Consider the following 68,260-nt stretch of genomic DNA (forward strand, 5'->3'; position numbering starts at 1 on the left):
AAACAAACATGTTTTTTGGCCTTATTAATTATCTGTTACAGTCTGTACCTTGTGATAATTAATCAAGAGTACTCATAAGTTTATGATGCGTTCCGTACGATGATATGAAAGTTGAAATGCTTCGGCGACCCTTTTCGTTTTTATGGTCAATGTGAATTTGTTTTAAATAAAACTACGTGATTCGTGCTTGATAATTGTTTCTCTAACATAAGGCATAATGTTGTGATTGCCGGAGTGTTCGTTTAACAATAAACTTCCAACACCTAACTTCCTAGTTCAATTAAATGTATCAAAATTGTCACTCCTCTCCTAATGATGACAAATGAAAATCGAAGTAACACTGTATTATCAATATCATAACTACACCGTTATCTTGACAGTTCCTCCTTTGTTCGCCCTATTCCTTTTGAAAGGAATTTTTATTGTTACCTGAATCTGATCATTCCGGGTGAGATCTGTTTATCTATTCTATATTTGTCCGTCATTCCAGTCCAATTTCCGCGTGTCATTGTAGCGGGGTGTTCAATCAAACTTTCAGGTGCTCCCAAGGATGGAGCCAAATTGATCAGCGTCACAGACTACATAAGATAGAGAATCAATCAATCAATCAATCAATCAATCAATCAATCAATCAATCAATCAATCAATCAAATGAATGAATGAATGAATGAATGAATGAATCAATCAATCAATCAATCATTTTAATCACTCATTTTAATCAATCATTTTACTCAATCATTTTAATCAATCATTTTAATCAATCATTTTAATCAATCATTTTAATCAATCATTTTAATCAATCATTTTAATCAATCAATCATTTTAATCACTCAAATAATCAATCAATTAGAGAGGTGGTGGGTAAGTTTAATTGTTATCAAGGTCAATATATTATATTTGCATTATTGATTACATTTCAATATCATTTATTTACTTTCCTTCTTCGTCTCCCCCTCTCCCGGGACACTCCTGCCTGCGCATGGTTCTGAACAGAACATCACACATAAACACGACCATGCATGCTTTTTACCCACTACCATCACCCAACAACCTTACCCACCAAACGCGTATGCCAAAAACCGCGCAACCCAAGAACCGCTATAGTAATATAATAGCACACACTCACTGTGTACTTGGCCTGTCAATCTTTTCTGACTAAAAATGGGTCAAATTTTTAATATATCTTCCATATTCGTTACAGATTATACCTTAAAATGTATTACAAAATCAAGCAATGAATAACAAAGAAAACAGTGTCAGCTGTATATTTGCAACTTGCCTCTACTACTGTCTTTGCTGCTTCTCCACTCGCCATCTCAAATGTCACCACCCCTCCATAGCCCCTCATCTGTTTCTTAGCAACCTCATGTTGAGGGTGGGATGATAAACCTGGGTAGCTGACTCGACTGATCTGTTAGAATTGGATAAGCTTGAAACATTAAACTAGTCATGCTAGTGGCACACAAATCAATCAGTGCAAATTAACAATCATTATATAAGATAAAGTGCGTGATACTTTAAGTGTAAACTTCCATTTGTATAGAAGAGGAGGGCGTGGCCTAGCGGTTAAGGCATAGGACTGTGAACCCAAGGGTCAAGGGTTCGAATCCCAGGTCCGGCTCTTTGTGTCCTTGAGCAAGACACTTCACTCTACTTGCTTAGTGCTTCGGAGGGCACTTTAAGCTGTCGGTCCCGTGTACATGCATATTTTCTCACATTAATGTAGTGTGCACGTTAAAGAACGTCACAGGCAATTCGAAAAGAGCAGGGGATCATCCCGGTCATGTTGACTGTACTTCAAAATACACTCATCTACTCTAGGTTCCAGAGTAAAAAATAAGTACAGCTTGTCTGTACGCAGTGCGACAATACTCATACATATGAGGGAGGCCTTTATAAGGAAGAAGAAGAAGAAGATGAGGTGACATGTGACGTCATACAAACAGTTGTTCTGCAGATACCAGAAACCTTTTCAATGCCAAATTAACCATGAAACTACGGAAAGGCCAGTCACGCAGATACGTAGGGGCGGATTTAGGGGGTGTGGAGCGTCCGGCGCGCGCCCCCTTAATTTTTGCAGAGCGGCGCCACGCCCCTTAATTTTTGCAGAGTGGCACCCATGGCGCCCCTATTGAAAATTCCTGGATCCGCCCCTGATACGTGTTACATTCGGTAAATCAAAGATTTGGAACGACATACTGTATACGAGGAATAACGTGCTATTTGCTGTGCCAGCTATTATGTTAAGTCACAAAAGTACATTCACCTTTGGGTGTTGTTCCAGGAACTGGGCAATCGTCATAGCATTCTTACAATGTCTTTCCATCCGTACAGGTAAGGATCGAATCCCTCGAAGAACTAGGAAGCCATCAAACGGGGACTGCATAAACAATATATAATACTCGGATTACTCGGTTCGTAAGCAAGGTAACCACACAGCAAGTTGTGATGTGCCCTGAGTCATTTAATTTGATTATTCATATTTGTTTACAACACTAAAAGCTATGTCATGAGAAATAATAGCAATGGGAAACCCAAGAGTTTGTGTATTACAACATGTTTTAGGGGAAACCTCTTTGGTTACAGTAAACAAACTCAATCAGATTAATAATCTGGGAAAACCCCCACCTGGAACATTCTCTATATTGCATCAGTGGGAAAATCCATTAGATTGTGTAATGGATATTTCGGAAATCCCCCAAGAAGTGAATGTCAGAATGATCTATTAATAGATTTTATGTATATTAAAAGGTAAATTAGTTTGGGCTTTGCAGAATCACATGAGAGATTGTAGACTTTACATGTGTGTGTTGGTCGACATTGTGCTTCAAAAGGAGGTACATTTTAACCAGTTTACATGGCAAATAATGTGCTGTATTTAATACAGCAACGAAGGAGATTTATGAGTACACGAATGTGCAAGGAGATAAATGTTTGGAGAAAGCAGCGTAAGGAGATAAATATTTGGAGAAAGCAGCGTAAGGAGATCAATGTTTGGAGAAAGCAGCGCAAGGAGTTAAGAGTTCGGAGAAAGTAACACCATTTGTGTGTGAGGATTTTATACGCAAGGATATATTTAAATGCAAGTGTACAATGGACTTCGCTGATTTTCGCAGGACAAGTGAACAACAGGATATATATCAGCCGTCAAGAACATTGTAAATGAACAAGATAATCAAGAAGAAGACTGTTGGTTAAGTACTGATTAGTTAAAATAGTGATTGAGTGGTTATTTTGTATGAGCATTTGTTGTCATATATTGTACCAATCATATTTTACTTCCAATTAAAGACTTAGATTTTGTTAGCTTAATCAAACAGTGTATTTGTGTTGTGCATTCGTGTGAATTTGGGTAAAGGTGATTTTGGCCTTGAGTCAGTACGACTTGTAACAAAGTAAATACATAGAATATGCAGATAAACTCATTAATATGCATAAAACTATATAACACAAGAGGTGATCATATCTATCATCTTACCAAGTAAGAGGTTAACCGGTTATTGCATGTACGCTGCAGAGTGGATTAATGGAATTTCACGCAACATTATGCATTGCATATAAGCTTATTAATATTCATAAATATGCAAATATCTTCACATAAACTATACAACACATAAGGTCAACACACTACTAAGTTTAAAGTAAATCGGGTTTTGCGTGTAGGCTGCAGAGTGGATTAATAGAATTTGATGTAAAATATGTAAATGAGCTCATTAATATTCATAAAATGCAAATACCTTGGCACAAATATATACAGTACAAGAGGTAATTATACTCTATATTCTAACAAGTTGTAAGTTAATCGGTTAATGCTTGCAGGCTGCAGAGTAGATTGTTCAAATGTCAGGCAAATTATGCAAATTAATTAATATTCACACAAAACTATACAGCACATAAGGTCACCATACTCTATCAGCCAAGCAAGTTTGAAGTTAGTCACTTATTGCGTGTAGGCTACAATGAAATGAAAAAGAACTTGCTCTAACGATTAACCATAACTAACAACTACGATTAACTAATTTTATATCAAATAGTACAATATGTTTCAAATTAAAATGATATCGCAATAAATGTATATGCGCGTATTGGCTCCCTTGACTCATTTCCTATAAGAGGTATGATAATGTAGTTTTTTAGTTTAATGGCTAAATTTGGAAAAATATGGCTACTGCCATGATGCAAACTTTCCGCTGACAAAATATCCTGGGTAATGAACTGAAATAAAATCTTCCTTATTTGAAATGTTATAACAAAACGAACATTATGAGACAATAATACTTTTTTAAATTTACCAAACCGCTTCCAAGTTTTTTGCTGGCACCACTAATAAGATGCAAAGTTCCAAGGTCCTTGCAACACGCAACACCGGCTACCAAGTCACTGTGACCTCCGAGGTACTTGGAACTGTAATAATAATAATAATAATAATAATAATAATAATAATAATAATAATAATAATAATAATGTAAATCATAATAATCATAATAATAATAATAATAATAATAATAATAATAATAATAATAATAATAATAATAATAATAATAATAATAATAATAAATAATAATAATAAACAACAATAATAAATAATAAATAATAATAATTATTATTATTATAACAACAACAACAACAACAACAAGAACAACAACAACAACAACTACTACTACTACTACAACTACTACTACTACTACTACTACTACTACTACTACTACTACTACTACTACTACTACTACTACTACTACTACTACTACTACTACTATATTAATTATAATAATAACAATAACAATAATAGTAATAATAACTACGACGGCGGCAATGGTTGAAATAATGATGGCTATTTATTACAATTTTAAAAATTGACATTGTGGACATTACTAAGTGAAATTCCATAGCCGTGGAGTGGCTGTTTCCTGGCTTGATCTGCAATCGACGTTTTTTTTAAGGACGCGTACAGATGAAGCAAGTTGTTGTTTGCTGTACAAAGCCCAGGTAGACATATTATAAATCCTGTTAAAAATCCATCAATTTAACATGCTGCACTGCCCCCGATTTGGGACGGGCGGTGGTGGGTTGAGCGCTTTGTTCCCGGGAACCCTCCCTCTCCAATGCAGCAACTGTAGACATCAGGGAATCACATTACAGTAGTGGCTAATCCCTTCTTTCAGACCAGGAACTGTTGGTATAAGGTGTTGAAACCAACGTGTTAAAGGTCCGTGACCCGATCGACAGCATCATCCCCCGATATTTTTCATTGTTGATGAGGTTTTGGTATCACATGATAGATACTATTTTGCTCATTGCTATTCTGAAATTTGACGCTCTAAGTCGATGTATTTCCGGAGAAATCATGAAGCACAGCGGCCTTTTGAGGCTACCACTTTGTAAATACTAAAAATTACTTTGGATTTATGGACAGGGAATTAATTGCCAATCATCAGTCTCCTCAACAGCTACTTTTGTTTCGCGTCATTCACATTCTGTGAAAGAAGCGAACTACACTAAGTGCTGAGGAGACGGAGCGCCGTATATAGTAAAAAAAATTCCTTGACGATCTCAGTGGGCTAAATGGCTCAATTGGTTAGCGCAGTAATATAAGTGAGAGTGAAGGAATCAAAGGAAAGGCCAAGGAGAGCCTGAAAATCTGTGATCCCTTGATTGGTTAATTCATCATTTGACATGGCAGCAGACTGTCACTTCAATGAAGTAACAGTAAGCTGTCATATCTTGATATGAATTAACCTAAATACATTTAAAAAAAACCCAGTTAACAATAGTAAGTAAGAAAATGCACAACACAAATAAGTAATATAAAATATAAATATCCAATGTGGTCATATAAACCAGATACAATAAGAGTTAATACTAACTTTGCATAAGATGTTTTTTAAATACATGGCGGAATTGATAAATCGATGATGAACTTTTAATGCTGTTATCAACATTATTCCATAACTTAGTAGCTGCATATTTGATGGATTTTTCACAGAAAGCTCTTTTGATAAAAGGAAGCCTCAGACGATCTTTATTTCTGTTGTTTATTAAGTCATGGATTTTAGACTGTTTTACAAACAAATCATCAAAAACACTTGGTAAAAATCTTCATGCTTGTACATAAATAAACCAAGTTCAAATGTATACATATCCCTGACACTTAAAGTATTATACCTAATCAGTAAGGGATTAGTGCTACTTTTATAATCACTTGCACTTATAATACGAAGTGCCCTCTTTTGAATTTTAAAAAGGTCATTTATGTATGATGAACATGCACATCCCCAAGCTAAAATACCATAGTTGATATACGGTAATATCAGCGAACAATACAATGTATATAACGCCTCATGTGGGAGGAAGTTTTTTAATTTATTAATGATACCGACATTTCTTGAACATGTTTTTACAATATTATCAATATGTTCTCTCCAAGTGATATTCTGGTCAATTTGTAGACCTAGAAATTTAATGAGAAGGCCATTTCAAAATATATTATCTGGAGCAACTTGTATTGATGGCTCTTGTGTATTTTAACAGATGTTATTATTATTAACTTGTATTATTGATCTGCCTTGTCTCCCGAATTGAATATGATATTAAAGGTATTGGAAATGACGCAAATGATCTTGGAAATGACGCAAATGATCTGAGTAATCGCTAAGTTTAAGATTTCATTAACTTCACACCATTCAATAGCTACACATGTATTTTGCCGGTAGGAGCAGATCAATAAATACCAATATCGTTATAAAGGTTATATGATGATATGATGATAGATATTTTATTTCTATGCCAAAGTAATACATACATAACATTGCATACATTTCATTGATTATTTTTAGATTAATAAATTTCTTAAAGTGAATAAGTTGATTAACATGTTACTAATTAGGCATGGCGGAGCCGTCCAAAAGGCCAAAGGAGGCCAGAGGTGGACAACACCTTCCATCTTACATTACATTGCATTACATTACACCTATTACATCTTCCCTGGATATATTATTGATGTGCCTTGTCTCCCATAATGAATATGATATTAACGGTATTGAAAATGGTGCAAAAAAAGAGTACATATCAATTTGTAAAGTCATAGTTCGTTGAATATACAACCATATCACAAAACAGGCGAAAATAGTAACTTTTGCACAAGATTTGCATTTTAAAGAAAATTGGCCATTGCTCATTGAAATGAAGCTAGTATATGGACAATATAAGTGTGACATAAAATTTGAAAAATATGGTAAGGAACACTTGAGGTTTTGACTTTTAAAACCCAAAATTGTGCGTGAATAGGTTGTTGTACCACATTCGCCTTGCTATAAACATTGAATTACGTCTCTGTTGACGTAAAGAAAAAAAGTGTTTTAAGTGGTAAGTGTTAGCTTTCGTTTGATATAAACCAAATTCTGATTGGATGAAGGGAACACTTGCGGTTTTGACAAAAAAACAATCACAGATGCCTATTTTCCACTATTCACCAGCTAGAAGCTCACACAGCTCTTCTGATGCTATGCACTCAACCGTGTAGAGTAAACACAGTCTATGTTCTCCACAAGGTACTGCTGCTTGGACAAAATTGTGTGCTCAGGTGTATCGAGGTGGAAACAAGCATAGATGCGTTTATAGACGAATCCAACGAGGCAAGTCATGGTCAGGATTTGGTCGGCCATCTTTGGGTCCCCGCAACACCAAAAAGCCGCTTAAAAATCGATGTTAGATTCTTTTGTGTTGTAAACTGTCATCATTATTTTGTGTACGTGTAACACGGGTGATAGAATGCAGTCTAAAATACCCTCCAAGGCCGCATTATTTCACATTTTAGGTGAGATTGAGCCGACGGGGACCCAACTTTGGCAGCCATTGAGGTATAGGAATGCGTGAAATTGGATTCGTCTATAAGAGAATCGTTTTGTAGACAAACCTTTCTATATTATCATCATCGACAAACGTCTAGACTATGCCATAGTCGATATTTGATCAATACATTAATATTAATAATGATGAACTCTTTCAGTTGAACTCGAAATTATACTGATGTTTATCAGAATATTAAAGTATTCAATAAATGGTCATGTATGAAACAGTATGAAACGATCGAGCGGGTAAACTTGGTAGTAAAAGTACTGCTTATTATTACCACTGTCACAACACAATTAAAAATAATATTATAATTATACCAACTGGGGCCAAAAAATGTTGTTTTTTAATTTCATAAAGCTACAAAAAACAAAACAACAAAAAACATGCATTTTGTTCTTTGATTTAAGATCAACTTGCAAATACATTTCATGTAACCTTTAATTATGTTCCCAATTTATAAAAGTGTCCTTTAACTTTTCCTAAAACACGTAGGCATTATATCGTTATGAATTCGACAGAGTGACGAATCGAGAATTTTGAGCAAATTGAGTTTTTGTATGCTTCATTATGTTTCAGGTTATCTTTTATTTCCACCAAAGATTAATGGTTAATCTTATTCCCCGACGTAGTTATTGAAATTGTGATTTGGACGAATCGCGCCTAAGTGCGATAAATGAATTCGGCAGAGAAACGAATCGTATACTTAGCTGTACAAATCCGGTTGATCTATAGTATTGTATAGCGGGAAACCCCGACTTTTCTATATTAAATATCCTATACTGATATATTTGATACCAACGTATAGCTGTAGGTATCTTCTATCCAGTGATATCAAAATAAGTACAAACATTCCCCACATGATATTGCTGTGGCTTAATAATGTGAGTGCTCCCCGTGAAATTGGAAAATCTCGGAAAATCATACGCAAAATATAGGCCAATAGTATTATTTCTGCTTTAAAATCCTCGAGTTTTTGCTAAATATTACAGGGATAACTATTTATAACATATATAGCAAGTTAAGTCTACATAGCCTTAGGACAATCAGTAATTTTTACACAAAAGCCCCAAATCAAGAATGTGTGCTATGGTTTACACGTAGTTGAATGCGTATTCGACCTCTCTATGCGCAGTGGTAGAGGCATTTTGGATACAGCATAAAGCCGAATAGCTGTTAAAACGCGCTTTATGGGCTATATCGATTGTTTCAGAACATTCAAGTATTGTAAATAATTCGTGTACATTCACTTCTATAATATACATTTTAAATGAGTGCTCACGAATGCTCTAAGGAAAGCTAAAGGACCAATGGAATAGTACCAAAATTTTCAAACGCCGTTTACTCAGAACAGCAATTTTGCGTATTCGGCACTCTGCCGTGTTCATAACGATATAATAATGTATAGTTTGATCAAATTGAAATTGGCGGGCCTTATAACATCGTGGATTAATATCAATTATTTAGTTTGAAAAATTGTCTTGTCTTATAAATTCGGTTTCAATACTTGTCTACTATCTTTATTATGCATGTAAACTACCCAAAAACGTTTTAAATAAGTTACATTTTGGCTTTTGGTTTAGGTAAAAACGTTTTAATAACATTAAAATGTCGGGTTATATAAAGGTCATGATAACGTTTTAAAACGTTTTGTATGAAAACACATTACAACAATATTTTTAAATGTTTTCAAAAAATGTTATTGTAAACTATTTTTGCAAACATTTTTGCCAAATATTGTGTCAATACTTAAATAAGATTATGTTAAAATATTTGATCCCAACAAACACAGAAATGATCTTAAAATGTTTTTTTCAAAACCTTTTAATAACATTTAAATGTCGGGTTATATAAAGGTCATGAAAATGCTTTTAAAACGTTATTGAAAATATTTTGGGCAAACATTTTTCGCAAAATATTTTTTCAACCCCAAAATAACATTCTGTTTAGAATATTTTGTATCAAGTTTTCAAAAATGATTTTGGAATGTTATTAAAGCGTTTTTACATCCTTTATATAACCCGACATTTAAACGTTTTCTGTCAAACATGTTTGTTTGCTGAGCAGTCGATTATCAATAAATTTTTTAAGGTTATGAAAACGTTTTATACTCTTAATATACCCTTTATATAACCCGACATTTAAACGTTTTCTGACAACCTTTTAGAACCTTTTGCGAATGATGTCGAAAACGTTTTGTGTTTGTTGGGTTAATATCAATTATTTAGTTTGAAAAATTGTCTTGTGATAGCTCGCCAGAAGCATCACAAATTATAAATTAGGTTTCAATACTTGTCTACTATCTTTAATATGCACATTATAGACCAGACAGGTGAACTATATCACTCTTAACGTGTGTCTACTTTTCGGCGTAGTGGTAAAAGCCTAAAATTTCCCGACCATTACGAGCTGATCAAACTATACGAGATTTATTAAATGCAGGATACTTACCAGCTATGGATAACAACATCTATGCCAAGCTTCAATGGCTGCTGCAAGTATGGTGTAGCAAATGTAGAGTCAACAATACTAAGGGCTCCAGAGGGCGCTTCTTTAGTAACTGTAGCCAATCCAGCTAGATCAAGCACTCCAAGACTGGGGTTGCTTGGTGTCTCTCCGTATAAGATCTTTAGAAAGGAGTATCAAAAGATGTATGACATAATCTTGTTTCCTCCTTAATTCACCCTCCTTATCCCTCATTTTATCATGCATTACCATTTTCGTAGAAGCTCTATTCCATTTTTTTTTTTTCCAATTTCTGTTCTTATCTGTTTGAATGTCTCTCCCGCATGTAAGAGAAGGTAATGCTATACTTTGAGTTGGCATCATTGAAATTGTTACTATGCATACATCATGCGCTCGCTTTAAGGTGGTACTACACCCCTGGCCAATTTTTTGGCTATTTTTGCAATTTTCTAAAAGTAAGTAAGATATGTATATTATAGGGGCAAGGACTACAACTACTGCACTGGAAATTCAGCAACTCAAGGCAAGTAGTTATTGATTTATTGATCAAATATTGGTTTCCCCTCATTTTTGACTGTAACTCCACAACTGTTGTCTGTGCTGAAATACAATTTCTAGTGCAGTAGTTGTAGTCCTTGCCCCTATAATATACATATCTTACTTGTCACAAATACGCTATAATTTTTGAGAAAAATGCAAAAATGGGCACAAAATTTGCCAGGGGTGTCTACCACCTTAAGTGTTATTCTCCGGATCATATTATTTCCATACCTTGGTGTTAGGCTTGATTGCTTTCCTGTAGGCGTCCAAATTACCAGCCTCAACAAAGGTGACTTCTATGTCATATTTGGTCAAAAATGACTTCATAAAGGAGTAAGAACCGGCGTATACAAGACCTGGAGCAATCTATTAAAGAGACAATGTCATATTTGATAATCATAATACTGTTTGTTGTGTAGTCGCAAGGGTAATAAATAGCAGTAACTTTATTACCAAGTTTACCCGCTCGATCGTTTCTTCACATCAAGTAATTTATGTGTGTCCCTTTATTACTTTATATGTTTTATGTGCTGTGCTACCAAACCTCATGTTTGGTGTCCATTACATCACATGCCCCTTTCATAATTTGAAGTCTTCGTGACAGCTTTTATTCAAAAAGGAATTCCCCTTCACCTGTCCTTAAGGAATCGGAATCGAGTCCTTATAATGTGACCAGTTTTAGCGGTTTGTCATACAGGCTATATATAACCCAGACAGAGAATCGATTACATCAGATGACTTTCAGTCCAGCTTTCCAGAAAGTTACCTTCACATGAGGTAATTGATCGTCAAATGTTGACGGTAGGTAACAGGTGTCACGCTAGAAGGATTTTGGCAACAGTGTGATTGAATGACTTTATACCCATCGTTAAGCTAAAACGTCGGCCCGTAAAAATGACTTATACAGGCTGAGTCAAAAAAGTGCAATAGAGAAAGAATCCATTTTTATTTAAGAACCAAGTTGAACCTTTTAGGTTTTAAAACATTTTATAAATAACATATCTATTAGTAATCTTGTGTGAAAAAAAATCAAGGAATTAGCATTTACCGTTTTGTTTTTATGACACATTTTATAGCGATAATTTTAATGTTTGACTTAAGAGGACCATGTATTTTGAATGAGAGCACACAATGCACGTTAAAGGCACCAGCTCTGAAACTGAAGGACTTAAAGTAATGTTAGAAAGTTTGTTTGAACAGAAAAAAGAGATTAAAATAACGCAAAAATCAACCTTATTTAAGTTAAAGTCAGTTTCAGAGCTGGTGCCTTTAACGTGCATTGTGTGCTCTCATTCAAAATACATGGTACCTCGTGGACAAATAATGAAATTGGGCATCGCAGCAAAAGGACTCATAAAAATTAAACGGTAGTAGCGAGTCACTTCATTTTTCACAGAAGGTGACTATTGAGTGTGGTATTTATGGAAACTTTTAATAATGGGAAAGTTTAAACTTGGTTCTTACATAAATATCGATTCTCTGCTCTATTGCATTTTTTTTTATTCACCCTGTATGTTAAGGAGTATGTAACGTAATGCCGACATGAGCCTTATTATGTTACCCCCGTTGGGTGAGTAAAAGTCTCAATAACCCGTTAGCTTACCACATGATCTCCTGATTTAAGTAGGGCCAGCATTGTTGCAGATATTCCTGACATACCAGAGGAGAACATCATAGCACCGACTCCATCTTCAAGGCTATTTATTGCATGAGCTGCGGACTCACAGGAATGGTTCCCAAGACGAGGATAGGCGTAGCCATCCTAAAAAGAGTGATAAATCCTTTGTAACCAGTTTCACTTGTTGAAGGTGGAAGTATATTGTGTACCGCAGCCAATTTTGAGGCAGTTCAAGTGTGAGAAGCGACTTGCAGCAAATTGAATGAGAAGCAACACTACCATAGAATTCCCTCTAAATGAGGGTTTGTGACGAAAGAGACGAAAGTTTGACATCCTCCACAAATGCATTACAATAGATTGGTCTTACAAAAATACAAGCTTGTACAGCAGTCTGTATCAGTAATTAGTTGCTCAAACTGTTTTTGTGGAGGGTACGTGTCTGCCTTTCCTCTCTTTCGTCATAACAAAAAACCTCATTAAGAGGCATATTATGCTTGTAGATGTATTCTACGGTATTGCACCAGAGTATTCCTTTCGCCATACTAATCATAGTTTGGCATATTTTTGAAATGTGAAATTTGGAGAACAAATTAGCCTCACTCAAGTGGTAATTTAACTCTACCCCAGACTATCTGGAAGCTTGTATAAGTGTCCATAGTTTGTTTTTGATGGATTTTGATTCTCAAAACCACCAATTTCAAAAATGAGTTTACTGGACCTCTGTCAGCATTGGGCATTTTGAGATATAAGTACATACAGAGGTCAACATTCAAACTACTCAAATGCTGTTGGACAGATTACTGAATTATTTCCCTTGTCACAGCGATCCAGAAAATTAAATTACGTTTTTCTATCTTTGACATCCCCTTCTGGCGTTACAAGCAGAAAGGTCAAGCAGAAAGGTCAAAGGTCTGTGCAAATTCTGACAAATGGTCCCAGAACACACTTAGATTGCAATGGCCAAAATCAAATGTTTTGAAGTAAAAGAATCCCAAGACTACCCGAGCCTGCGCTCTAATTCATGAATTGAATTGTAAAATTAGCAGGCACTCAACTTGGGCTAGCTACAACCCTGATTAGGCCTACTCACAAAATTATTCCCACTGCGCTGGCACGTTCACCAAAATTACTAATATCGTTTGCGACTGGGTTTTGAAACTAGGGAGTATGTGATTTATGAGACGTCTCTGAAATATGATACTGTTATGTGACACGACGCTTCAGGAGTATTTGATATCAGACGTGTCCGTGAATTATGAGTGCCCCCGAACTGACACGGTTGAGTGCATAACATCATAAGAGCTGTGTGAGATCTAGTAGAAAATAGGATTCTGTGATTGGTTTTTGTCAAAACCTCAAGTGTTCTCTTCATCCAATCAGATTTTTTTAAAATATCAAATGAAAGGTTACACTTCATCCAAGCACATTTTTTTGACCAAAAGTGTTCTTTACAATATTTTTCAAATTTTATGTCATTTTATTGAGCAATGGCCAATTCTCTTTAAATTGCAAATCTTGTGCAAAAAGTTACTATTTTCGCCTGTTTTGTCATACGATTGCAAACTCAATGAACTATGACTTTGCTAAAGAGCGCTTACAAATTAGTATGTGTAAAAAATGGCTGATATGCCGGTAAGTCATCCGGGCGAAGAATTGTTCTATGTTAATAGTAGCCCTTCGTGGTATTTGTAAATTATACCATACGAGAAAACCCGATTGTGTAAAAATAACAGACCTACTTACCGATAATGATCTGACAAAATCATCTATTGTCTTGTATCTATGCATTGCTGAAACACTTATAGACGGTACAATAGGTGTGCCAATACCTGGGCCTTTAAGTTTGGGTTTTGCACTAACAGCCAAGGTGTCCAGACTTGTTCCTTCCAGGAATTCTCGCTCATCTTCTTGTTGGCGGATGTAGCCAATGCCGTTGCTTGATGTCATGACTCAACTGGGCTAACCTTACGTGGCCTGTGTGAAAGTCCATTAACAGAATGGCAAGCGTGATTTAGCACATATTTTAGACGTAAGATTACCGTAGAGTTAACACAGGACTGAATTTTAAAAGGTCCAGTCGAGCTGGTAATTCAAAAAAGAGTTGGTCCGACTACCAAACAAACTCAAAACGTTTAATATATGAAAAAAAAAATGCGACCCAAAGATAGATGGTACGCTTTCAAGGGGAAACAACCGATCTGCTCCCATAAGGACTCTCTCTGAACAAAGACCACGTGTAGCGCACGAAGAATTGCTCCTATAAAACCCAAATTGGAAGAGGGAAGACTTTACATGTATACTATGATCAGATCTTAATAGGCGGGAATTATTTGGCGCGAGTCAATAAAGTTCTAACTTACGCACGGGTAAATTCACAAAAGCGCGCGTCATTCACGCAAAGCGCAGTTCGCGTAGGTGCTGCGCCTAGCTGTGTGTACGCCATTCTGTATGAATCCACGATGTTATGAGTCCCGCCTATTACGAGCTAAATAGAGTATAGGCATACGGTTTCTCTAAAAAAACGGAAATATATATTTACATATCTCACCAACAATGGCTGGTCAAAATGGTGCAACCAGGAAATTTTGGTCTTTGCTCCCGAAATTTTTATTTTGCCCCACCCTCCACGTTCTTCAATACATTATATTGCCACTTAATTCTTTTAATGTAAAACAAACAACAAATAAACAACAATACTTGCCTTGACTTCAAATATTTTATTTGTCTATAACACGTTTGAATGTGGAACTCAATGCCAACAACTATGTATTAATCTTGAATCGCCAGTAAGAACATCGAGTCACCAGTATGACCATCAGTATGACCTTACCAATACCATTATAACTAATAACCGATTGGTTTCGATCTGTTGAATTGATTACTAGTATCCAGCGGCTAGCGATATTATTTTTTACTGGTCAACATTTGCATCACATTAGAGTCACGCGGTAGCCGTGACCAGCAAAATAGTGGAAAATAATGCTGACCCAGAATTTTTGGACAAGGCTACAGCACTAGCGGGCAATCACCTACACACTACTTTTTCAGATTTACTTTTATTATACCCTAGCATTTTCTGAGATACCCTACATACAAATTCTGAACCTCATTCGCCAAAAAATCATGTTTTTCACAATTCTTTTGTTCTTTCCGGACGATGCATCCATTCATATAATAAATGCTGTACTTCGACACAGCAATTAACATCAGAGTCCCGTGGCTCAATGGTTACGGCGTTCGACTCCGGATACGCGGATCCGAGTTCGAAATCCGATGTCCAACTGATTTTTTCAATATTTCATTAAACAAAATTTTATTGTCATTAATCAAGGATAACACAATTTTAATCATTCAGTGCTATTGTGATATTATTTTTTTATCAAAGCAAGATGTTTGATTCTCAGGGATATTATTAATTATATTAAGGGCCTACTAATTAGTGCAGCTAGCCGCTAGCAGAACAAATAATAAAAGAAATCTCTTTATTTCTTTCTTTATTTATTTAAATCTGAATAACACAAGAAACTAGATCAGGTTACCAATATTGTTCTCATTTAAATAAAGTTCTGTCCTACCACGGGGCGATTCGCATGATAATAGGACAATAAAACATGTAATATGTATGAATGGTTGTTGAATCGATCAAGAGACATGTCCCTCTGTCATATTCAGCTATCGTAGAACTGTATTCCAACATGACTGTCATTTAACACACCACTCCACGCCATACATAAATTCTGCCAGTCACATTTCCCCAATATGAAATTTTTTTAAAGTAAAATTTTAATTTTAATTTTACTTCATTAAAGTTTGGCGGAGGCGGGGTTCGAACTCACGGCGCACTGCTTTGGACACACTATGAACCCAGCGCCTTAGACCACTCGGCCACCTGTCTTGTTGCAATTCATTTGAAACTTATTTGAAGATATAATCGCAACTTCAACATAGGCCTACCACGTGACAAGCAAAGGCAGAAAACGATTCTTGTCATGTTAACAATAACAACTCAAATAATGTTCGAAGGTTTGGTATGGACATTAGAGAGATTGCGATGTTACATTCGTGGTGCGTGGCACGTGCGTTGGCCCGTGCATTTATACGATGTTGAAAACAGCGTTAAATATTGCTAGTCTCGGTTCCAAACTGGATTGTGCTCAATGGTCACGAAGGCGGCTGGAACAAAGACTAATATCTGATCTGGTCGATAGAGGGCAATGTGATTGAAAATGTAATGGTTACCGAGTATCTGCTCAATTCAATACAGCATGCTTTTGATTTTGATATGCTGCTTAAATTTAATTGTACTTTTGTGCTCCCCAAATAGTATAGTTGCTAAAAAACACAGTTTAGTAGATTAAGGACCACTACATCCATATATCATGACTTTACTTTCAAAATGAGACTTTTTCATGCTGAAAATTAGGCCCGTTGCATACGTGGAAATCAGCATATTTCCACGTCACCCTTACGTTATATACGACGTTGCAACGTTGCAACATTTTAGACACCAACGCGTTGGTATCCAAAATGTGAAATGAAAATGTGAAATCGTAATGTCGTGTGAACATCGCGTATAAATGAAGTCCATTTTTAACAAATCGCTGTAGCTTTATTATTATGATTTGTTACAAACAAAAAGGATCATAATAATAATTAGACTTTCTTTTGTATGTTCATTATCCTTAACTATCTTAAATATATTGTGAAATGGACAAATTTCGTGCATTTTCAACGATGTATCAACGGTCATTTTGAACGTGCAAAATACGCGAACTCGCTTCGATACAGGAGAGTGGTTTTAAACAACATACATGACATGGCTTGGACAGCATACATGACATGTGTAAGACTTCTCAAATGGTAAAGAAGCTGTTGCTCATATTCTTTGTAAAATATTCAATATGTCTCTTAAACAAGGTTGCTTCCCAGATGATCTAAAAGTAGCCCGTGTCATTCCCATTTATAAAGGTAGTAATCACAATGAGTTTTCAAACTACAGGCCCATTTCTATTTTACCTGTCTGCTCCAAGCTACTGGAAAAGATCGTTCATAATCAGCTGATAATCAGCTATATTAATGCTCTGCGTGCTATCCATGCGCTTCAATGGAAAAGGTTCAAGTTTTGAAATATTTTCTCAAAATATCAAGAGCTATCTTAAGAACTACTGAATCAATACTAGTCTTGTTTGTACTCATTTTAATGCATTTTTCATGCTGATTCCAAATATGGTCTTGAAAATTTACATTTCTGAAATTTTGAATTTTGAAATATTTTTAAAACTTGTCGTCAGCAGTCGACACCCGCGTGAAGAGAGTTAATAATTATTGCGTCACCGATAACAACATACAATGGAGACTGACAACAACTGACCACAAATAACCATGACGTCATTGCACTGGATAATTTCGGCGCGGGAACTTTGAATATGTGTGTTGAGAGCCGGCTGTTTTTATTCATTTTTATGGTCAATATGAGTTTGTTTTAAATAAAACCATGCGATTCGTGCTTGCTAATTAGTTTTCAATAACCTTTTTCTAACATATAAGGCATAATGTTGTGATTACCGGAGTCGTCCTTAAAGACGTTTTGACCAAGCCCCAAACACATTTATTACGTTTTTAAAATATTTAAAATACGTGTATTCGGAATCAAATTGATTTATATACATGCGTCGTGACATTTTCCAGTTTCCAAGTCTCCGTGTCCGTCATTTGGGAATTACGATGGTTCAATTAGATGCGTCGCGTTCCTTTGATTTCCCCAATAACTAGCATCCTGGTCTTCCACCTTCAGTGCCATATAATATGAGATGACAGAAAACAGAAGAGTTAATTGTACAACATTGGTAACAGGGTTGAACTCATGTTTGATGAACTTTACAATCTTCTCCCAGAAACTGTGATGTTTGTCGCAACGGATCTGTAACGAGAACAAGGTTCGAGATGTTCCAAAATGTGAACACATAGCAGTAGCGACGATAAAACAAAATTAACAACAACAATACAAAAAATCATCGGAAAACACATTAGTCATAATCCTCCTCCTCCTCCTGCTCATCATCATTTGCATCTTCATCATCATCATCATCATCATCATCATCATCATCATCATCATCATCATCATCATCATCATCATTATCATCATCATCATCATCATCATCATCATCATCATCATCATCATCATCATTATCATCATCATCATCATCATCGTCATCATTGTCATTGTTTAAATTGTCATTATCGTCATCATGACCCTCATCATCATCATCATCATCATCATCATCATCATCATTGTCATTGTTTAAATTGTCATTATCGTCATCATGACCCTCATCATTGTCATTATCATCATCGTCGTCATTATTATTATTGTCGTCTACGTTTTGTTATCGTAATCATTATGAGTCATTGGGATTTTTCCGCTGTAGAGAAGATAATTCCAACTTGTGTGTGTTGCAATGCCTAATGAAGTCATTGATATTGTAAACATCATCCATATGGCACAGAGGTTACAAAGACTGCCATATTCGTCGATCGAAGCTCCTAATCGTTTGCGACAGATATCTACTTTTCCGAGATGTTTGCGGAGAAAGGTTATGTCATGCTCCAATTGGATGCGAATGGAGATGCGTAATAGAATCAACAAATAACAAAAGCAACCCCAGAGTTCCGCGACGATACCATTTGTAATCAAAGTGATGTGAATGTGTAAATCATAAGATTTGACGAGCAGAAAATAGATACAAGCACGGTAAACGCTATTAAATAACGGCCAAATACATGCAAAGAGAAACGGTTTCTCGATGGCTGTTGATGTCTCCGGTCGAAGATATTGAAGGCGTTTGACGATGTACCTTGGATGAAGCGCAGATGTCCAAGCAAAGGTACTGATTCGAGATCGTGGAAGAATGTTGCGAAGGTTAGCCACCAAGCATATGGCAGGAACAACAGAGATGTTAAAGAGAAAAGAGAAGTAAGATAACAGCCTCATCAGCTGCTTTTGGTCGCCCCAACATTTAACAATGTATGTCACGGCATCATAAAGTAGAAAGGCAATAGAAGTGAGAAGAAGAAAAATGATAGATAGATGCTACCACGATGATTCCACCATCCTACACCTGCATATGAATGGAAAAGTAATTGAAAAGGTTAGTCATATGTAATGCGGAGAAATTTAATGAATGTACTCATTCATATTTATTTATTGATACCGTTATGAATCCGGATTCGTAATTTGGTAAATGTAATGTTTACAAAAATAATGAATAACATTTTAGTAATATTGTAAACACATTTTGACATGCGATTGTAACCCGACAATGAATGTTATCATTATTATTTAACAAAAGTTTACAAATATATATTGCGTTTGGTGGATTATTGTTTACATGATACATAAAGTATTAATTTAATCATGTTAACCTACTGATATTCTCCTCTTTGTAATCATGTCTTTTCCCATCAGCATCCCACCACATCGAGTCACACACTTCACAATTTTTTGAGAAAATAAGTCGTTTAAATTGATATTCCGCAAAAACCAACTGTAAGGGGTGAGTTCCTTCGAACGAGACATATTTGACCTAGAAACTACAGTGACGTAAAAATGTGAACACGGCCAGCTTTGAGACAATGGACTGCCAACACTGTCAATGCACATAACGTATACACATAACACATAACGTATACTGATGTCATGATCAGAAAAAAACTCTGAAACAAATATTACAAATTTAATGGTTTTACACATATGGATAAAATCAGACCGCTTTTTTTTATATTATATATTAGTAAAATGTGATCTTAAAATTCATGTGTATATCAACTTGATGAGAAATACTTGGGCTAAAAAAAAATTAGATCAATTTCACTGTGCGATCAGAATTAGCATCCATGACAAACCATTTACACACAAACGTGCTATAGAAAAGGATTTAATATTGTATTTATTATGCAAATAACAAATTTCCATGGCCCACATAACTGTGAGCATCACTCGGGAACCGAATCTTCCCAATTTCTCGTGGTGAATATCGCTCTTTACACACATCAATGAACATCAAAAGAGTTTGCTGTACCGCGATGGTTTGGAAACGTATAGTCTCCTCCGCAGCCAGTTTGGTTACGCGAAACCAAATTGGCTGCGTAGAAGACTTCTATTCATAAATATACTTCATCAATCTGCTGCATATTGGAACTCAATATTTTGCTTGAACGCTGAAAAGGACCGTACGAGCCAGCATTTTACCAGCACAATTTGTCATTTTACAGGAGAAATGCGAATAAAAAAATTGCAACAAGTGTCAACTTGTAAAATATTCATCACCGGAAACAATATAATCACAAAGTTGAACAAAACATACAATTTTGCTGCACAGTAGTCTCGCGATGTTTACCGCCTTTGCATTCAAATGTACAGGAAGGCCACCCGCTATGTAGAAGGTCATTCCGAGACTTACTGTACAAGCTATTATGACAGCGCAGAGGTGCTAGGTGATCACGTGCGTATTTATAAATACGTATTTATAAATATAGTCGAAAATACTGATATACATAGATATCAGTACGGTCATATTAAGGTTTTGTGACAGCGAGAGCAAAAGAAGGATTGAGGGTTAATATGCGACGTACGTTCTTTGAGAAGAAAATAAAATGAGCTACTATGCGCCCCCAAAAGTGCGCCCCCAAAAGTGTGGGTTAACTCCTGGAAAGGTAAATCCATAGCCTGTTTTATTCTTATTGCCCATAAATTGCATTTGTATTTGATTAGTGATCAATGGCGTAGTCAGGACGTTTTTTAGAGGAGGGGGAAAGTCAACTTGCATGGGGAAAATTTGGTAAATAATGTGTATAAAAGGGAGAGCGAGTTAGCGCAGCGGTTCTCCCCTCCTGATCCATGCTCGCTCTCGTAGATATTCTCCGGGATCTCCGGTTTCCTTCTGCCGTTCCTGTTTTCGGTAATTTGTTGTTTGGATATCAAAAACTAGGTCTACGCCTGATTAGGCCGCAACCGGCTATAGTTGTTGCCATCTGATGTTGATGATTTATCATGGCAGCGAAATTACAGCGCTTTGAATCCTCCGAGATCTGGTAAGAAGGCGCTATATAAATCCGAAATTTATTCTATTTCCATTTTAATGTGCTAAATGTACAAACCCAGCAAACACAAAACGTTTTTAAAATGTTTTAAACAGGTTATATTTTGGGTTTTTGGTTTTGGTAAAAACGTTTTAATAATATGAAAATGTCGGGTTATATAAAGGTCATGAAAACGTTTTAAAACGTTATGTATGAAAACACACTACAACACTGTTTTTAAACTGTTTTTAACATGTTATTGTAAAATATTTTTCTGCAAACATATTTTGCCAAATATTTTGTCAACATTTAAGTTTAACATTTAATGTTGGAGGTTATCAAAAATGTTTGTGACTGTTATGAAAACGTTTTATACCCTTTATATACCCTTTCTTTGGCGAATGATGTCGAAAACGTTTTGTGTTTGCTGGGAAAAGACCTAGAATCTTAAATATTAAGGCGACCAGTATCCTATGGGGTGGGTGGGGGTGTGGGTGTTGGGGGGGGATGGCGGTTAAGAGGAAAAAATGTCTTACTGCCCCTTGGCCCCCTTGCTTACGCCACTGTCACTGTTCTTTTAAATGCACGGGTATACATACTCCTCTTTCACAAGCAGAAGTTTGAGAAATAACACCCTCATCTTCAAGCTATGCAATGCAAATTTTATTTCATTACCGTCCTCTTAATTTACTTTTCTGAGAACTAATAATACACACATACCCAAAACACTAATTGCCTCTATCCCTACCAAAAAGTACCGTATTCCCAACGAAAAGTAATGCTCAAAATGGCTCTCCTTAGCATCTAATGCTACCATCATGATATAACATCAAATAGAAATCCTTACTATTCTCCATACACAAGATTTACAATTTCTGCAGGTGTTCCCACACATACAAATCAATAGCTTATGTGACGTGTCATGTCAAAAGCAGACACTTTTGGGCAGGTTATCAATTTTGAGGTTTTTACATAATTATCTTAAATATTGAATTTTTATACGCTCTCCCTTTTGGGATTGAGCACTTTATTCAAAAGATAGTCTAACTTGAGTAAAATGTTGTTAATACGCTCCTGTTTTGCAGTTGAGCACTTTCTGACTATCTCCGATAGACAGACTGACTCTGAATAGACTTTGGCTGTGTTGACACCATGGAATGTATATTCTTTCACATTCCCAAGTGATGGTAGTCCACCCAAAGCATTTCATCGTGTCGTCTGACGATTGCCTTTTAGGCATGAAACTCAGAGTAACGACTACCTATTCTGGAAGGTCTGTTCTTTGAATTTGTATACGCTCTCCCTTTTGGGATTGAGCACTTTATTCAAAAGATAGTCTAACTTGAGTGAAATGTTGTTATCTTAAATATAGGGATATTTCGCTCCACAATGCTGTTTTCCCCAATGAAATCGGACATTCCTAAGCGAAGATATTGAGTTCGTAAGTTATGGTACCATAAAATTGGAAATTGAGTTATCGGCCTTTAAAAATATTATTGACAATGTTGACAGTAGGAATTACCTAGAAAAATGTCTCAAAAAATACAAGATGCCAGTTATATTCCGGTCTGAAACTATCAGACAATATTTTAAACATTAATAACATCACAAATTCGCAACAAACCCAAATTGTGAAAAAAAATCTCCCCGGGCAGATTTTGGCTATTTCTCCATTTACGATCCTGCCCAAAAGTGTCTCCTTTTGACATGACACGTCACATATATCTTGCTAGCATTGCATACTCCCTACATATAATATCCCAACCAAAACATGGTCGACTGGTGGTATTGCACATCCTTTTAAAGGAATGTTTATTTATTTTGGTTCTCACGTTACCTTACACAAACCCTAACCCACCCACCCAAACCTTTATTCTAACTATACAAGCCCAACCCAGCCTAACTATTACCTTTACCCAGATCTGGCATAATGTTAGATTTATTATGCATGGCTAACTTATGTTACTAGTGTTTTAATTACGTTAATCAGCATCATTTCATCAAAATTGCTATTGTTAGTCCCATTTCACTCATTTTTTATTTATTGTTGTTTGGAAATAAAGTTGATTTTATTTGATATTCTCATTTCACTGGTAATAATTTAAACACAGTTAATGGAGTCACAAAATTGATATGGACGCGTGCAGAATGCTAGCTGTGTTGTGATACTACACTTGTGGCATCCATCAAGAGAAAACGTATTTAGGAATAAAACCTAATATCATCGTCATGAAAATCAGTGGCGTAACTCCTATGGGCTCTGGGGGGCTGCGCCCCCGGGCACCCGGGCTAAGGGGCACCCAAGCCTGGATAGCCTTTGACACGATAATACTTTGTTATAGGAAAGAAGTGGAAACCTTTACCCACCATGCATAGAATTACTCTTCATTTGGGTGCCCCTTCAACATAAAATTTTTCGCGCGCTTCGCGCGCATTGAAACATAAATTGGCATTTTAAAGACCTAAATTCAACTTCATTTAAGACCAAATTAGTGGCATTTATGCCCATTTTCGCACGCCCGCACGCAATTGTTTTAGGAAGAGGGGGTATTTTGTATTCTTGCCCCTGGGCGCCACAATCACCAGCTACGTCACTGCAGCTAGTGACGTGTCTTCAAAAGTAAAGACATTGGAGAATATGAAAACATTTTGTTTTATTAATATGAACTGCATTAGCTTGCATTGAAACATAAATTTAATCTGAAACACTATTTGTAAGTTATTCGGTAGGTCTATGGTTTTCAATACCAAAATTGATTAGCTCGGCACCATGCACATCCTTGGTTAGGGGCACCCGAACTACTTTCGCCCCCGGGCACCCTGACCCAAAGTTACGCCACTGATGAAAATGGCACAATTCATTCACTGTTGTTTGATGGCATGCAAAACTGAATCATTTTAAAGAAAAGTTGTACAATGATGGCGCTATTTATCGAATATCTTGTTTCCATCTTTACAAGGGGTAGACACATGTAAAATGGTATTACATCAGCTAACAGACTAACAAATGACAAGGGAATTTTCAAAAACTTTTTATAATTAAATGTAAGGTATAACTCATATTATTTGGCTAATTTAAATTTAAAAATATATGTAAATAGCGCCCTCAATTTGCACACAAATGTACAATTTATAGAATTAAAATTACCACAAAAATTGGTATTATTCAGGCCTATAACTGAACATTATAATAATGTTTTGTTATTAACAATGGTCACATCAAACAACTATGTTAAACAGGCGCACGCAACCGGGTTCAAGCAACACCTGCGTTTTGGTCAAAATGACACTCTCAGCTCACCTCAAACTCCTACCGTCATAAAAAAATTGAAAAGTAATACCAATCTTTGGGACCACATCTGCAAACCCACTAAGCACAACCATTGACAATCCACCTTTTTCTGCTTGTTACTGATCCACATATCTATTGATAGCTATTGTAACAACATTGTACGTCTATATTCCTCTAAAGCTATTTAAAATAGGTAAGCCTCCGTTCACATCGACATCTGCAATAATACATACTATTCTAAATATTGTTGCAATATTCTTCCAGGATCTATCATCATTGTTATGCAAGTAAGTCACTATTTACTTCATATCTAGCGTTGTCTTTTTTTAAAGACTGTTCTTGTTTTAATTGTAGGCATTATGTCGTCCTACTCTGCCCAGAATTCTTTTTCTTTAATGTTTTCAGGCTTTGTCCAGCGCTTGAGTTAGATCCTTGATCAGGTCATCGGCATCTTCAAGACCCACGCTGTTGAGTACAAGCGACAAGATATAAGTAATAGATGATGCATACTTCTGTGACCTGGACATTACTTTTTTTTACTTTAAAAAAAAAAACAAAAAACCATGGTTTAGTTTTAATTTTGAAAAGGTCATTTACCTCATGAACACGCTGCATCCTTTGATTCTCAATTTTATGAGTTCTTCAAATGTTTATGTCTTCATTGTTTATTGTCTTCCATTCATAGAAGTTTTAAGTTAAGTACACTTTGGTAATTTCAAGTGATTCTTTTCATAGGAGTGTGTATTGTCATCCCAATTAGTTAAGTGTGATGGAATTTATGGCCACTTATCTTTTGGCTTGAGATGGTAGGTGATGTACTTATGAATAATTCATGTAAAAGTTTTATCTCTTTATCAGGTTATGTATTGTTACGATGTGTCATCTAGTAAATGCTTAGTTAAGGTTATTATTTATGCTGTTGCAGAGATGGTACTTAAGTTGGTTTTCAAGTGTTTTTCTGGTGAGCTTGCCCTTAGTTAATTTATTTTCACTTCCATCCGAGCATTCAACTGATTAACATCAAATATTCCATCTTAGCTTCCAACTGGTCAACATCAACAACTTAATCTTCATATCATATTATTACTATTATTAATTGCATCCATCTTCTTCAAGAATATTGTTTCTGCGTATCATCATATTATATTATATTAAAGCCGGAGCATTACATCACATATATCTACCAAGTTTCCATCCGTGTATTTTAATTATTTCTGTGTTTCGGGATTTTCCCACCCCCGTAACACTAACATAAGGCATAATGTTGTGATTGCCGGAGTGTTCGTTTAACAATAAACTTCCAACACCTAACTTCCTAGTTCAATTATTTGTATCAAAATTTTCACTCCTCTCCTAATGATGACAAATGAAAATCGAAGTAACACTGTATTATCAATATCATAACTACACCGTTATCTTAACAGTTCCTCCTTTGCTCGCCCTATTCCTTTCGAAAGGAATTTTTATTGTTACCTGAATCTGATCATTCCGGGTGAGATTTGTTTACCCATTCTTTCTTTGTCCGTCATTCCAGTCCAATTTCCATGTGTCATTGTAGCAGGATGTTCAATCAAACTCTCGGGTGCTCCCAAGGATGGAGCTAAACTGATCAGCTTCACAGACTACATGAGATAATCAATCAATCAATCAATCAATCAATCAATCAATCAATCAATCAATCAATCAATCAATCAATCAATCAATCAATCAATCATTTTAATCGATCAATCATTTTAATCAATCAATCATTTTAATCAATCAATTAATCAATCAATTAGAGAGGTGGTGGGTAAGTTTAATTGTTATCAAGGCCATTATATTATATTTGCATTATTGATTACATTTCAATATCATTTATTTACTTTCTTTCTTCGTCTCCCCCTCTCCCGGGACCCTCCTGCCTGCGCATGGTTCTGAACAGAACATCACACATAAACACGACCATGCATGCTTTTTACCCACTACCATCACCCAACAACCTTACCCACCAAACGCGTATGCCAAAAGAAAAACCGCGCCACCCTAGAACCGCTATAGTAATATAATAGCACACACTCACTGTGTACTTGACCTGTCAATCTTTTCTGACTGAAAATGGGCCAACTTTTTTAATATGTCTTCCATATTCGATACAGATTATACCTTAAAATGTATTAACAGCATCAAGCAATGAATAACAAAGAAAACAGTGTCAGATGTATATTCGCAACTTGCCTCTACTACTGTCTTTGCCGCTTCTCCACTCGCCATCTCAAATGTCACCACCCCTCCATAGCCCTTCATCTGTTTCTTAGCAACCTCATGTTGAGGGTGGGATGATAAACCTGGGTAGCTGACTCGGCTGATCTGTTAGAATTGGATAAGCTTGAAACATTAAACTAGTCATGCTAGTGGCACACAAATCAATCAATGCAAATTAACAATCATTATATAAGATAAAGTACGTGATGCTATAACTTCCATTTGTATAGATGAGGTGACATGTGACGTCATACAAACAGTTGTTCTGCAGATACCAGAAACCTTTTCAATGCCAAACTAACCATGAAACTAAGGAAAGGCCAGTTACGCAGGCCAGATACGCAGGGCGGATTTAGGGGGTGTGGAGCATCCGGCGCGCGCCCCCTTAATTTTTGCAGAGCGGCGCCACGCCCCATAATTTTGGCAGAGTGGCACCCATGGCGCCCCCTATTGAAAATTCCTGGACCCGCCCCTGATACGTGTTACATTCGGTAAATCAAAGACTTGGAACGACATACTGTATAGGAGGAATAACGTGCTATTTGGTGTGCCAGCTATCATGTTAAGTCACAAAAGTACATTCACCTTTGGGTGTTGTTCCAGGAACTGGGCAATCGTCATAGCATTCTTACAATGTCTTTCCATCCGTACAGGTAAGGATCGAATCTCTCGAAGAACTAGGAAGCCATCAAACGGGGACTGCATAAACAATATATAATACTCGGATTACTCGGTTCGTAAGCAAGGTAACCACACAGCAAGTTGTGATGTGCCCTGAGTCATTTAATTTGATTATTCATATTTGTTTACAACACTAAAAGCTATGTCATGAGAAATAATAGTAAGGGGAAAACGAAGAGTTTGTGTATTACAACATGTTTTAGGAGAAACCTCTTTGGTTACAGTAAACAAACTCAATCAGAGTTATTAATAATCTGGGAAAACCCCAACCTGGAACATTCTCTATATTGCATCAGTGGGAAAATCCCTTAGATTGTGTAATGGATATTTCGGAAATCCCCCAAGAAGTGAATGACAGAATGGTCTATTAATAGATTGTATGTATATTAAAAGGTAAATTAGTTTGGGCTTTGCAGAATCACATGAGATATTGTAGACTTTACATGTGTGTGTTGGTCGACATTGTGCTTCAAAAGGAGGGACATTTTAACCAGTTTACATGGCAAATAATGTGCTGTATTTAATACAGCAACGAAGGAGATTCATGAGTACACGAATGTGCAAGGAGATAAATGTTTGGAGAAAGCAGCGTAAGGAGATAAATATTTCGAGAAAGCAGCGTAAGGAGATAAATGTTTAGAGAAAGCAGCGCAAGGAGTTAAGAGTTCGGAGAAAGTAACACCATTTGTGTGTGAGGATTTTATACGCAAAGATACATTTAAATGCAAGTGTACAATGGACTTCGCTGATTTTCGCAGGACAAGTGAACAACAGGATATATATCAGCCGTCAAGAACATTGTAAAATATGTAAATAGCTCATTAATATTCATAAAATGCAAATACCTTGGCATAAATATATACAGTACAAGAGGTAATTATACTCTATATTCTAACAAGTTGTAAGTTAATCGGTTAATGCTTGCAGACTGCAGAGTAGATTGATCAAATTTCAGGCAAATTATGCAAATTAATTAATATTCACACAAAACTATACAGCACATATAAGGTCACCATACTCTATCAGTCAAGCAAGTTTGAAGTTAGTCACTTATTGCGTGTAGGCTACAATGAAATGAATAAGAACTTGCTCTAACGATTAACCATAACTAACAACTACGATTAACTAATTTTTATATCAAATAGTACAATATGTTTCAAATTGATACCGCAATAAATGTATATGCGTGTATTGGCTCCCTTGACTCATTTCCTATAAGAAGTATAATAATGTAGTTTTTTAGTTTAATGGCTAAATTTGGGAAAATATGGCTACTGCCATGATGCTAACTTTCCGCTGACAAAATATCCTGGGTAATGAACTGAAATAAAATCTTTCCTTATTTGAAATGTTATAACAAAACGAACAGTATGAGACAATAATACTTCTTAAATTTACCAAACCGCTTCCAAGTTTTTTGCTGGCACCACTAATAAGATGCAAAGTTCCAAGGTCCTTGCAACACGCAACACCGGCTACCAAGTCACTGTGACCTCCGAGGTACTTGGAACTATAATAATAATAATAATAATAATAATAATAATAATAATAATAATAATAATAATAATAATAATAATAATAATAATAATAATAATAATAATAAATAATAATAATAAACAACAATAATAAATAATAAATAATAAATAATAAATAATAAATAATAAATAATAAATAATAAATAATAAATAATAAATAATAATAATTATTATTATAACAACAACAACAACAACAACAACAACAACAACAACAACAACAACAACAACAACAACAACAACTACTACTACTACTACTACTACTACTACTACTACTACTACTACTACTACTACCCCTACTCCTACTACTACTACTTCTACTACTTCTACTACTACTACTACTACAACTACAGTTCGGAATGAAATGCCGGTGACTTTCTGTTGATCTCCGTGTCCTACTGTCCCACATCTAGCTTTCAAAACAGCAGGAACTAGTTGGTGGACTGTCTCTCGAGTACCATGTCATTTCTCCAGTTGTAACGGCCTGTTCTAAGAAAGTACTGGCAGCAGTTAAATATGTGCAGCATTGTGCAGCAGTTGTAGCCACAGAGAGTACACTGACCTAGTGGGTGTTTGTTCCAGGTCTTCAAGTTGGCAGGTGAGGGTAGTGTGTCTTGGATTGAGTTGAGGTAAAGAGTTGAAGGTCCATTAGAGGTTAGGCTGGTCACAAGTTTCTGGTCCTATGTAGGGAAGTAAAGCTTGGTCATTTATTCAACTTCAGGTAAGTCGAGTGGTGGCATATATCTGATATACGACGATTCACCAATTCCCAGTTTCCAAAGTGTCTGTTGTTGCGTGCAAGCCATAGAGTGTATGTTGCTCTTTATGCTGTTCTCGCCACAGTATCCAGTGCCTTTTTGGTTTTTTTGTTTGTGAGGCCAAAGAACTTGAAGCACGTTCGAAGTGTGTTGTTTGTGAATCCTCTTGATCCCACCTCTACTGGGGAGTATATCAGTTCCTATCCTGCTGCTTGTCCTTCCTGGATTAGATCTTCATACTTCATTTTCTTTCTGTGGTTGGCCTGTGCTAAGTTCTCCTCAGCAGCAGGTACTGTGAGTTCAATTATGATGCCTTGTTTGTCTGATGGTGAGTAGACAGATATGTCTGGCTATTTCGATGTTGTCACTATCTCTGGAGGGAACATAGCTGGGCGATTGTCTTCTCTCTAAATTCTAAAGAGTGAAAAAATCAATTCTCCTCGGAGTGACTCTTCGGGTCAATTGAAAAGATTGACGTTTCAATCTACCAAGAGTGAAAATCACATATTTTTCTCCATACGAGTAAAATTTTCACTCACTTGGTGGGTGGAATCCTGCATATGAGGGGAACATGTACAAAATATAATCAAGGTCATAAATAGCCAAGGTTAAAGGTCATCCAAGGGCTAAATTTCAAACTTCGCCCGATTGACTTAAACTTAGTAATTCTCCATATTACGGGAGCATGAACAAAATCAATCTGAGGTAAGTTGAGGTCAAATGTTAGAGTATGCCCAATCGGGCTTATAAGTGGTAAAAATCCTCAATATAACGTCAGTTGCCCTCACAGCAAGCTATTTGTTATCGTTCCTGCAATAATGATGTCCAAGAGATAATACTTTTTTCATATGGATTCATTTGACAACAAGGACCTCTGGTGCATACATTTGGCGTCACCATTAATTTTGGCGTCGCCATCCTATCGATGGAGATGGTTTGTTTTTTCCCATAATCATTTGTCATGTTGTTATTTATTAATTTTTTTGATAATAGGGTTTTCTTTGCGTGTATGTTTATTATAAGTGTCATATGCTTAATTGCATGTTGAGGGGCATATAAGGCCCACAGATTGGCACTTGTGCTGCATCGTGCTTTTTACACAGGCGTCTCCATCCTTTTCATGGAGATGGTTGTGGTTTTTTGTTGGCTATTAATGCCCTTATTGTTGTGTACTGTGCAGCTGGCCTGATATATATTGATACGTTTGGTAATTTGTATAAATGCTGTATTATTTTCATTATTATGTCTATTGTGTATTCGGCACCTAGAAGCTGCTTTGTGTGCAATAGTGCGCTTTTAAGGGGACTCGATCTTTTGTGCGTAATTATAGAGGGCCAGGTGATTCACTCTATCATTTAAAAAATATTTGAAGAAGTTAAAGAGCCCTAAGAATAAAAAACTGTAGTGTAATTCACGCCAGACACAATTTCTTTATATGACAAAAATTTATTTTTGTAATCGATCAAAAAACAAACGTTTTATATCAATTTTAAATTTAGCCTGAATCGGTAAATATGGTACCTCTCGCCCTTTTTTAGGTCAAGGCTGTTTTTACCATTATGCAGGGAACCATTCGCTGGTTCGAATCCCAACGAAGCCTGTCCTTAATTTCTTCTTCTTCTTCTTCCAGTACATGCCCTTTGAACACAGACTGTCATTATACTCGTATGTAATGAATACCTGTAAAAGTATATGCCTATTTTTTTCAAGACTACGAAAAATGCCTCGATTTCTGAACTGCTTATTTTAGGTAATATCTATACAGAACATATACCAAAATCTCAATTTATAAGATAAAGTGTGTGGTTGGGGTGTGTGCGGGGGTGAGACTGGTCACACACCTTTAAACAAGACAATCACATCATTTTTATTGGGTAAATATAGAACAATTGTGGATGGAAGCTTTCTGTTTAAATAAAACTCAGGTATGTGGAGCAACTAGTATTGATGGGATTAATGAGAAGGCCATTTCAAAATGAACCAATTAATGCATTGTACCGGTAGGAGCAGATCAAGTATATTATCTGGAGCAACTTGTATTGATGGCTCCTGTGTATTTTAACAGATGTTATTATTAATTAACTTCACTTGTATTATTGATCTGCCTTGTCTCCCGAATTTTGGGTGGCAACGGCCAACAATAGATTTTCCTTATAAGTTGAGTGGTAAGAGGCCATAGTAACGGACATTTTTTCCATTATTAGCCAATTTAACCAATTGTCACACTTTCGAGCCGTAAAATACCTTTTATTAGAGTAACTGTACCTCACACATAAAATTTCTCAATATTTTCTTATAATTTTTCCGATACAGATGGAAGGCGTTATTAGTAGCAAATACATTGCATAACAAATTAGAATGGGCTCAGAATTGGGCTATATCATTTATTTTAAATAGGGGTGTTTTTGAAAATTTTGAATATTCCCATTTAGGACTAACTTCTGGGCTTCATAACCCGTATGGTAACGCTTCATTTGATTTGTTATTTTAGGGTTGACTTGATGGAACATTGTTACATTGAAAATAGAACAAATTAGTTGGGGAAAATCATGTGGTAAAAGGGTGTTGCCAGAAATGTTGCATATTTTCAATTTTGTATATGGATTTATGGTGTATAATAAAGCTGATGGTGTTCATCATGAACTAATAATAAACTGTACTTTGATATTGACTTTTAAATTTAATTAAAATTGACATTATCATAATAATATTGGGATTGTATTTACAATATCTACAGTTGAAAGTTCTATATACAAATTTCTCATAGTCCTAATCCCCCCTTGGAATGTGTGTAAAAATTCCGGTCCTCTTTGCTCGTTTTGAGGCCTTTTGGGCACCTTTTGAGATATTTTATGACAATCAGTTGATTGCAAATCGATGAAAGTTTAACATATGTTTCAATGTATGGGTAGCCTGAAGTTCCACATTGTTTTCCAGGTACGAGGCACTAATCAGCACCCTCACTGTTTTTGATAATTATGCTTTCAAGACTACAAACCTGCTTCTGCCTACTCTTATTTCGCGGACCTGTTTTCTCGATAATTATAAAAATGCAATTATTAGTCTAAATAGCAGCCTAAAATACCTCAATTTTTTTAATGGCGCATTGGTTAGTGGTGTGCTCCCTTCAAGGGTAGGCTACCGAATGTTCATAAAATCAAATTTTGTTATAATTTTCCTGAAATATAAAAGGTTTGAGTGCTCTGTGACCTTTACATCAAAAGAAATGCCCTATTAAAGTTATATGGTGAATTCTGAAAATGTGCACATTTTCAACATATTCACCATATATTTAGATTTGCATTAAATACCAATTCTCTACCTTTAGTTTTGACCGTTTATTTACTAAAAACCGCTTTAACCCTAGAACTATGAAAAACAACCCCTCCCCTAAGATGTTTCATCCGTCATTTTAGTGATACATTTTTACCCCAGCATCTTACCCGGGGTAGCACCGACCGTCAAAGATGACTATAGAGGGGGTTGGGGGGTTGGTGAGGCCCCATTGGTTTGTACAGTAAAATCAATGATTTTCATTTCGCTCTTGTTAAATTATTCCAAGAGCAACTGACTTTTTACTTGTTAGTTATGTTGAAATAGTCTTTTCCTTTTATATTGAGGAGAAAATGTAGCCAAAAATCAATTTTGCCTATACTTTTACTTTTGTACATGTACATAGCCATGGGCACCCTCACATTATGACATTATAGCAAAATAATGTTGGGAATATTTGTACTTATTTTGCTATTACATTTGTACTGGATAGAGGAGACCCATAGCTATACATTTTGAAACAATCATCCCCCCTCCCCCGTATAAAAATTAAGATTTGGGAGGTTTGAGGACTCGTGCCGATTTGTCACCTTCAGACCATATTGCTTAAACTAAGACTAAGTTATCTAAAGTCTGCACAAAAAGAAACTCAGCTGTTATAAATACGCCTATAGCTTGAGATCTAATAATTGTTTTCAAAATATTTCTGCATAGAAAGAAGGATGATTTATTTACGCGCATTTTGATACCCCATTTGTCAAATGTCGTTCAATATTAACATTACAGTAGTGCTTTTAAAGAAAAATACTCGAATTTAAAAGTGGCAGTTTACAGCGATCAATGGTTATTACGCAAGCATTGTGGCACGTAAAACCCTCCATTTATCTTCGCGCTGACTTCAAATCAATACAAATAACTGCAACTTTTAAATTCGGATATTTTTCGTTAAAACGCTGCTGTGTTGTTAATATTGAACCAAATTAGACAAATGGGGTATCAAAATGCGCGTAAATAAATTATCCTTCTTTCTATGTAGAAATATTGTGGAAACAATTATTAGATCTGAAGCTATAGGCGTATTTATAACAGCTGAGTTTCTTTATTTAAATCGAAATAAGTGCAATTTAATCAAAAGCCGACTTCAATTTTGGCTGAATCTCTCATGAGCACGATTTTACGCCTAGGCCCTTCGAAGGGAGCACGCTAAATAGGCCTATGTCAGCGGATGGCAGAAGAAAAGCTAGGCCCCCAGTTATAACCTCATACTCCTTCTGAAGGTTTGTTTCTTCTACAGCAGTAACTGCAATATCAATGTTGCCTTTAGTTAACCTTTTAGAAGCCACTGATTTGCGCATCAGTCAGGTATTCTTCTGCACAGAAAGGTCTTTATCCATACTCATATGTCCTTGTATACATCTGTTGGATCAACCTGGTTCGAACCGCTATTTTCACCTATTTCAAATTTTGATTTGAGAAAATTTACTTGCAGCTTGCTTGCTTGTGAACTTCTTTCCTTTTTTTGCATTCTTCAACGCCCAACCCATATCCCCATATTTCCGTTGGGGTAACTCCATGTTTAAATGAGCTTCCAAACGTTTTAATGACGAATACATTTTCACGCAATTTGCTTCAGGACAGGAGAATATATTTTCTCTGCTCTCTCACTCCCGCCAACATGTTAAATAAAGCCCGTTGCCCATATTATAGAGTATGGAATTAAGCCAAATTCGTCATTTGGCAAAAAGTGTATACTGGTATTAACTGTTTGCTCTCTTTGCAATGTTTAGTACATTATTTCTTTTGGTAGAATTAAATGATTTTTTTCTCCTGAATTCAGTTAATGTAATAATAATAATAATAATAATAATAATAATAATAATAATAATAATAATAATAATAATAATAATAATAATAATAATATAAAACACTTAAAACTCAATTTTCCAATTTTTAAAATAGAAACACTACTTTTTTGAGAAATTTTTATTCATTAATATTTTATAAATTGTCAAATGCTACCCAAATACTTTGTTATGCAAAATCATTTTTCTTGAACTAAAAGAAAATCATTTTTCTTGAACTACATGTACATAGCCATGGGCACCCTCACATTATGACATTATAGCAAAATAATGTTGGGAATATTTGTACTTATTTTGCTATTACATTTGTACTGGATAGAGGAGACCCATAGCTATACATTTTGAAACAATCATCCCCCCTCCCCCGTATAAAAATTAAGATTTGGGAGGTTTGAGGACTCGTGCCGATTTGTCACCTTCAGACCATATTGCTTAAACTAAGACTAAGTTATCTAAAGTCTGCACAAAAAGAAACTCAGCTGTTATAAATACGCCTATAGCTTGAGATCTAATAATTGTTTTCAAAATATTTCTGCATAGAAAGAAGGATGATTTATTTACGCGCATTTTGATACCCCATTTGTCAAATGTCGTTCAATATTAACATTACAGTAGTGCTTTTAAAGAAAAATACCCGAATTTAAAAGTGGCAGTTTACAGCGATCAATGGTTATTACGCAAGCATTGTGGCACGTAAAACCCTCCATTTATCTTCGCGCTGACTTCAAATCAATACAAATAACTGCAACTTTTAAATTCGGATATTTTTTCGTTAAAACGCTGCTGTGTTGTTAATATTGAACCAAATTAGACAAATGGGGTATCAAAATGCGCGTAAATAAATTATCCTTCTTTCTATGTAGAAATATTGTGGAAACAATTATTAGATCTGAAGCTATAGGCGTATTTATAACAGCTGAGTTTCTTTTATTTAAATCGAAATAAGTGCAATTTAATCAAAAGCCGACTTCAATTTTGGCTGAATCTCTCATGAGCACGATTTTACGCCTAGGCCCTTCGAAGGTAGCACGCTAAATAGGCCTATGTCAGCGGATGGCAGAAGAAAAGCTAGGCCCCCAGTTATAACCTCATACTCCTTCTGAAGGTTTGTTTCTTCTACAGCAGTAACTGCAATATCAATGTTGCCTTTAGTTAACCTTTTAGAAGCCACTGATTTGCGCATCAGTCAGGTATTCTTCTGCACAGAAAGGTCTTTATCCATACTCATATGTCCTTGTATACATCTGTTGGATCAACCGGTTTCGAACCGCTATTTTCACCTATTTCAAATTTTGATTTGAGAAAATTTACTTGCAGCTTGCTTGCTTGTGAACTTCTTTCCTTTTTTTTGCATTCTTCAACGCCCAACCCATATCCCCATATTTCCGTTGGGGTAACTCCATGTTTAAATGAGCTTCCAAACGTTTTAATGACGAATACATTTTCACGCAATTTGCTTCAGGACAGGAGAATATATTTTCTCTGCTCTCTCACTCCCGCCAACATGTTAAATAAAGCCCGTTGCCCATATTATAGAGTATGGAATTAAGCCAAATTCGTCATTTGGCAAAAAGTGTATACTGGTATTAACTGTTTGCTCTCTTTGCAATGTTTAGTACATTATTTCTTTTGGTAGAATTAAATGATTTTTTTCTCCTGTATTCAGTTAATGTAATAATAATAATAATAATAATAATAATAATAATAATAATAATAATAATAATAATAATAATAATAATAATATATAAAACACTTAAAACTCAATTTTCCAATTTTTAAAATAGAAACACTACTTTTTTGAGAAATTTTTATTCATTAATATTTTATAAATTGTCAAATGCTACCCAAATACTTTGTTATGCAAAATCATTTTTCTTGAACTAAAAATGAATGATTAAAACCAAAATACTATAGAAACACTGTATTTTTGAGCATTTTGATATTTCTGTAACCTCATATTTATCTTCGCATTACATTAGGCTTACGATCTCCAATAATTTAATTTTCCCAATGCTAATATTACAAATATAGGTGAAATAGACAAATAAGAGATGGTAAAATAGGGGAATTTCTAGAAACACTGTGAGCATACAGATGATTTCCCCAAACCATTTTTTTTTATAATTTCTTAAAGCATACTTTAATCTTCCAGGAAACAAAAAATTGTTGAATTGGAAGCGTTGGCATGATACTTACAACCGTTTCAAACTTACAGGTTTTATGTACTTTTCAAAATAATAAAAAACACCCCTCTTAGAAATAGTGATATCTCCCAAATAAAAAGGCCCTCAGTTCCCATTTAGGTCCTGAAACACAGATAAGACCTTGACCTAAATTCTACCCTCACCAACTTTTATGAACCTGCTCTAACTTTCTTCCAGAATGATATCGAATTGACAGAAAATTGTACACATAATTTCGCCAAAATCACTCACTTTAAGGGGAAAAGAACAATTAGCCGTTTCCATGGCAACAAGAAGCTGGTGTCACTATAAATGTTATTTTGATACATCACCCTAAAGTATCATTGATTGACACAATATGAAGAAAATTGATGATTTTGCGTTTTGCCACAAATTTGAAAAATAAGTCCATTTTCCTGGACAAGTGCTCTTAAGATCTCATTAACTTCACACCATTCAATAGCTACACATGTATTTTGCCGGTAGGAGCAGATCAATAAATACCAATATCGTTATAAAGGTTACATGATGATATGATGATAGATATTTTATTGATTATTTTAGATTAATAAATTTTTAAAGTGAATAAGTTAATTAACATGTTACTAATTAGGCATGGCGGAGCTGTCCAAATGGCCAAAGGAGGTCAGAGGTGGACAACACCGTCCTTACATTACATTGCATTACATTACACCTGTTACATCTTCCCTGGATATATTTTTGATGTGCCTTGTTTCCCAAATTTGTATTCATTAATATTTTATAAATTGTCAAATGCTACCCAAATACTTTGTTATGCAAAATTGGTCTCTTCTAGTAAGATTATCACTGAACTCATTCAACTAAAAATGAATGATTAAAACTAAAATACTATAGAAACACTGTGTATTTTTGAGCATTTTGATATTTCTGTAACCTCATATTTATCTTCGCATTACATTAGGCTTACGATCTCCAATAATTTAATTTTCCCAATGCTAATATTACAAATATAGGTGAAATAGACAAATAAGGGATTGTAAAAATAGGGAAATTTCTAGAAACACTGTGAGCATACAGATGATTTCCCCAAACCATTTTTTCTATAATTTCTTAAAGCATACTTTAATCTTCCAGGAAACAAAAAATTGTTGAATTGGAAGCGTTGGCATGATACTTACAACCGTTTCAAACTTACAGGTTTTATGTACTTTTCAAAATAATAAAAAAACACCCCTCATAGAAATAGTGATATCTCCCGAATGAAAAGGCCCTCAGTTCCCATTTAGGTCCTGAAACACAGATAAGACCTTGACCTTGTTGTGCGTTTGGCAATTAAGGAGGGGGTAGGGGTTCAAAATGACCCCATAGGATTATAAAATCAAAATTTCGAATTGCTCAAATACCTCTTTCAAATATATCAAATTATTTACATAAATAAACAAAAATAAATAAATAAATAAATAAATAAATAAATAAATAAATAAACGAAAAAATTGAACAAATTTTAGCGTAGCATTAAAATCATAAATATAACCATTGCTGGCAGGAGGACTCGAACCAACGATATTGATATCAGCAGTCTGATGCTCATTGAGCTATGACAGCATCTAGTGATGAGGGTCGAGTTTTAGCGTATACAGTGTTTGTCTGTGATAATGCCGCCTCGTGAAAGAAATAAATATAAAATCTCAATTTTTAATTTAAATTTATTTGATAATTTTCTAACCTATAATTTCTTGAGAGCAGGGACAAATATTTCCCCTTTTATCCAATTTGACCGCTATATAAGAATCTCTTCTTTTATTACTGATTTAATTCCGCGATTTGTTTTATTAAGGGGTACTATACCCCTGTAGTAAATTTGTGACTATTTTTGCATTTTTCTCAAAAAATAATAACAAACTGGTAACAAAAGTTATGTTTATTATTAGGGCAAGAAATCCAATTACTACACTAAAATTTCAGTGTTTCAAGACAAGTGGTTCAGTATATATGATAGGAAATGAGGTACATCCTTGCGGTACCTTTTTTCTTATCATAAATAACGAACCGCTTGTCTTGGGTCACTGAAATTCCAGTGTAGTAATTGGATTCCTTGCCCTATAATATACATAACTTTTGTTACCACTGTGTTTTATCGAGGGTGTAGTACCCCTTAAGCAATATTAAAGATTAATGTCACACATCTCACAACAGATATTTAGTTGGCTTAGTGGTCTTGCACAGTGCTGTTTAACCGGGAGGTACCGAGATCGAGTCCCACCTCTGCCTGCAATTTTTTTTAAAGACTGGGAAATAATAACCTGACATTCGCCGCTGACATTCGTACTGCAGAAGTTATAACTTGTTAAACTTTGCTCCTTCCGTAAAAGGGTACATTATTTTGGCACTACATTATTTCTTTCTTTTTTTCACATTGCTGGTATTAAATATCAAATGGTCATAATTGGCGGTCACTTCAAATCATCCCCAACTGAACGAGGTTCAGGAATGTCCTCTCATTGTTAATTGTTGGTTAACCCACCACTTGAGAATAAAGGACTATGAATAGGTGCAACAGGATTACCTACGGGATTATCTCAAGGATATAATTCTGTTCTCCCTCCGTTTCTTACATCTTCTCTGATATGTGCTAGTGCCAATGGTTATTGTTAAAAGGCAATAAGGTGTGTAATTGCAATATTTCCTCTGAATAGGAAAGACTCTCTACATCGAGTTATGTATGCTGGTGGTTCGCAATACTGTTATTTAAGAGAAGGTATCTTCCAAATCCAAATCGAAATGCAATAGCCACACATGTATTTTGCCGGTAGGAGCAGATCAATAAATACCAATATCGTTATAAAGGTTACATTATGATATGATGATAGATATTTTATTGATTATTTTTAGATTAATAAATTAAGTGAATAAGTTAATTAACATTATTGAAATTTTGATTTGGACGAATCGCGCCTAAGTGCGATAAATGAATTCGGCAGAGAAACGAATCGTATACTTACCCAGCAAACACAAAAACGTTTTAAAAACGTTTTAAATAAGTTATATTTTGGCTTTTGGTTTAGGTAAAACGTTCTAATAACATTAAAATGTCGGGTTATAAAGGCCATGATAACGTTTTAAAACGTTTGGTATGAAAACACACTACAACAATATTTTTAAATGTTTTCAAAAAATGTTATTGTAAACTATTGTTGCAAACATTTCTGCCAAATATTGTGTCAATACTTAAATAACATTATGTTAAAATAATTGAACCCAGCAAACACAGAAATGTTCTTAAGATGTTTTTCAAAACCTTTTCGGGTTGTCGGGATATATAAAGGTCATAAAACATTTTTAAAACGTTATTGAAAATATTTTGGGCAAAATTTTTCGCAAAATATTTTTCAACCCCAAAATAACATTCTGTTCAGAATGTTTTGTATCAAGTTTTCAAGAATATTTTTGGAATGTTATTAAAACGTTTTTATACACTTTATATAACCCGACATTTAAACGTTTTCTGTAAAACATTTTTGTTTGCTGAGCAGTAGATTATCAAAAATGTTTTTTAAGGTTATGAAAAGGTTTTATACTCTTAATATACCCTTTATATAACCCGACATTTAAACGTTTTCTGACAACCTTTTATAACCTTTTGCGAATGATGTCGAAAACGTTTTGTTTTTGCTGGGCCCAGCAAACACAAAAACGTTTTTAAAACGTTTTAAATAAGTTATATTTTGGGTTTTGGTTTAGGTAAAAACGTTTTAATAACATTAAAATGTCGGGTTATATAAAGGTCATGAAATCTCGTTTTAAAACTTTTTGTATGAAAACTCACTACAACAATGTTTTTCAAATGTTTTCGAAATGTCATTGTAAACTATTTTTGCAAACATTTTTGGCCAAATATTTTGTCAACACTTAAATAACATTATGTTAAAATATTTGCACCCAGCAAACACAGAAATGTTCTTAAAATGTTTTAATAACATTTAAATGTCGGGTTATATAAAGGTCGTCAAAACATTTTAAAAACGTTATTGTAAATATCTTGGGCAAACATTTTTTGCAAAATATTTTTCAACCCCAAAATAACATTCTGTTTAGAATGATTTGTACCAAGTTTTCAAAAATGTTTTTGGAATGTTATTAAAACGTTTTTATACCCTTTATATAACCCGACATTTAAATGTTTTCTGTAAAACATTTGTGTTTGCTGTGCAGTAAATTACCAACAAATGTTATTTAATGTTATGAAAACGTTCTATACCATTAATGTACCCTTTATATAACCCGACATTTAAACGTTTCTGAAAACCTTTTATAACCTTTTGCGAATGATGTCGAAAACCTTTTGTGTTTGTTGGGTTAATATCAATTATTTAGTTTGAAAAATTGCCTTGTGATATCTCGCCAGAAGCATCACAAATTATAAATTCGGTTTCAATACTTGTCTACTATCTTTAATATGCACATTATAGACCAGACAGGTAAACTTTACCACTCTTAACATGGGTCTACTTTTCGGCGTAGTGGTAAAAGCCTAACATTTCCCGACCATTACGAGCTGATCAAACTATACGAGATTTATTAAATGCAGGGATACTTACCAGCTATGGATAACAACATCTATGCCAAGTTTCAATGGCTGCTGCAAGTATGGTGTAGCAAATGTAGAGTCAACTATACTAAGGGCTCCAGAGGGCGCTTCTTTAGTAACTGTAGCCAATCCAGCTAGATCAAGCACTCCAAGACTGGGGTTGCTTGGTGTCTCTCCGTATAAGATCTTTAGAAAGGAGTATCAAAAGATGTATGACATAATCTTGTTTCCTCCTTAATTCACCCTCCTTATCCCTCATTTTATCATGCGCATTACCATTTTCGTAGAAGCTCTATTCCATTTTTCAGATTTCCAATTTCTGTTCTTATCTGTTTGAATGTCTCTCCCCCATGTAATATGAGAAGGTAATGCTATACTTTGAGTTGGCATCATTGAAATTGTTACTATGCATACATCATGCGCTCGCTTTAAGGTGGTACTACACCCCTGGCCAATTGTTTGGCTATTTTTGCTTTTTTCTAAAAAAATAGAGTGCGCTGGTGACAAGTAAGATATGTATATTATAGGGGCAAGGACTACAACTACTGCACTGGAAATTCAGCAACTCAAGGCAAGTAGTTATTGATTTATTGATCAAATATTGGTTTTCCCTCATTTTTGACTGTAACTCCACAACTGTTGTCTGTGCTGAAATACAATTTCTAGTGCAGTAGTTGTAGTCCTTGCCCCTATAATATACATATCTTACTGGTCACCAATGTGCTATAATTTTTGAGAAAAATGCAATCATAGGGACAAAATTTGCCAGGGGTGTAGTACCACCTAAGTGTTATTCTCCGGATCATATTATTTCCATACCTTGGTGTTAGGCTTGATTGCTTTCCTGTAGGCGTCCAAATTACCAGCCTCAACAAAGGTGACTTCTATGTCATATTTGGTCAAAAATGACTTCATAAAGGAGTAAGAACCGGCGTATACAAGACCTGGAGCAATCTATTAAAGAGACAATGTCATATTTGATAATCATAATACTGTTTGTTGTGTAGTCGCAAGGGTAATAAATAGCAGTAACTTTATTACCAAGTTTACCCGCTTGATCGTTTCTTCACATCAAGTAATTTATGTGTGTCCCTTTATTACTTTATATGATTTATGTGCTGTGCTACCAAACCTCATTTTTGGTGTCCATTACATCACATGCCCCTTTCATAATTTGAAGTCTTCGTGACAGCTTTTATTCAAAAAGGAATTCCCCTTCACCTGTCCTTAAGGAATCGGAATCGAGTCCTTATAATGTGACCAGTTTTAGCGGTTTGTCATACAGGCTATATATAACCCAGACAGAGAATCGATTACATCAGATGACTTTCAGTACAGCTTTCCAGAAAGTTACCTTCACATGAGGTAATTGATCGTCAAATGTTGACGGTAGGTAACAGGTGTCACGCTAGAAGGATTTTGGCCACAGTGGGATTGAATGACTTTATACCCATCGTTAAGCTAAAACGTTGGCCCGTAAAAATGACTTATACAGGGTGAGTCACAAAAGTGCAATAGAGAAAAGAATCTATTTTTATTTAAGAACCGAGTTGAACCTTTTAGGTTTTAAGACATTTTATAAATAACATGTCCATTAGTAATCATGCGTGATAAAATCAATATTGGGATTTGAAGTATTGGGTATGAAGGACTTAAAGTAATGTTAGAAAGTTTGTTTGAACAGAAAAAAGAGATTAAAATAACGCAAAAATCAACCTTATTTAAGTTAAAGTCAGTTTCAGAGCTGGTGCCTTTAACGTGCATTGTGTGCTCTCATTCAAAATACATGGTACCTCGTGGACAAATAATGAAATTGGGCATCGCAGCAAAAGGACTCATAAAAATTAAACGGTAGTAGCGAGTCACTTCATTTTTTCACAGAAGGTGACTATTGAGTGTGGCATTTATAGAAACTTTTAACTTGGTTCTTACATAAATATCGATTCTTTGCTCTATTGCACTTTTTTTTACTCACCCTGTATATTAAGGAGTATGTAACGTAATGCCGACATGAGCCTTATTATTTTACCCCCGTTGGGTGAGTCTCAATAACCCGTTAGCTTACCACATGCTCTCCTGATTTAAGTAGGGCCAGCATTGTTGCAGATATTGCTGACATACCAGAGGAGAACATCATAGCACCGACTCCATCTTCAAGGCTATTTATTGCATGAGCTGCGGACTCACAGGAATGGTTGCCAAGACGAGGATAGGCGTAGCCATCCTAAAAAAAGTTATAAATCCTTTTTAACCAGTTGCACTTGTTGAAGGTGGAAGTATAATGTGTACCGCAGCCAATTTTGTGGCAGTTCAAGTGTGAGAAGCGACTTGCAGCAAATTGAATGAGAAGCAACAATACCGTAGAATTCCCTCTAAATGAGGGTTTTGTGACGAAAGAGATGAAAGGTAGACACCCTCCACAAATGCATTACAATAGATTGGTCTTACAAAAATACATGCTTGTACAGCCGTCTGTATCAGTAATTAGTTGCTCAAACTGTGGAGGGTGTCTGCCTTTCCTCTCTTTCGTCATAACAAAAAACCTCATTAAGAGGCATATTATGCTTGTAGATGTATTCTACGGTATTACACCAGAGTATTCCTCTCGCCATACTAATCATAGTTTGGCATATTTTTGAAATGTTAAATTTGGAGAACAAATTTGCCTCCCTCAAGTGGTCATTTAACTCTACCCCAGACTACCTGGAAGCTTGTATAAGTGTCCATAGTTTGTTTTTGATGGATTTTGATTATCAAAACCACCAATTTCAAAAATGAGTTTACTGGACCTCTGCATTGGGCATTTTGAGATATAAGTACATACTGAGGTCAAAATTCAAACTGCCCAAATGCTGTTGGAAAGATTACCAAATTATTTCCCTTGTCACAGCGAGTGAGTTATAAGCAGACAGGTCAAAGCTCACCATTAGACATCAACCTTAAAAATACTCCGATTTTCACCAAACTAGTCTCAAATTGTTCGTCTTCTAGAAAATGTAGATCTTAATATGAAAATTAACTCATCTCACTTCATGTGAAAAGGTTTGACTACAAAAGCGATTCTCTTATAAATGCATCTATGCAGAGTTTCTTTTTACGTCTGTGAGTTTCCATCTCGATACACCCGAGCACACAGATATTTCTAGCACAGCGAGTCTAGCCTAGTACGCAGTCTGTGTTATACTACACCAGTTCGGGGGCACTCGTAATTCACGGACGTCTTTGATTTCAAAGACGGGTCAGTGATTTTACATACGGGGGTCTGTGATATCACATACGTCGAGCTTTGTTGACAGCTGGGCACTCGATGCAGCACATCGGAACGAAGCTGAGTGTATTAGAATAAGCTTTCCTATAGTATTAGAATAAGCTTTTCCTTCATATATCTACCTGTGCAAAAATTATATCTATCTGTGCAAATTCTGACAAATGGTCCCAGAACACACTTAGATTGTAATGGCCAAAATCAAATCAAAAGTAAAAAAATCCTCTAATTCCGCTCTAATTCATGAATTGGATTGTAAAATTAGCAGGCACTCAAATTGGGCTAGCTACAACCCTGATAAGGCCTACTCACACAATTATTCCCACTGCGCTGGCACGTTCACCAAAATTACTAATATCGTTTGCGACTGAGTTTTGAAACTAGGGAGTATGTGATTTATGAGACGTCTCTGAAATATGATACTGTTATGTGACACGACGCTTCAGGAGTATTTGATATCAGACGTGTCCGTGAATTATGAGTGCCCCCGAACTGACACGATTGAGTGCATAACATCATAAGAGCTGTGTGAGATCTAGTAGAAAATAGGATTCTGTGATTGGTTTTTGTCAAAACCTCAAGTGTTCTCTTCATCCAATCAGATTTTTTTAAATATCAAATGAAAGCTAACACTTCATCCAAGCACATTTTTTTGACCAAAATGTAGGTTTTAAAGTCAAAACCTCAAGTGTTCCTTACAATATTTTTCAAATTTTATGTCATTAAATGAAAGAGCACAATTATATTGTTTATATACTAGCCTCATTTTATTGAGCAATGGCCAATTCTCTTTAAATTGCAAATCTTGTGCAAAAAGTTACTATTTTCACCTGTTTTGTCATACGATTGCAAATTCAATGAACTATGACCTTGCTAAAGAGCGCTTACAAATTGGTATGTTTCAAAAATGGCTGATATGCCGGTAAGTCATGCGGGCGACGAATTGTTCTATGTTTATAGTAGCCCTTCGTGGTATTTGTAAATTATACCATACGAAAAAACCCGATTGTGTAAAAATAACAGACCTACTTACCGATAATGATCTGACAAAATCATCTATTGTCTTGTATCTATGTATTGCTGAAACACTTATAGACGGTACAATAGGTGTGCCAAGACCTGGGCCTTTAAGTTTGGGTTTTGCACTAACAGCCAAGGTGTCCAGACTTGTTCCTTCCAGGAATTCTCGCTCATCTTCTTGTTGGCGGATGTAGCCAATGCCGTTGCTTGATGTCATGACTCAACTGGGCTAACCTTACGTGGCCTGTGTGAAAGTCCATCAACAGAATGGCAAGCGTGATTTAGCAGCTATTTTAGACTACCGTATATTACCGTAGAGTTAACACAGGACTGTATTTTAAAAGGGTCGAGCTGGTAATTCAAAAAGAGTTGGTCCGACTACCAAACAAACTCAAAACGTTTAACAGAAAACGTTTAAATTGGAAGCGGGAAGACTTTACATGTATACTATGATCAGCTCTTAATAGGCGGGAATTATTTGGCGCGAGTCAATAAAGTTCCAACTTACGCACGGGTAAATTCACAAAAGCGTGCCTCATTCACGCAAAGCGCAGTTCGCGTAGGTGCTGCGCCTAGCTGTGTGTACGCCATTCTGTATCAATCCACGATGTTATGGGTCCCGCCTATTACGAGCTAAACAGAGTATAGGCATACAGTTTCTCTAAAAAACGGAAATATACATTTATATATCTCACCAACAATGGCTGGTCAAAATGGTGCAACCAGGAAATTTTGGTCTTTGCCCCCGAAATTTTTATTTTGCCCCACCCTCCACGTTCATGTATTTTCAATACATACATTATATTGCCACTAAACAAACAACAAATAAACAACAATACTTGCCTTGATTTCGAATATTTTATTTGTCTAAACACGTTTGAACGTGGAACTCAATGCCAACAACTATGTATTAATCTTGAATCGCCAGTAAGAACATCGAGGCACCAGTATGACCATCAGTATGACCTTACCAATACCATTATATAACTAATTACCGATTGGTTTCGATCTGTTGATTACTAGTATCCAGTATCTACTAGATATTACATGTAACATATTATCGATTTTTCGTCATCAAACATTCGTTAGAACTTAAACATTACTGGAAATAGAATGGCAATAGATTAAATAACGTAGATATGTTGCATACAATATTGTACGTACAATACTCGGAGTCTGTGGAGCGCTTAAACATTCGTTAGAATTTAAACATTACTGGAAATAGAATGGCAATAGATTAAATAACGTAGATATGTTGCATACAATATTGTACGTACAATAAAAAGTCTGAATACTGCTTAAGCATTAAAAGAATCGGTTGTGACATGCCCTGGGCCACATAACTCAATTATGTAGTTCATTATTCCAGATGTGCTTGATGGATACTGCTTTTACTCTAATCCCTGACCGCATTAGGCATTTTCAGATGCAGAGTGTCAAAGTTCATACGAAGGTCAAAATTCCACACTGCTCAAAAGTTGTTGAAAATTACATTAAATTAAGTCGCTATTTACAATGTCTTTTTAAACCGATTCTTGTTATAATTCAAGGAATGTATAGACGACCAACAATTCACTGCTATTGCTTCGCCGTTTTCATGCTTTGTCCAGCGCTTGAGTTAAATCTTTGATCAGATCATCGACATCTTCAAGGCCCACGCTGTTAAGTACAAGCGACAAAATATAATGCATTAATTATGCTTGTATTACAAATGGGGTATGACATGAACTTAATCTCTGACACAGGGGTTTCTCTTTCAAATGGAGTCACCCATTTAGGTGACCAATTTGAAATTCACATTCCTTGTGTGGAAGATTAAGGTCATAAGGGGGTATGGATTTCAACTGGAATAGCCCAATGTTTTGATTTGCCTTTACAAGTTTTCGACTAATTTCAAGTTCAACCATACCAATGATCAATACCCGGGGGGCACTCCAACTTTGGAGGTGACGCGTATGTAGGGCTGTTAAGACTCCTTTTCAGCATCGCTGTCACCCAAAGACCCCATATTTTTTTTACGAACACATGCTCTGTCACCCGAAGACCCCTTATTTTTCCATTCGATCTGTCACCCAAAGACCCTTACAAGTTCAATTTGAACAGCAACTTTCATTTATCACTGATTTTGTTACTTATTTTGAAAAAGCAAAGAAATTTGAAGCCATTTAGAACTAGAAATTCGATTTTCGAGGTTTCTGAGGCGCTGTTTTGGTTCTCACCCAAAGATTCCATTAAAAAAAAAGGTCATGTTCTCACCCAATGACCCCATATTTTTTACATTTTGCTCTCACCGAATGCCAAAAATCATGCTCTCACGATCCCCCAATGACCCCATATTTTGTTACATTTTGCTCTCACCGAATGCCCTTAGTGCAAAAGTGCCAGCCCTACACCTATATCCATTTCAGATTGAAGTGCCCCTTCGGGGGATCAATATGCACGAACATGGTGAAGTATCACAATTTGTTTTCTGGGCACTTTACGTAATCGGGCATAACCTTTGTACAAGAGCATTAAGAGAAACCAACTAAACTTTTTTCTAAAGAAACATTTGTGCCATTGCAACTTGTGTTATTTTTTACTTACCAGAGATGCCATTGTATATATTTTTCTGTTGCTTTCGTAAAGCTACGAAGGATCGAGAGTACTCGTAACTTTATGGTGCGTTCCATACGATATGAACGATGTTGAAATGCTTTTTAAAATCGACTCTTTTTCTTACCTGAATCTAATCATTCCGGGTGTGATTTGTTTATCTATTCTATCTTTGTCCGTCATTCCAGTCCAATCTCCATGTGTCATTGTAGCAGGGTGTTCAATCAAACTTTCAGGTCCTCCCAAGGATGGAGCCAAATTGATTAGGTTCACAGACTACATAAGAGAGAGAACCGATCAATCAATCAATCAATCAATCAATCAATCAATCAATCAATCAATCAATCAATCAATCAATCAATCAATCAACCAATCAATCAATCCAGAAATCAATATTACAACATGGCGCATGTTTTCAAATTTTCAAGTTGCTGATAGTGACCAAAATGAGCTTAATTTACCATACCCCTGTGGAAGATGTCAGATACAGAGGGAGTATGTTATGCAAATGTATTGGCTAGGGTAATTATTTGGAAATCATACTCCCTTTGCATATGGTTTTGCTTATATCATCCACAACTGAAGTTGTTATTTCTTTCAAATGGAAGTTACCCAATTGTCTATTCTATTTGAAACTCATATTCTTCCACAGGGGGAGTGTGGATTTCAAATGGAATTGCCAAACGTAAGAACGCTTTATTTTACTGGTGAATTTCCTACATATATGATAACCAGCCATATTCGTCTCGGGCATGCGTATTACCAAAACCAATGAATATTAAGAAAAAATACCCAACTAACGCTTATCTATCATGCATGTATATCCGCAACTTGCCTCTACTACTGTCTTTGCCTCTTCTCCACTCGCCATCTCAAACACCACCATCCCTCCATAATCCTTCATCTGTTTCTTAGCAACCTCGTGGTTAGGATGGGATGGCAAACCTGGGTAGCTGACTCGACTGATCTGTTTGATAAAGGATGAAAGGTTAAAGGTCCATTCAGTGATTTGCTCATCCGGACGATCGTAAAAATCATCAAAATTCAGATTTTGGTACCTTTATCATTGTCATAGATGTGCTAACATAGTAGTAGATGACCAGCCTGTAGATCCCGTGACCAATTCATAGAACAAAGGTTTGAAAGTCATTTTGGGATCTTCGATTGATTCTGAATAAATTTAGCTTGGGTTCACCTCCTGAAACTTCCGGGCATTCCGGAGAGGGGTCAATTAAGGTCATATTTTCAGAATGCTCCAATTATGTCAAATAATATATCAAATTACTCGTATGGTCATGAGGATTCCAAAATGTATAGTTTGTTATGCGTCAGACCTTTTATGAGGGCGCCATATACACTTATGGAAATTTTCTCATCCAAATGAATGAGAAATACTAATTCACCTGTCAACAACCTGTCACAGATGGTCGTTTGACACTGAAATTATTGTGAGCTTCAATTTTCTAATAAGGAATTATTATAATAACTTTGTTTTGATGCAAAAATCCTACATTGAGTTATTTGTGGCCAAATAATGAATGTAAAATCTAAGGAAGCCATAACCAGTATCTTAAAACTTTGCTAATTTTAATTTATAATCTCACAGATTTCATTATTGATCATAATTTTTTTAAACAAATTTAAAGCGATAAACTGCGCCGTCGTAGGTGTCATCTGAGATTTTAAAAAGGGATAAAGAATAGAATTTTAAAGGGGAAAAATCGGCGACAATTGGACTCGAGCTCTAGACCTCGTGCTCGCAAGTCATTAATGAAACCACTACACTGTAGTAGGGCCGTTGTCAGTCGTGCAGAGTTATTTATAATAAGTATAACAGGTTGATGGTAAAACGGTGGACACAAACAGTGTTAAAAGAAATTTATGTAATTTTCTTTATTTAAATTTTGTCTACCGTGAGGAAAGTGCACAAATCAAAATTCCAAGTTTATTTTCTTAACCCTAAATACATTGCCAACAAATATATTCGTAGTAAAGCGATACAATTATGTCTATTTGTTTCAATTCAGTTTTCCACCACGCCACGGGCCAAACGTACATTGAATAACTTAATATATATTACAAATCGATTAAATGTTCATAGAGTTCCTCGTGGTGCAGCGGTAGAGGATCTGACTTGTGAACTATAGGCTATATTGATTGAGGGTTATGGGTTCGAATCTTCTGCAGTGCTATTTTTTTAAATTATTATTACTTTTCCTTTTCTCTTCTATAAACTTCTCAATTTGTTTACTCAATTTATACAACTGCATTATCGGCATATATTTATACCAAAGATCTATATATTTCTTTTTTTTCTCTTCACATTGCCAATTTACACTTCTTCTGTATTGCATTATTATTAAAATGTCTTTATATGAAATATTAAATGAATAAATCTTGATTGATTGATTTCTATTTCCATGTATCAATGCTTGGGGTTTCTTCAACATGTTTAATTTTGTTTTTTATATATATTATTATAGAAATTCATAGGTCTAATAACTACATGTGCATATTTCACATCCTCAGTTCAATAAAACAGTCCATATGAAATTTGCCATAGGATATTTTATTTGTATAATTTCCAGCCTATTTTGTATCCCCTCCCTTCCTCACCAACCAATGTTGGAGCAAACATATAGGCCTACATGATATAGCACATTAAAAAAAATGCGGTGTTTGGTATACAACATTGAATAAGGGGCGGGGGTCATTGAACCGTGGATGTGTCACAGCAAATTTGCAATTGACTGTAGCTATATACATGATATACAGAACGTCAGGATGACAGTTGAAACTTAAATTTCCTTATTTAAAACAATGTGACAGGTGGTTGACACGCTAATTAGTATTTCTCATTCATTTGGATGAGACAGTTTCATAGAAATGAGAAAATTTACAATTCTCATACTTTTGTCCAATTCTCATTGTTTTGAAAGAATTCTCATTACAATTTTTCTACTAGTGATAGTTAACAATGACCGTTTTGGGCGATTTTGGTGTCTAATTATATGTTTTCTTGCATGCGAAGTACAACTAAGCAACTTTAAAAAACTATGCAGGGAACCAAATGCAAAGGAAGCGATGAAGAGAAAGTCAACTTTGAGAATCCCTCGTGATGATGATTTGCACAGTTTGAAAGTGACAAGAGGAAACTGTCAGGCATTCATCTGGTTCAACTACATAAACCCAGATGCTCCACCGTCACCTTTGCAACATGGTTGGACTTTGAGAGAGGGCAAATGTTTGCCAATGCGGTATTTTTGTAAATAATGTAAACACTGAAGAATCGGACATTGATTCACACACTGATTCGGACAGTAGTGAAAATGATTTTGATTCAGATGAATATTAATATAAAGGTATACTATTCAGGTATTAAAATAGGCGAGTTAAAACAGTACTATAGAAATTATCACTTTTGGCAGCCATGTTGCAAAATAGGGTTACTAGTTCCTTGTATAGTTTTTTAAGTTGCTTTGTTGTATTTCTCATACAAGAAAACATATAATTAGACACCAATCACCAAAATAACTATGTATTGCGAAATAGTCAGAATTCAAAGGTTCGTTGGCCTTTGAACATTTTTCGTCATAGCGCCCTCATGCAAGATCTGACGCACAACAAACTATACATTTTTAGAATCCTCATGACCATACAAGTAATTTGATATATTAGTTGACATAATTGGAGCATTCTGAAAATTTGACCTTGATTGACCCCTCCCCGGAATGCCCGGAAATTTCAGGAGGTGAGCCCAAGCTAAATTTATTCAGAATCAATCAAAGATCATAAAATGACTTTCAAACCTTTGTTCTATGAATTGGTCACGGGATCTACAGGTTGGTATTCTACTATAGCCTGCGAGTGGTCAGTTCAGCTGAAAGCCGTGTATTTAAGACAAAATAAGACATTTTACACGAATCTGTAATTTAGATACATTCACCTTTGGGTGTTGTTCCAGGAACTGGGCAATCTTCATAGCATTTTTACAGTGTCTTTCCATCCTCACAGGTAAGGATCGAATCCCTCGAAGAACTAAGAAGGCATCAAAAGGGGACTGCGCAATGATTTAAAAACAAAACAAAACAAAAACATTATTATTTTGCTGTAATCAATAGGCTAAATTAACGAAGATAGATAGATAGTACAAAATATCCTTTGTTTACAAAAATACAATACTTTATTGAAATATTTCTTTAACAATCTGGGAAATTTTCTGTTTGTGAACCGTGTTGACCTTCGACTTTTTCTCTACAACGACAGATTGCTATGTCGTTGGCAGGTCAAACTATATTATATTTTCAGAATTATTTAGACCAAAGGAATGTGTTGAAACTGGTTTAAATTATTTTAAATTTTGAACTCTATATTAAAGCAAGTTTCAATTTTGAGCCCTGTAAACCCTCTAACACTGGAATACCGCGATCAAGAATTCTGAATAATTATATTCAACAACACTCTTTATGAAATTACCAGGCCGGTTCCAAGTTCTTTGTTGGCACCACAAATAACCTGCAAAGTATCATGATTCTTGCAACACGCAACACCGGCTACCAAGTCACTGTGTCCTCCGATGTATTTTGAACTGTAATAATAATAATAATAATAATAATAATAATAATAATAATAATAATAATAATAATAATAATAATAATAATAATAATAATAATAATAATAATAATTTTTTTTATATTTTTTTTATTTATTACACTTTATCACTGGTATATACAATAATTATAATATAACATCAAAATATATTGCACATGAATATTCAAAAGTACATACAAAAAAAAGGAAGTATAGATAAAATTTTGTAATGTAATGTAGAGTATAGTTTGTTGCTCTCCTCTGGATGCCTTCAATTAATAACAATAACAATAATAATAATAATAATAATAATAATATATTCGTAGTAGGCCTACTACTATTACTGATACTATTTAGTGCAATGCTTCTTTGGCGCGCCAACAGCTGCGCGATTTGTGCATCACGCTCTTTACGTGACGCAAAGCATCGACCCCCGATGCCACAGATTTGGTTTGTACTTCTAAGTGGACAGACTGTACTACTACTACTACTACTGGTTTCGTTTAATTCTGTTTGCAGGGCTGTCAACTTTTTGGAATTGCTTGGCGTGAGACAGAGGTTTACCGGGATTTGCCGACTCCAATGTTCATTTTGAACCATGATTATTTGAGCCACGGCGCTCGAGAATGTGAAAAGCGGGGGGGGGGGGGGGGACCCAATGCGTGAGACTCACGGCCAATGCGTGAGAGTTGACAGCCCTGTGTTTGGATACTTATCATACTTACCAGCTATGGATGACAACATCTATGCCAAGCTTCAATGGCTGCTGCAAGTATGGTGTAGCGAATGTAGAGTCAACTATACTAAGGGCTCCGGAGGGCGCTTCTTTAGTGACTGTAGCCAATCCAGCTAGGTCAAGCACTCCAAGACTGGGGTTGCTTGGTGTCTCTCCGTATAAGATCTTTAGAAAGGAGTATCAAAAGACATTTACCCACAATCAAACATTCTTTCTTTTCCAGTTACCAATTCCTATTCACTCTCGATACCATCTTTCTTTGCTCATGTCTGTTTAGATCTCTCTTTTCTCTCTCGCCCTCTTTCTCTGTCTCTCTTTTTTTAACTTTCACCCAAGAAATCGTAAAGAACTAAAAAGAGAAGATAAACTTTTTGTAAGGCATCATCGAAGAGTTTGTTATGCATTTTATAACTTTATCATGTGCTTTACGGTTTCTTTCATGCTATTTCCATGCTTCATACATTTCAGTACCTTGGTGTTAGGTTTGATTGCTTTCCTGTAGGCGTCCAAATTACCAGCTTCAACAAAGGTGACTTCTATGTCAAATTTGGTCAAAAATGACTTCATAAAGGAGTAAGAACCGGAGTATACAAGACCCGGTGCGATCTATTAAAGAGATAATGAACTTGTGAAGATAAATATCAAGTAACACATACACAGATTCTTGTCATTTTATTGGCCAATTACTATTAATTGTTTCGACACTCTTAGATAGCGAGAACTATTCAGAGCAACCGTTAGTGGCGAGCAATTTTTTCGCAAATTTGTAATAAAATACCCAAAAATGTAAGTTTCCGACTTTACAATTCTTTCAAAGACACGCTATATGTGATTGTGGTGTAAGTTTATTCCTTATGAATATTGTTGGATACCAAAGCCTCATTATTTTGTTTTATTTCAGACGTTAGCCTTATCGACTCGGTTTGGCTAGATAATCAAAATAGTCCCATTACACCGTTAGCTTACCACGTGATCCCCCGATTTAAGTAGACCCAGCATTGTTATAGACATTGCTGACATACCAGCGGAGAACATTATGGCACCGGCACCACCTTCAAGGCTACTGATTGCATGAGCTGCAGACTCACATGAATGGTTGCCAAGCCGAGGATATGCGTAGCCATCCTGAGGAAGTAGAATATTTTTACAGTCATTACTTGTCTTGGCAATTTGATGAGAAACAATAATAAACCGACCGGAAGCAAGATTTGCTTTTTATTGGGGGGGAGTGGCGCGGTATTCGCTTCTGTTGTTACAAACAATCATTTTACAAACGTATTAGCTGAAATTCGATAATAACTCAGGCAACTGGTTGTCAAATGTTGCCCATGACATGTTACCAACTGTCAACATTTGAAAACCAGTTGGTGAAAAGGTGATGATCACTTTCTGGAAAGCTGGACTAAATAAGATCATATGATGTAACTGATTGATTACCTATCTGTGTTGCATATTGCCCTTGGATGCATACTGGTTAACTGGTCATATCAGGGACAGGGAAGTTCTTCTGAAACTAACGCTGTCAAGAAGATTTGTTTAAAAACGGCACCTGTAGCATAATGGCGAGATAATGTCATGGTAAAGGATGTTTTTTTCCGGGGATATTATTTTTAGTGGAAATTTTGGATCACCTTGAAGAGGATTTTGCTGCAAAAAAATAGCCAAAAAGAACAAAAAAGAGTCTAGTGTGAATTTTTGATTTTCTCGGAGGATTTTTCTAGGAAATTGAAATGTAATTGAAATGAGCAAAAACGTTTTTGTACATAGTTATACTAATTCGCTACAAAATTCGAATAGGTTTCTTCTGGTACGGGTCGTGCAGAGATCAGTTTCGTTTGTCATATTTTCGAAGCTTAAGCAGTCATCTGTAGCAGTGACCGTATAACCAGTAATATCCAACCTTTACAATGACTAGAGTGGCTACAACCACCGTGAGCGACGAAGGGGGGGGGGGGATGGTCGGGTTAAGATTACATAACATTTTTGCGAAGATCATTTTAATACCTCCATAGTGAGAGAGTCATCATATCGAAGACCGAAATAAAAATACTAGTTTGCGTATGACGTCCTGTCAACCAGAACAAAAAATGCTGTACTGCACAGGCCAGCAACCAATCACGTCGCGCCTTTGTCCTGACGTGCAATCATGGTCAGTTTCGCAAAGAGGAAAAGAGTAGGTGTTTACCCCCGAGTTATACCTATTGCTGTCCCACTAATTTGAGTCATTCTGCTTAAACAGTAAAATAAAATATAAAAAAACAAAAAACAAAAAACAAAAAAAACCTAAAACTAAAAACCCCCCCACACACACCCACCCACCCCACACACTAAAACCAAAAAACCAAAAATAAACAACACCACACTATTCCTCTGACCATAAAGATGCAGAGCATGACCAGTCCTGCTTATAACAGAGAAATAGCTTAATGAATCAGCGGCGTAGATTTCTTTTTTGACATTGGGGGGGGTGGCGTTGGACAAAATTTCTTGAAGTATAATGAATTCAGCACCTTTTGGCAAAATAATATTTAGCCATTTTGATGCTAAACTGTTAAAATATGGTGCAGAAATGGAATAAATTCGCGCGAAGGTTGGTAAAATGGCAAAATATGAGGTTAATTTGGCCAGAAACCCACATACAGACGTCAACATGGGGGGGGGGGGATGATTGTATGGACCATCCCCCATGGAAAAAGATTGGGGGGATTTACGCATATGGTATGAACATTTTAAAATTTGACTCCAGATTGATAAACAAGTCTTCCCAAATATTAAAAGTACTCCGATTAAATTGCTATTCCGTATTTGGGAGGGCGAGTTAGCGCAGCGGTAGTTCCCTCGCTTTGCACCACTGAGGTCCCGGGTTCAAGCCCCGGCGCGGCCCAAGGACTCATGTGCACTTGGTTTATCCCGATTCCATGCTCGCTCTCGCAGGATTTCTCCGGGATCTCCGGTTCCCTCCTGTATCGCAAAAATCGGTGATTAGTTGTCATGGTTGTTTGGTTATCAAAAACTTCCTTCACCCAATGGAATTTGGGGAGCTGCACAGATAATTGGTGGATGTTACAATCTAAATGCGGATAGGTATGCGCCGTTCGGCAGCAACCTAGTTGATGCGATCTGATTGTGATGATTCACCATTGCAGCGAAATTACAGCGCTTTGAGTCCTCTAAGATCTGGAGAAAGGCGCTTTATAAATCCAAAATTTATTATTATTATTATTATTATTTATTTTGGAATACCCAAGACCCGGAGACCCACAATTTACGGGTAAGAGCTTTGCCTTCCCCATGATAATTTTGACGGGTAATCAAACAACCAAGTAACCGTACTTACCGATAATGCTCTGACAAAATCATCGGCTTTCCTGTATCTATGTATTGATGAGACACTTATTGACGGTACAATGGGTGTGCCAAGACCTGGGCCTTTAAGTTTGGGTTTTGCACAAACAGCCAAGGTGTCCAGACTTGTTCCTTCCAGGAATTCTCGCTCATCTTCTTGTTGGCGGATGGAATAGCCGTAGCTTGAAGTTGTGTTGTTTGATGTCATGACTTAAGGTTAAGGGTCTATCTACCCTTTCGCCTGTATGGGGTGTGTACATTAATAAGATAATGACAAAAATATGATTGTGTCTCTCGCGTAGTTTAGCTTTATGTGTTTCACATATACTTTTATAGTTTTGTTGATTTATTTCTTTAATATCGATTTTCGATATTCTCCACCCGCCTCCAAATACTGTAAAACATGATTAGGGCCTACTGGCCAGATTGAAATGAAATAGTAATGTAGACAGATTTGACTGTCGAGAGTAGAATCCAGATTCAATCCATTGAAAACAAAGATTTATATGTATTTTGGAAGCAAAATATGCCCATCAAAAATAATGCACCTCTATTTGCTACTTAATGTTTACATACACGCACCCCACACCCCAACCAAAAACAAACAAACACCCAACAAAGCTCAACAAAATAGTAACAACTTGCCTTGATTTCAACTCTTTAGTTGTCGATCTACACACTTGTAATTTCCTGTGTAAGTTCAAGGGGGTGACACTAAATTCACGGTTGTTCTATTAGCAACGCAAAACCTATGAAAAATTCCGCTGGTTTACTATCTAGAAAGTGAGGCCAGTTATCGATCCGTTATGAATAATTCATGTTCGACCCTTGGATCATGTTAATTGATATTGGCAAATAACAACGTTGTTAGTTTTGCGAACTTTGCCTGTTCAATGAGAGTATAGCGCGCCCCCAATACATCTGGGCGCAAACCAGGCGAAAACGATCCAGTTTAATGAAATGGCGGACGGATATTCCCATCGGGCACCAGTGATATATTTTTTCAAAGAAAGTCTACTAATTTGATATGAAATGACATTTTGCAATAGCAAAGTCAAAATTAGGACTTGCGGTCAATAATATGAAGGAAATACGTGACAGAGGCAAGGTGTGAAACACAAGTAGTATTTGAAGTTAAAATAACCTTTGATACCCGACCTGACCTTCCATAGCTTTCCATCATGGCGCCTTATTCGTTTTTATGTATTTCTATATGCTCTCAAGTAAAATAAAATACCAAACTGCACTAAGCAGACAGAATGTTACTTGGCTCCCAGCATGAATTATTGAATTTATACGGAGGTAAAGAAATACACAGTTGCCTGCAAGCCGTGCACCATACTCTAAATACTTCGGTAAATCTGAATAATGGTCACATGTAGACATATCACGTGTTCGGGAAATCACGTGGCAACATTTTAAGATTTCAGACTTGTTTACTAGTTAAATTGTCATTTGTACTATTGATTATTTATCTTTGTTAATTAATATTAATTAATATATCTTTTAAATGCTGATAAATCGTGGTTGGCTGCCCATATTATATGTTAAATTCAATGTTTTATGAATATAATTCTATCACGCAGAGGGGGTCACACAGCATAATTTCACACTACACGATTTAGCTAGATTTGGAGCTCTGCATTTCAAATTCACGTCAATTTTAAAGTTTATACACTTAATATATTTAATATAATACTTATTTTTTGTTACAACAAACTGGAACACGAAATATACTAGCTTATTACCTATACAGAAAGGGGATTTATACACATTCACTCAGCAATTTGACATGCCTGGCGCATCAAGACATTCTCTGTCTGGATAACATGACTGTCGCCCTCAATACGTCTGGGCGCAAATTTAAATAACAATACGCTATTTACATATGAATGCGGCTTCATGCTAATTTCTAGCGCCGCTTCCAGGCCTATTCCGTGGTAAGTTGCAGTCGACACTTCAACCTGCTACGATGTTGTTATGCTTGAATACGTTTGCTGTAATGGTACTCACGTTAACACTAGTACTAGGGTCAAATGGGGTCAAATGCACAGTCTGATATCAATAAGTCGAGCAGACTATATATGCCTTGGGTTAAAGAATCGGTTAGCAACGTTTGCACAGTATTTTGGTGGGACATGAGAGAACATCACAAATATCGAATTGCATTCTGAATACGAAGAATTTTCTTCCGATATCAAATAATTTTTGATATAATACAAATTTGATGGCAAATTATTACAAATTGATATTTTTGACATTTAACAGTCCTCGAAGTAAACGTTATCAATCTAATGAAATGATATGCATTTAAAGTGTATGCAGCTGGGAGGAAAAGCCGTCCAGCATATGAACATTTGGACCTTTGGTATTGAAGATTTTGTTTCCACAAACTACGAAAAGGCAGCATTTTCAATTGATGGTCGGCTTTTCATTCCAGCTACATAGACTTTAAGTATATATCATTAGATTTATAAAGTTTATTTCGAGGACTATTAAATATCAAAAATATAAAAAACATCAATTTTAAACAATTTGCCATAGAATTTGTATTATACTGCGAATTAAAAAAAAAATGATATCATAAGGATATTTCCCGTATTCAGGATGCGATATGTGCTCTTATGTCTCACAAAAAAATACTGTGCAAACGTTGCTAACTTGCTATATGATTCCTTAAACAACCATTTATTTGTTCGGATTATCAGCCTGTTTTTGATATATATGCCTAGTTTGTGTGGATGTTTGTGAAGTAATAGGCCTCTCATTATAGATTTGCAATCTGCATTTACAGTCTATACCTAATGATAAAAAATGGCGTTTGTAGCCTTTTAAGGTAATGTGATCGAAGCACAAACATACGATTCAAAGCTATTCAATAGAAAGAGTAATAATAGCCGAAGCAAACAGCTTGAATACCATTAACACAGCTTGTGCACTTCACTTTAGAAAATTATGCTTCCCAATTATAGACTTTTATATGCTGAAGTAAATTAAAAAAATGCTAAGTTGCCTTTAAAATTTCTTTATTCAATTCAATTCAATTCAATTCAATTCAAGAAACATTTATTTCACAACTTCAAAAATACATAGTATAAATGACAAATGCCATAATTTCCAAACCAATTACATACAAAGCAAAGTAGTGAATCCGATCACATCTGTACACAGAAATTTAAAACAACCTTTGTTTGGCTAAGATGTCTAAGGGACCATTCAATATTTACGCTAGGGGTGGAATGGGAGTTTAACAACAACAACAAAAATAAAACACCCCAAAAAAACCCCAAAAACAAAACAAAACAAACAAACAATTGACGAAATATTTCGTGTTCTCCACTTGCGTCCGCTCAAAATGATTCCCCTTGTTTATTTTCTCCATTTAAATAAATTCGAAAAATTGATAAGGTATTCTATTCAATTCAATTCAAAGTATTTTATTTGTATGCTTTTCCATCTTACATCGCAAGGCACATGATAACAATATATAGTAGTAAACATCTCAAAAAAAGTAACTAACCCCCCTTAAATAATGACCATTATTCAAAAACGGGTGATTGTATTACAAATCTGTAAAATGCGTTGAAAGCGGAATTTATTTCTGTACATTTTGACACCTCATTTGTAGCAATTGACTAAATATTGGCGTCACAGCGTACATTTAAATCAATGTAGCCCAAGATTTGAAAGTTGCAGTAAATTCTATTAATTTTGCATTCAGTGTAATGGAAGGAAATCTGTGTAATGATATGTAAGTGCAACTTTCAAATCTGGACCTCACTACATTAAATTGGCAGGTGTTTTATTGTTTTCTGGGCTATCGCATCAAATGAGGTGTCAAAATGCGCAGAAATAAATTCTGCTTCCAACGCATTTTACAGATTTGCAATACAATATTTTTGAATAATGGCCATTATTTAACAGTGGACTTCGGGTATATATATAAATGCGCATATATAAATGCGCACGTGACATCTACAAGTCGCCATACCGTGTTCAACGATGTAAGGTACCCGGATGTGCACAAATTCCACACGCAAAAGTATAGGCGAAAATGACAGGTTACAAGGAAAATTGGCTTTGCAAAATAGTGGCATTGATTGCAAAGGGCAAAATAATTTGACCCGAAACATAAACTCTTTATTTGGATTTTCCATTACGGAAAAAAAAAATTATGACGGAAAAGCTAGATATAGCTGATTTAAAAGTTATATTTCATTATTTCCGTGCTAAATGGGCGTGGCAATTGGCCATATTGATGACGAAATGTGATTCTTACTGGCATTAAGGTCAGAACTGGGTACCTGCCGATGATGTTATTTGATAATGTTTGCACGTAGGGAACTTAGGGGGTTGTCATTTTCTTCGGAAGGAAGGGGTCATGGATTTATTTATTTGGGAGTCAAGATAAGTACCCCCCCGTAGTGCCGCCAATGAACATAACTCTGACCCTAATTTTAACTCTAATTATAACGTAAATTGAGGAAACTATAACTTTAGCCCTTTTCGGTATAATGACCCGCTCAAACTAATAGGCTAGATGTCCCCGCCCGACCTCCTCAATTCTAACTTACTCATTCGCTCGCAAATTGACAAAAAAACAAATTCAAAATGTGTTTTTAAGCACCTTTTTGTGTCCCCCATGCTAAATCGGTAATCTGTACGCCCTTCGTCACCCTTTGACGTACAATTTAGAGTATAAACACGTAGATGACTGTACATGATCTAATCATCCCGGCTGGAAGATGTTGAAGAAGACTCGTATATTATACATCACGCTCATACGTTATATGACAATATGACGTACAATCACGTATGTGATGCATGGTTGGAGATTTATTCAGCTAGTAAGTTAGATCTAGATCATACACATTATTGTCATGGTATATTGTAATCTACCAAAAAACGTTGACAACGTAAAGAAATCAGCAAGTTTAAAAAACCCACCTCGGCTCACTTTTTGAAACTTGGTCCCATTTGTAAAAGGTACTGATTTAAACTTTATCATATTTATATAAATTTAAAACATTTCCAAAGTGTTATGTATCTTTAATGTGCAGATGCGATATTAATTTGTAAGCTTTCTGGAACGACCTGAAAGGTTATTATCTTGTTCTTGCACGGTAAGCCAATATCCTATTGTGTTTTGTTTTATAATAATCATGATTAATGATTGAATTAAACAAATAACACGTAGGCTTGTAATCTTGTTGGAAACGCTGTGTTCTGTTGAAATAAAAACAGAGTTGCTGTTGGTGTTTAAAATGGGACCAAGTTTCAAAAAGTGAGCCGAGGTGGGTTTTTTAAACTTGCTGATTTCTTTACGTTGTCAACGTTTTTTGGTAGATTTCTTTTCTTTTTATGAATGTAGCCAAGCAGCTCCAAGCTTGGAAAGTCATCAGGTTAGGATGTGCTCCATAAAACAAATAAAACGGAAAAATAGATGTTTGAAGTTGCAATTCTGGTAAATGCGCATTATATTTAAGCCTATACTACGGAAGCGTCTAAATGCCCCGAGTAGGCAATATAATCGTGTTTTAATGTTTGTGGTTCTTTGTAGCCCTGCGGGGCAACCTAGTTCGATATTCCTATTAAGCGGCGGTTGTCGGCGATCTTTCGTGGTTTGTGGTTTTCATCAAGCCCTGCCCTCTATCGGGAGCTAATTTATAGTTTAAGCTTGTTGGATATCCATATTTCGTGGTTTCTGGTTCTTTGTAGCCATGTGGGGCAATCTAGTTGCATATCCAAATTTCGCTGTTCGTGGTTCTTTATAGCCCTGCGGGGCAATCTAGTTGGATATCAATATTGAGCTGCAGTTGTTGTTGATCTTTCGCGGTTTGTGGTCTTAATTTGTTGGATATCCATATTTCGCGGTTTGTGGTTCTTTATAATCTGGCTTGTTGGATAACCATATTTCGTGGCTTGTGGTTCTTTGAAGCCCTGTGGGGCAATCTAGTTGCATATCGAAATTCCGCGGTTTGTGGTTCTTTATAGCCCTGCGGGCAATCTAGTTGGATATCAATATTGAGCGGCAGTTTGATCTTTCGCGGTTTGTGGTCTTAATTTGTTGGATATCCATATTTCGCGGTTTGTGGTTCTTTATAATCGATAGGCCTGTGGGAAATCTGGTTGGATATCCAAATTGCGCGGTTTGTGGTCCTTTGTAGCCCTGCGGGGCAATCTAGTTGGATATCCCTATTAATCGGCGGTTGTCGGCGATCTTTCGCGGTTTGTGATTTTAATTTCCCTTATCAAGCCCTGTCCTCTATCGGGAGCTAATTTATAGTTTAAACTTGTTGGATATCCATATTTCGTGGTGTATGATTCTTTATAGCCCTGCATGGCAATCTAGTATATATCCAAATTTCGCGGTTTGTGGTTCTTTATAGCCCTGTGGGGAAATCTAGTTGGATAACAATATTCAGCGGCAGTTGTTGGCGATCTTTCGCTGTTTGTGATTTTAATTTGTGATAATTTATAATATTTATTCCAAATATAATTTCAGTCTGAGCTGTGAACAGAGCCACTGATAAATGTGTTTTAAAACATGTTTGTTTGATGAAAAAAAATATAATATCACAATAGCAATGGATGTTCGAAATGGTGTTATTCTTAATTTATGACAATAAATTGGTTAATAAAACATTAAAAAAAAGGTGGTGGGAAGTTTCGAACTTGGGCAAAACTTCATAAGTGGATTAGAGGTCCATTGCCTTAACCACTTCGCCACGGGGACGTCCCGATATAACGACGTGTGAAAGTGGAGTATTTATTAATATGAATGTATGCTGTGGTCCGGAAAGAATAAAAGAATTGTGAAAAACTTGATTTTTTTGGCGAATGGGTTCCAGAATTTGTATGTAGGGTATCCAGGAAAATGCTAGGGTATATTTTGAAAGTGAATCTCAAAAAGTAGTGCGACAGTGACAGCCATGTATGGCTGTAGCAGTGACGAAAGATTCTGGATATCAGTATGATTAGCTATGATTTTACACTAATTTTGGCTATGAAATACCGCGTGAAATAATACAAGAATGTTTGTTTATTATCAAACAATCGGATTGACTGTAAGATTGGTGTAACTTTTTGAATTAATGAGTTATTAAAATATTACACTTTGGACAGTAAATAAGATTTAACATGGTTTTAGATATATTTTGTACCCAGCGAAAAATATCACAGAACAATAGCGTTTTGTTTCGTGTAAATATAGTCCGCGGTGCATCTGTTTATTCTTCTTTATCAGTCGTTTTTTTTTTAAACTTGCTGGTCATGCTACCGCTTGACTCTAATTGTATACGTCAATTTTGTTCAGTTTGATTCAACCGGCTTATAAAGTTTTACTTTACACGGAAGGGGAAAGTTAGCAAAAAAACAATTAATTTATGAGTGTAAAAGGGGAGGGTTGGTTTTGGGGAAGGGGGGGACAAATAATAATTATAAAATTATAAGTAAGGCGAGAAATAGAGAAACCCTGTTCTACGGGCGAACGGACCTTTCAAGTAGGGTCGGTCGGTCGGTTGGTATTTAAAAAAAAAATTTAAATAACCCAAAAATCACAAAAACCTGTAAATAAATTTCAATTTGAGAAAATACAAAAAAAAAATTTGTCCTGAAATTTCCGAAATTTGGGGTCGGCATTCATTTGTACAGGAAAAATTTGTTTCCCAAAATAGAACAGGGTTTTCGTTTTTCGTCGAATAAATAAATAAATAAATAAATAAATAAATAAATAAATAAATAAATAAATAAATAAATAAATAAATAAATAAATAAAAATAAATAAATAAAAATAAATAAATAAACATTAGTTATGTTTGTACATGGGGGTGCTGTGCAATAATCATGATCCTTTGATATCCATGATTTATCCTTGCAAATTTATAGCATCGAACCTCCAGCCAATGTTCCTTGCCAGTGCTAGCCACGAAACAAGGTCACAACTGTAGCCACTCCTTCAATGATCGCCATTTCATTGATTGACAGTGATGTAATGCAAATATGGCGCTAGCCATCTGGTCACGTGCGCATTTATATATGCGCATTTATATATACAACCGAAGTCTACTGTTTAAGGGGGATCAGTTACTTTTTTTGAGATGTTTATATAAATAAATCAGCTACGGTATAATATTATATTGAAACACGTTATTCTTTCTATAATTGCATTTTATACAAGGCCACTAACTGCAACAGAATCCATTTAATCAGCATTCATTTCAGAAAAGCATATTCAAAAGGGGGTAACATTTAGAAGTTGGTCAAATCTTGTTAAAACACTATCAATGTATTGCTCTTATCATGGAAGGGGAAATATAAAAGAAGGGCTTTAAGGTTATTAATTATTTTAAACTGTTGTGATTTGGTAGTTCACAGCATCTTACGAATGGTAGTGAGCATTGGCAAAAACTGCATTGCTCAATCCATAGCGAGCGTGTAGAAGAATTAAAATATTACAGATATACTTTTATAGGTGCTGCGGTTCTTGAGTTACGTTGTAAAGAGGCCTGAAACAACAACACTTTTGTAAAACGTACATAACTCATTAACAACAATAAATTAAGCAAGTTTGCAAAGTATACGATTTGTAGAATGAACTTTTACAAAGCATCAAGGTGTTAATTTTCAATAATATATTGATCTAGATAATGAAAATCGATTTTTAGGTTGCTTCGACCAACAAAACCTCGTCTACCCTTAAGGCTGGCCCCACCTTTAAAGATTGAGGGGTATGAAGAGAGAAGACGAGTGATAACAAAACATCACAGAACAATACAGGACAGGACAAGACGAGACTGGCTGTGTCCATATTATAACATTTCCATACAAAATAAATTAGTATTTCTTTGCCATAAAATGTTAGCTTTTATTATCAGATATATCCCCTTTTAATTTTGAGTCAACCAACCGAGATAAATCAAAGAAAATTGGAATTTACTACCAGCGCCGATGTCGCCAGTGTGAATACCACTAATTATGTATTACACGGGTTTCAATGGGAAAATGGCTAATTTCGGGTGGAATTTTCTCATATTCAGAACTCTCACAGTTAAATGCCACTAATATCAGGTGAATACCGTAGAATTACACTGCAAGTATATTATATGCTTCTAATTGTTTCTAAACATTATTTGGAGTTTGAGCAACTATATATTACGGACACAGGCGGCTGTCCAAGCATGTATTATTGTAAGAAAATAAGACCACTTAAGGCAAATCAATGACGAAATAATACAAAGGATTGGACCTAGAACCGACCCTTGTGGTTCGCCGATCATGACATAAGACCATTTAAAAAAATTTCTCTTGAATTTCTCAATAGCCCAAACTTTGGTTTTTATTTATATTCTGAAGACATGTTTCGATCCAGTTTATAATTTTGCCTGAAATTGAAGGGTTGTACTTCGGAGTAACCAAATTCTTCACCCAAGCTCTCTGTTACACTAAATTAGTAAGTTGGCTATGTATGGTCTACTACTTTCCGGGGACCACTTTGGTCTTTTCAGATTGTATTGATTGAAATGGGTAAGAATGGCATCCCTCAGCATAGATTCCATGACTTTCCTAGGTACACTGGTAAGACTGACTGGTTTGAAGTTGCAAGCTTGGGTTTATGACAATTTCTAAAAAAATTGGTGAAACTCCCTTGGCATTTTCCAGTTATTGTACGAGATACAATCATATTCCAGAGATTTATTAAAGATCGTGAATAATTAGGAAGCGACTTTTATCTATACTTGCAAGTTGACTGACATTGCTTCACAGTTCCTGGTACTGCATCCTCGAGAGTAAACTTTGCACCACTAAGCTCTTCCATGATAGAGTTATTGTTTGCTAAACTTGGTGGTCTCTTCTTGTTCACGACATCATTCTTTATAAGTAGAGTTTCTTCCACTGAAACTCTACTTGGAACCTACTAATCATAACTATTCATGCCGACGTAGCCACATCTACTTTAATTATTATCGTTCTTTATAAGATCCCCATGCTTATTGCCCAGACGAGATATTCCTGTTTCTATCGAATAGTAGAAGGCTTGTGGTTTCTTCGTAAAATCTGTTCACAATTATTATGCCCGGGCTCTGCATAATCTTTGTACTGCTGAGTCCGCGTATATTTATGATAGTTTGTATATCTTTTGAATTGATTGCTTCACTTTCAAGTACAGAACAGAACTGGTGATTGCACTGCTGGTTTGCTACTACAGACTTGATGAAATTATTTTCGCAAAATTTCAAGACATCATGCAGTTATTGTTGCCTACATGTATGCACACAACACAGGGGCACTCACAATAGGCAATTGACCCCTACTGGTAGCGCTGTGTTGTAGATTTTAGTACTTGCTCTATGTTTTAATTACTTATTTTTTTCAAAATATCTGAATTTTTAACACGGTACAAGCTTTAATAACGGGAGACCATACATTTGTATGAGAAAGAAATCCTACCGTTATATCCAAACGCGCGTGTTATTCCAATGCACATTTTGCTTCACCGGGCCGCCCTGGCTTGGTCGCATTTGGAAGAGGAGTGTAACGAAACCGTAATAGGTACAAATTTAGTACTTTCTGTCAATCAAGTATGGTTTATTCTCTACATGTCAATCTTTAAATCATTAGCATAGTCCTTATAATAACGGGAGACCGCCTTGACGAGTAAATAACAGCAAACCATTGAAAAATACCCCCAAAACTCGGTCAGTGGAGCTCCGTCCGTACATGTCAATAGCGTCATTATCGATTGCATTGTCGACCGTAGCGGACAAT

At 35.7% G+C, this 68,260-nt stretch overlaps 4 protein-coding genes across 4 annotated transcripts; all 4 read right to left on the reverse strand.

Annotated features, from left to right (window-relative positions):
* Nucleotides 1–1,219: 1,219 nt before the first annotated feature.
* On the reverse strand, nt 1,220–14,523 carry LOC140150294 (L-methionine gamma-lyase-like). The gene is made up of 7 exons (XM_072172301.1): nt 14,216–14,523; nt 12,458–12,616; nt 11,086–11,220; nt 10,300–10,475; nt 4,293–4,404; nt 2,267–2,380; nt 1,220–1,411 (listed from the first exon to the last, which is right to left on the reverse strand). Exons 1-7 carry the CDS (start codon nt 14,417–14,419, stop codon nt 1,220–1,222), a joined length of 1,092 nt encoding a protein of 363 aa, XP_072028402.1. The 5' UTR covers nt 14,420–14,523.
* A 3,502-nt stretch (nt 14,524–18,025) lies between these two features.
* On the reverse strand, nt 18,026–19,082 carry LOC140150295 (uncharacterized). Its single transcript, XM_072172302.1, has 2 exons — nt 18,855–19,082; nt 18,026–18,392 (listed from the first exon to the last, which is right to left on the reverse strand). The coding sequence occupies exons 1-2, from the start codon at nt 18,963–18,965 to the stop codon at nt 18,192–18,194; spliced, it is 312 nt and encodes a 103-aa protein (XP_072028403.1). The 5' UTR covers nt 18,966–19,082; the 3' UTR covers nt 18,026–18,191.
* Nucleotides 19,083–24,398: 5,316 nt separating this feature from the next.
* LOC140151155 (L-methionine gamma-lyase-like) lies at nt 24,399–47,168 on the reverse strand. Its single transcript, XM_072173379.1, has 10 exons — nt 47,071–47,168; nt 46,241–46,471; nt 44,008–44,166; nt 42,762–42,896; nt 41,953–42,128; nt 29,163–29,274; nt 27,669–27,782; nt 27,057–27,188; nt 26,316–26,464; nt 24,399–25,307 (listed from the first exon to the last, which is right to left on the reverse strand). Exons 2-10 carry the CDS (start codon nt 46,442–46,444, stop codon nt 25,244–25,246), a joined length of 1,245 nt encoding a protein of 414 aa, XP_072029480.1. The 5' UTR covers nt 46,445–46,471; nt 47,071–47,168; the 3' UTR covers nt 24,399–25,243.
* LOC140151154 (L-methionine gamma-lyase-like) lies at nt 47,067–58,165 on the reverse strand. Its single transcript, XM_072173378.1, has 10 exons — nt 58,139–58,165; nt 57,486–57,734; nt 55,115–55,273; nt 54,620–54,754; nt 54,138–54,313; nt 53,299–53,410; nt 52,769–52,882; nt 49,658–49,789; nt 48,950–49,098; nt 47,067–47,886 (listed from the first exon to the last, which is right to left on the reverse strand). Exons 2-10 carry the CDS (start codon nt 57,699–57,701, stop codon nt 47,823–47,825), a joined length of 1,257 nt encoding a protein of 418 aa, XP_072029479.1. The 5' UTR covers nt 57,702–57,734; nt 58,139–58,165; the 3' UTR covers nt 47,067–47,822.
* Between the last annotated feature and the right edge of the window lie 10,095 nt (nt 58,166–68,260).

The sequence above is a fragment of the Amphiura filiformis genome, chromosome 4 (assembly GCF_039555335.1).
Source record: "Amphiura filiformis chromosome 4, Afil_fr2py, whole genome shotgun sequence".
Classification (NCBI taxonomy): Eukaryota; Metazoa; Echinodermata; class Ophiuroidea; order Amphilepidida; family Amphiuridae; genus Amphiura; species Amphiura filiformis.

Excerpts from the sequence above, each read along its gene's own strand:
- LOC140151154 (XM_072173378.1), bottom strand. The coding sequence starts at position 57,701 with ATGACATCAAACAACACAACTTCAAGCTACGGCTATTCCATCCGCCAA. Across the intron at positions 54,755-55,114 it reads TTAAATCGGGGGATCACGTG|ATCGCACCGGGTCTTGTATA; the intron begins GTAAGCTAACGG and ends TCTCTTTAATAG. Across the intron at positions 49,790-52,768 it reads TCCTGGAACAACACCCAAAG|ATCAGTCGAGTCAGCTACCC; the intron begins GTGAATGTATCT and ends TTTATCAAACAG.
- LOC140151155 (XM_072173379.1), bottom strand. The coding sequence starts at position 46,444 with ATGACATCAAGCAACGGCATTGGCTACATCCGCCAACAAGAAGATGAG. Across the intron at positions 42,897-44,007 it reads TTAAATCAGGAGAGCATGTG|ATTGCTCCAGGTCTTGTATA; the intron begins GTAAGCTAACGG and ends TCTCTTTAATAG. Across the intron at positions 26,465-27,056 it reads CGGCAAAGACAGTAGTAGAG|TCTGTGAAGCTGATCAGTTT; the intron begins GCAAGTTGCGAA and ends TATCTCATGTAG.
- LOC140150294 (XM_072172301.1), bottom strand. The coding sequence starts at position 14,419 with ATGACATCAAGCAACGGCATTGGCTACATCCGCCAACAAGAAGATGAG. Across the intron at positions 11,221-12,457 it reads TTAAATCAGGAGATCATGTG|ATTGCTCCAGGTCTTGTATA; the intron begins GTAAGCTAACGG and ends TCTCTTTAATAG. Across the intron at positions 4,405-10,299 it reads GATGTTGTTATCCATAGCTG|TTCCAAGTACCTCGGAGGTC; the intron begins GTAAGTATCCTG and ends TTATTATTACAG.
- LOC140150295 (XM_072172302.1), bottom strand. The coding sequence starts at position 18,965 with ATGATGTTTACAATATCAATGACTTCATTAGGCATTGCAACACACACA. Across the intron at positions 18,393-18,854 it reads ATAATGATTACGATAACAAA|ATCCGTTGCGACAAACATCA; the intron begins ACGTAGACGACA and ends TTCTCGTTACAG.